At 41.4% G+C, this 71,147-nt stretch overlaps 5 protein-coding genes and 2 non-coding genes across 8 annotated transcripts in view; 5 read left to right on the top strand and 2 right to left on the bottom strand.

Moving 5' to 3' along the window:
- Window positions 1-1,238, top strand: part of LOC133915420 (ABC transporter B family member 25) — an 8,199-nt gene extending 6,961 nt beyond the window's left edge. Inside the window, exons 15-17 of the mRNA XM_062358567.1 lie at window positions 310-417; window positions 490-687; window positions 837-1,238. Of these exons, the coding sequence (XP_062214551.1) occupies window positions 310-417; window positions 490-687; window positions 837-1,100 (570 nt within the window). The 3' untranslated portion in view covers window positions 1,101-1,238. The remainder of the gene's footprint in view (window positions 1-309; window positions 418-489; window positions 688-836) is intronic.
- An 11,912-nt stretch (window positions 1,239-13,150) lies between these two features.
- Window positions 13,151-15,693, bottom strand: LOC133915419 (uncharacterized). Its single transcript, XM_062358566.1, has 3 exons — window positions 15,557-15,693; window positions 13,610-14,473; window positions 13,151-13,502 (listed from the first exon to the last, which is right to left on the bottom strand). The coding sequence occupies exons 2-3, from the start codon at window positions 14,253-14,255 to the stop codon at window positions 13,456-13,458; spliced, it is 693 nt and encodes a 230-aa protein (XP_062214550.1). The 5' UTR covers window positions 14,256-14,473; window positions 15,557-15,693; the 3' UTR covers window positions 13,151-13,455.
- A 1,691-nt stretch (window positions 15,694-17,384) lies between these two features.
- LOC133915418 (uncharacterized) lies at window positions 17,385-20,687 on the top strand. Its single transcript, XM_062358565.1, has 7 exons — window positions 17,385-17,890; window positions 18,502-19,446; window positions 19,585-19,666; window positions 19,751-19,817; window positions 19,897-20,082; window positions 20,176-20,236; window positions 20,314-20,687. The coding sequence occupies exons 1-7, from the start codon at window positions 17,653-17,655 to the stop codon at window positions 20,484-20,486; spliced, it is 1,752 nt and encodes a 583-aa protein (XP_062214549.1). The 5' UTR covers window positions 17,385-17,652; the 3' UTR covers window positions 20,487-20,687.
- Window positions 20,688-32,743: 12,056 nt separating this feature from the next.
- On the top strand, window positions 32,744-34,724 carry LOC133915417 (large ribosomal subunit protein uL13w). Its single transcript, XM_062358564.1, has 4 exons — window positions 32,744-33,098; window positions 33,197-33,313; window positions 33,396-33,483; window positions 34,356-34,724. Exons 1-4 carry the CDS (start codon window positions 32,827-32,829, stop codon window positions 34,497-34,499), a joined length of 621 nt encoding a protein of 206 aa, XP_062214548.1. The 5' UTR covers window positions 32,744-32,826; the 3' UTR covers window positions 34,500-34,724.
- LOC133917226 (small nucleolar RNA R12) lies at window positions 33,754-33,833 on the top strand. Its single transcript, XR_009909630.1, has one exon. It is a non-coding gene; the product is annotated as a small nucleolar RNA R12 (small nucleolar RNA).
- Window positions 34,048-34,129, top strand: LOC133917207 (small nucleolar RNA SNORD24). Its single transcript, XR_009909614.1, has one exon. It is a non-coding gene; the product is annotated as a small nucleolar RNA SNORD24 (small nucleolar RNA).
- Window positions 34,725-43,838: 9,114 nt separating the features above from the next.
- Window positions 43,839-49,154, bottom strand: LOC133915416 (LRR receptor-like serine/threonine-protein kinase RPK2). 2 transcript variants are annotated; one of them, XM_062358562.1, is made up of 3 exons: window positions 45,564-49,154; window positions 44,388-44,689; window positions 43,839-44,284 (listed from the first exon to the last, which is right to left on the bottom strand). In XM_062358562.1, the coding sequence occupies exon 1, from the start codon at window positions 48,775-48,777 to the stop codon at window positions 45,607-45,609; it is 3,171 nt and encodes a 1,056-aa protein (XP_062214546.1). In that variant the 5' UTR covers window positions 48,778-49,154; the 3' UTR covers window positions 43,839-44,284; window positions 44,388-44,689; window positions 45,564-45,606. The 2 variants fall into 2 exon arrangements, with proteins under 2 accessions (XP_062214546.1, XP_062214547.1); XM_062358563.1 differs by having other exon boundaries at window positions 44,414-44,689.
- Window positions 49,155-71,147: the final 21,993 nt, after the last annotated feature.

Below are 71,147 nucleotides of genomic sequence, written 5' to 3'. Positions count from 1 at the left end.
AATATTTCAAACATATTATGTGTGTTTTTATAAAAAAATGTTTCATGGTTTTCCAGACTATAGATGGGAAACAATAAAAAATACAAAAAATAATTATGCTCAGCAATACAGTTCACGAGTCATCAAGCAAATCTAGCATTTGTCAGAATTGAATGACAGTCCTTGAAAAAGTTCTGTATTATATGAGCAGTGCAATGTATACCCTGAGATAATTTTTCTGGCAAGTATAACTAGAGCACGTGATTGATAAGGATATTCACCGAGTTCATAAGGTCCTTATTTTTCCCAATGTTGACCAACTGATTTCAGGTAAGCATAGTTAGTCAGGAGCCTACGCTCTTTAACTGCTCCATTGAAGAGAATATTGCTTATGGATTAGAGGGCAAAGCTAGCTCTGCTGACATTGAGAATGCAGCTGTAAGTATCTGCATTTAGAAACTCTGATGCAAGACTGCAGGATTATACATCCTTATTAACTTCCTGATGCAGAAAATGGCAAACGCACACAGCTTCATATGCAGCTTTCCGGACCAATACAAGACCGTTGTTGGTGAGCGAGGGATCAGGTTATCCGGCGGGCAGAAGCAGAGGATCGCCATTGCGAGAGCTTTGCTTATGAACCCGCGAGTTCTTCTCCTGGATGAAGCTACCAGTGCCCTGGATGCCGAAAGCGAATATCTTGTCCAGGTACCACTAATTTTCATCTCCTGAAATGATGGCAGCCAGAAACTTACAGCTTTCTTGCTGCAATGCCTCTGGTATCTAGTGAAATGTACTATGTGTTCTTGCTTGGAGAGCTGGAATGTGACATGGTTCTTCCCCTACATGTGCCACAGGATGCAATGGACTCCTTGATGAAAGGGAGGACTGTTCTTGTGATAGCTCACCGGCTCTCGACCGTCAAGAGCGCCAACACCGTCGCCGTCGTTTCCGATGGCCAGATCGTGGAAAGCGGTACACACGACGAGCTCCTCAGCCGCGACGGCATCTATACGGCCTTGGTGAAGAGGCAGCTGCAAGGGCCGAAGTTCGAAGCCACCAGCACCATCCGCGCGACAGCCGAAATAGAAGTAGCAGAGCTCAGTAGCAATGGTCAATAACATTTGCACATTTGAATTTTAAAGTGATCTCCGTACAGTTAGGCAAGCAAACATTTCATTCGACTACCACTGTATTGTATGTAACCCTGATCCTGATGTATGCCACTTAAAACAACGCAAAAAATATCTTAAATATTACACTCTGCTAGCCTGCTATTTTTTTTTTACTTATGGAATAAAAAATTATCCCGGTCTTTGCATCGCATGATGCGTGAAGTAGTTCTTCATTACAAGGCTATAGCTTTTGGCTATCATACCACAATGCAACACATAGTCCCTTGTAAACAAATTCATGGAAAGGAAACTTATATAGTGAAAATTGCTCTATTAGATTATGATTATGATTTTGATGATTAATGATAATATAATCAATCAGACTAATATGTTTATCAAGAATATATGTTAGTAGATCTTATGGATATATTACATGAAGAAGTCATCGCAATCGGGATAAAATTTGATTGAATTATAAAAGTTGTAAGAAAAATGAGCTCACCGGATGATTCGATGTTTAGGGTATTAAACTTACCAAAGCATATTTGACAAAGGGGGAGAGAGAGTTGAAGATCTCACCGGAAGGTCTAGTGATAAACAAATATGCTCATTGGAGAAATTCTTACAGAGAAAGGTGCTATGCTGAAGAATGAAGATAAGCTAACCAGATAGTCTGGTGATGAAAGGTATAAAGCACCAGACTAATTCTTGCAAAGAAGAATCCAAGCATAGAAGACGAAGATCATCTCACCGGAAGGTCCGGTGCCTACGTTGTATACATCAGATGCTTCACACTGAAATATTTACTGCAGAACCGTTTCTAAGAGTTGAATATCAAAGATTACCTCACCGGATGGTCCGGTGATAGGTGTTATGTACACCGGAGGTTTACACCGGAGTAATTTACATAGAGAGTTGCAAAGGCACATTATGGCTCAGGATAACTCACCAGATAGTCCGGTGATGGAGATAAAATATACACTAGAGTGTCCGGTATTCACAGAGGCTTGAGTGGGGGTTTCAACAGCTAATTTGTAAGAGTGTACTCACCGGATGATCTGGTGTTAGTACTATTATTCTCACCGGATGATCCAGTGTTAACAATTTTTTTAGTCGTTGGGTTAACGGCTAGTGTGCGAGTTTGATGTTATAAATAGTTCTTCACTCAGTCATTTGAGGTAGTTGAAGTCCTGAGAAGTTCATGTACACCTGAGAAGACATCCAAACCACCAAAGTGTTTAAAGTAATCATTCAAAGCGATTAAGCACACTATTAGAGAGTGATTAGTGCTTATAGGCCTGGAAAGTTTGTTGTTAGGTGATTGCTGCCTAGACAGCAGATCAAGGAGTGATTCATGCTTGTACCTCTTAGTACGCTGGTACCTTGGAGTCTTGTTGACTCGCCGACAAGCTTGTTGACCCTCCGACTTAGTGTGGAGCGACGACAAGGTGATTGTACGGGGACTTGGAGACCCTTATCTTTGTGGTTCAAACTTCGAAGTGATCATGACAACAAGCGACCGAAAAAGAGGCTTGTGGTGAGGCATTACCTTGATAGCTCATCTGAGTTGAGGCCTTGTATTTGTGACTTGGTGGCTCAATAGCCGTGATCGGGTGCCGACCAGGAGTATATCCTTTGTGGAGCTTCAACATAGATTAGAGGTGGCATTCATGCCATCGATACCATTAGAAAAAAATCCTTATGCCAAGTTTGATATCTCTACCTAATTTACGTTTTTCGTATTTACTTGCTTGCAATTTACGTTCTTAGATAAGTTGCAAACGCTTTGATCGGTAGAGTAGATACACTAGATAAACCTAAAGCACATTTGGATAGAAATTGATATAGGTTTATCTTATTTTATTTTTTAACCGAATAGATTCTAAGTGTTCTAATTCACCTCTGTCTTAGGACATCACCGATCCCTTCAATTGGTATCAGAGCTGGTGCTCGTATCCAGCTCTTCAATTTGTGTTAGAGCTTCACACCTTTCACAAGGTTTCACCAATTCAAAGTGGCATTTGAGCCTTAGTCTCATTATGATCGGTTAGGCTTCATCGCCTAGTGAGTTGTGACGTTCGAGGTTGGAATAAATTCTCGTAGTGATCCATTTTTTGATGGCACAAACTTCATCTGGTGAAAACTTCTAATGACTTGTTATTTGTAAGCCCGAGGGTTAGATGCTTGGAGAGTCAACGAGGAAGGGATGAGGCAACACATCGCCAACAAGGAGAGACAATTAGATGTATGTGTAAAGAGTATCATTTTATCATATATATGTGTTGATATATTTAATCGTGTTTATTCTCTCACCAATGTATATGATATTTTGACTAGTCTTATTAAAATATATGAAGGTACAAATGATGTGCGCTATGAGAAATATCATGTGCTTGTTACTAAGCTCAATTGCATCAAGCAACTACCCCATAAAAGTACTAATGACATGTACTCACATTTGAATATTCTTATCAATGAGATCAATGTGTTAGGTTTGACGCCAATTAAAGATGATCAAGTGGTGAGAAGAATACTTCAAGCTCTTCTTTCAAAGTACAAATTGATAGTCTCCATCATCTACGACAACAATGATGTCAAGAAGATAACTCCAAGTCAAGTGCTCGGCAACCGCTCATTAGATGACAATGAACATAGGGTGAAAGTTTCTTCCTCATCCGACAACAAGAACCTTACTTTCACAAGTAAGAAAACTCAATGCCAATACATGAAGGTAAGGATTGAGGAGACAAGAGCAAGAGTCAACCTCAAGTGAAGATGATAGAGATGAAGATGAAGAGAGCTATGATGAAGATGAGCAAAGTACCTCAAGCGATGAAGAGATGGATCCCGAAGTCGTCAAGCTCATTTCGCAAGTGGAGAAGAACATCAAGAAGATCAATGCCAAGATTGATCACCCAATCTCCATGAAAGACTTGGTCAAAATAATTGATCATATCAAGGAGAAAAAGAAGACTAATCATAAGAAGACAAGGGGAAGAGCCAAAGCATTCGTAAGCATAGGAAGATGAGTGAGTGACGATGAAGAGTCAAACTCAAGTGATGAAAACCTTACCATCCTCCCCTCTAAGAGAAACTCTTCCTCAAGATCATCATCACATAAGTCATTGCGCAAGTCATCACACAAGTGCCTCATGGCCAAATGTATGGATAGCGATGTAAGTAAAGATGAATCCAATGAGGATTCTCCTTCCTATGATGAACTCCTTCATTTGATCAACGAGCAACAAAGGGTCCTTAAGAAACAATCTAAACAGCTTAAGAAATTTAATGCACTTAATGACATTCATGCTACTTTTATTTCTAATTATGAATAATTATTATGCAAATTTAATTTTCTAAACAAGGAGCATGAATAGCTTAGGGCTAAATTTGAGTGTATTAAATCTCAAACTAAGGACCATTTGAAGTAATTTACCTCTTTATTTAATTTCAATCCTAAAGGTAGATGCTTCTACTTCTTGTGATGATTTAATTGCTTTATCTAGCTCACCTTTTTGCAATGAGATTTGTGTTGAAAATGTTATTGTAGAATCATCTAACAACCTCATTGCAAAAGAGAATAATGAGCTTAAGCAAGAAGTGGAGAAGATCATGAAGGACTTGGCTAGACTAAAGGGCAAAAAATATGTCCAACCTTCTTTAAGATAACCATACTACCATTGTGAAGAAGCTTGTGGAGGGGTCCACCGTGACATGCTTCAAATGCCATCAAGAATGCCACAAGTCCTTCCAATGCAAGCAAGCCAAGAAGGAGACAAAGGAGAAGAAGATGACGAACCTCTTCAACAAGACCTCTAACCTCTACACTAAGCTCAACTACAAGATTAAGATGAAAAACAACCACTACAAGCTTAAGAAGAAGAACAATGGTAAGGTGGTTACACACATAGTTAGGAGAAAGGATTGGAGATAGAACCAACCTATTTGAGTGCCTAAGGAAGTCATCACCAATATGAAGGGGCTCCAATCGATTTGGGTTCTAAAGAAGACTTGAAGCCCAAGATGGCTATGAGAATTTGGAAGCTTGGCTTACAAAATGGAGTAAAGATTCAAGCAAAGAAGCCAAGTGTACAAGATGGACGCATTGATGAAGATTATGATCATCACATGCCCAAATCCCTATCCAAAGGTAAAAGAGGTAATGAAGCTAGATGCAAAATCTTTTCATTTGATGTAGCTCATTTACTTTGTCTAAGATTGCATATGCATATTTCAATTTATTACAATACATAGTATATGTTTTCATATGGTAGATTGCTTGTGTTTCTCTCTAACCCATGAGCAACCTATATAGTTTATTAGTTGTAGGTTATTTATATAGCACTAGTTTTATATTTGGTATTTTTTATGTGCCATGATCAAATGTATAGGATAAATCTCTATTATTATCAGTAACAAGTGTATATATCTCATAAGTATTCAAGACTTATATGCACATATTTAGAGGAGTATATCCTATAGGTTGTGATTTTGAGACTAACATGTATTGCAAGTTACATCTTTTGTAGTCTCATGAAGAAAACTACATGTCCCTGAAAGTATGCAATGCTTAAAAGCTTTAATTGGTATTATTATCAAATTTTTTATTTATTTAAGCTACCTTCATGCATAATATAGCTTAAACCTCCTATCTTAATATATTTTCTAGTTGTGCATATATTTCTTTCTTATCATATGTATGCACACATATAGGGGACTTTAAACTATATTATGTGAGTTTCATAAATTGTGATTCATATGTTTTCATAGCCTAAACTGGTATCATTCATTTATAGTGATATCCATACAATTGGTATCCTTTTAATTGGATCATAATTTGTGAAGCTCTCTCTTACGTACTTTAATGTTTTTCCCTTTGAGTTCAACAAGTGCATATAGTCTTTTTGGGAGATTGTTGATAAAGGGGGAGAATTTTGATAACCAAAGTAAGATGCAAGTTTGCAAGAAGAACAATATGAAGGATATTGTAGCAACTAGCAAGATGTCTAGGAATGCCGAAGTTGATAAATGAGGAGGAGAAGAAGAAGCTCTTGCATGGGTTGATCAAGGGAGATAGTGGCAATGGAGAAAGGGAGAGCCACAACAAAAGAGGACTAAGTGATAAGAACATACATCTAACCAATGTGGTAAGACGTTGTGCTCCCTTATGATATTTACATTTGATATCATTTATTATTTGTCACTTCCTTTGGTTGTGTTGTCACTAATCTCAAAAAGGGGAAGATTGTAGCGAAAATGACCCTATTAGGTCATAATTGTGATTTTGGTGATTAATAACAACATAGCCAATTAGACTAACATGTTTATCAAAAATATATATTAGTAGGTCTCATGAATGTATTACATCAAGAAGCCAACGCAGTTGGGATAAAGTTTGATTGAATTGGAAAAGTTCTAGGAGAAATAAACTCACCGGATGATCCGGTGTTCAGAGCGTTGAACTCACCGGAGCATATCTGATAAAGGGGGAGAAATGGTTGAAGATCTCACCGGAAGGTCCAGTGATTAGCAAATGTGCTCATCGGAGCAATTCTTCTAGAGAAGGGTGTTGTACTGAAGAATGAAGATAAGCTAACTAGATAGTTCAATAATGAAAGGAATATCATCTCACCGGAAGGTTCGGTGCCTGCGTTGTACACACCGGATGCTTCACACCAGAGTATTTCCTGCAGAAGCATTTTCAAGAGTTGAAGATCAAAGAATACCTCACCGGATAGTCCAGTGATAGGTGTTGTGTACACTGAAAGCTTATACCAAAGCAATTTACACAGAGAAGTTACAAAGATGCGGTATGGCTCAGGATAACTCACCAGATATTCCGATGATAGAGATGAAGTATATATTGGAGTGTCCGGTGTTCATAGAGGCTTGAGTGGGGTTCTAACGGCTAGTTTATGAGAGTGTACTCACCAGATGATCCGGTGTTAATACTATTGTTTTCACGGCTGATCCGATGTTAATAACTTTTTTGAGCTGTTGGGTTAACGGCTAGTGCGTGAGTTTGAGGCTATAAATACCCTTTCACTCAGTCATTTGAGGTAGCTGGAGTCCTGAGAAGTTAGCACCTGAGAAGACATCCTAGCCACCAAAGTGCTTAAAGTGATCATTCAAGGTGATTAAACACACTATTAGAGAGTGATTAGTGCTTATAGACCTAAAGAGTTTGTTGCTAGGTGATTTCTGCCTAGAGAGTGGATCAAGAAGTGATTCAAGCTTGTACCTCTTGATACGCCGACACCTTGAAGTCTTGATGACTCGATGGTAAGCTTGTTAACCCTTCGACTTGGTGTGGAGCAGTGACAAGGCGATTGTGCGGGGATGCGGAGACCCTTGCCTTTGTGGCTCAAGTTCCGAAGTGATTACAGTGGCAAGGGACCAGAAGAGAGGCTTGTAGTGAGGCCTCACCTTGGTGGCTTAGCGGCTCATCCGGATTGAGGCTTTGTCTTTGTAATTTGGTGGCTTAATAGTCGTGATCGGGTGCCAATCGGGAGCATATCCTTAGTGGAGTTGTAACGTGAACTAGGGGTAGCATTCATGCCATCAATACCACAAGAAAAAAAAATCTTTGTGCTGAGTTTGCTATCTCTATCTTATTTACGTTTCCGTATTTACTTACTTGCAATTTATCTTCTTAGATAGGTTGCAAGCGTTGTGATCAGTAGAGTACATTTGGATAGAAATTGATATATATTTATCTTATTTTCTTTTTTTAGCCGAATATATTCTAAGTGTCCTAATTCACCATCCTCTTAGAACATCACCATCCCTTCAAAACTCTTAGGTGCAAAATCTCCATCAATGCAATCTCTAAAAGATGACATGTTATTGTTATATGGTGGCGTTCCTCCTTTTACAGCAAAGCCCATAATCGCGTCTAATGAGCATCCCTAAAAATTACCTGCATAGAAGATTAAACTTTTGCTTTATCAAAAATTATATCATTATGACTTAGCCAAACAACCCAACACATAGCACTTATCCCAACCAAAATCTAATTCTTTAGTTTTGCTTGCACCCCATATAGCCACATTCCAACTAAATGAGAAATTATATTAGGTGATGGAAGACCAAACACTATTTGAATCTCACACATATAAATTTAGCAAAATAACAATAAAAAATAGATACTAAATTGTTTCCTTAGCGTTGCGAAAACAACATTTAATACTATCTTTCTATTATCTTTTTGCTAGATTTAGTTTAAATTACTCCAACCTACAAGTACTATAAGAATTTTTTTATCTTTAGAGGGAGTTTGAGCTTCCAGATGTAGCGGTTACTAGGTATGACACCATTATTTATCAATGCTCCATACATAGATTAGACAAAAAATCAATCATTGACTGTATCAAGGTATGACACCATTATTTATCAAGATATCTTGCGGGTCATTGAGTTGTACATTCATTATTTTGGCACAAGTTCATGTCAAGCAGCAAACTTATCATCTACTAGTACCCTTTGGAAAGATATATTTAGGGGATTAGAATTTAAAACCTTCTCTACCGTTGCACTTTTCTTCCTCACAATATTATATAGAATAGGGCATTGCTCTTTAAGCATTGTCCGCCCGAGCCACACATCATCATAGAAACAAATTTGAGTTCCATTCTACAAGATAGAAGGCCCTAAATTAAAAATATTCCTACCTGACCTTCATAAGGCTACTCATGCTATAGTTCTCGATGGAGTTCTTGTGTCAGTTGGTTCACCTGTTGTGTCTTGCAAAAGGCTGCTTAAAATGCCTTGGGAGGTGCAAATACTTGTTTGGAAGAGGGGACTACTTAATTCAAATTTTAACTGGATCTTAAATTTTTGGAATCTAACCCCTCAAATTTTAATTGAATCATAAATTTTTGGAACCAAACCCCTCAAAAGGGAGTCTTGTCGTTTACTACTGTTAGTTCTAAACTGTCAAAAGTGGACAAAATAACCCCTTGACCAAATAACCCCATAACATATCATTGATGTGGTTTGAGATTGACAAGGGTTACATGGGGTAGAAACAACATCCATGTCAACCTCTTTTTTTAGAAGCACCTACAATTTCTAATTCACCTATAGTTCTTCGCTTATTCACCACTTCTCTCTTAGGCTTTATATGGATATCAAGTATGATGCTTAGTGGCATCACCCAATGGCTTTGAGGCTAGCATAGCAAAACCACTACAAACTACTCCCTCTAGTTACAAATATATAACGTTTTAGGATTTATGTTGGCCAAACTTTTAGAATTTAACCATCAATACATAAACAATTATGTTGATTGAGAACATAAATTGATATTGCTATATTCATAATTAAAAATACTTTAACAATATATAATTATGTTTTATTTTGAAACAAAATATCTTTATAAAAATTACTAATCAAACTGTCGCATTGAAGACCGTGCCAATATCTAAAATGACTTATATTTGTAATCATAAGGAGTAACTCGTAGCTGTCAGGATTCCATTAATGAGAATGGACAACGTAAATCTTAAACCCATGTCCTATATGTTGGAACTGAAGGATCTATCTAGGGTAGACCCGAGAGAGTTCTAGCTTATCAATTGAATCAAAGGCCTACTGAGAGACAGAGAGACAGAGAGGAGAGGTAGAGGGACGAACCTGACACCTCCGGAGTAGATGACCCAGATGCCTCCATCACGTTCGTTGATGGAGTCTGTGCACGGGCAGCGACGGTCGGGGACGGTGTCGGTGTAGCCGTCGACGTGGTGGAGCAGGGCGGCGCGGCTGGTGGCTTCCCGTCACTGGCTGCGCCCCTCTTAGATCGGATTAGGGTTAGGGTTTCGGTGGGGTGTACGACTCAGTCAAACCTCGTGAAAAGAGCCATCGGCCCCCACCTCTTTATATAGCGCAGGGTGACAGGGGCCCTCCAGCCATAGTGGGCTGGGCGCCCCCGATCAGGGCGCTGATCAAGGGCCCAACTGGGCCGTTGGGTCCAGTTAGGGTTAGAGATCAATCTAACAATCTCCCCCTTGATCTCATTCCATCTTTCATTTTCATATCATTTACTTTTGTTCACTCCATTACAGATTAGCGCATAGAGCATGTCTCATCGTCACGGTCAATTGCCGATAGATTTAACAGCTAAAACACACCACTCTGTTCTGAAATAGATACTTAACTTTTGGGCCTTCTTTTGTCCAGGAATTATAGGCTTTCCCTTAAACCCATGCCGGCTACATGTTATCTGAACACGTTGGGTGGTAAGCCTTTTGTAAGCGGATCCGCGAGCATTTTTTCGGTACTTATATGCTCAAGACTTATGACATGATCCCGGACTTTATCTTTCACAACATAATACTTTATGTCAATGTGTTTGGCAGCACCACTTGACTTATTGTTGTGAGCATACTGTACTGCTGGATTATTATCGCAGTATAACTTAAGTGGTCTATAGATGTCGTCAACCACCTTCAAACCGGGTATGAACTTCTTTAGCCAGTTCACCTGCCCCGTTGCCTCATAACACGCTACAAACTCGGCATACATTGTGGACAATGTAGTGACGGTTTGTTTTGAGCTTTTTCATGAAATAGCTCCCCCTGCGAGAGTGAATACATATCCAGACGTGGATTTTCTATCATCTCCCGCATAATCAGAATCAGAATATCCCACTATATGGAGTGAATCTGATCTTCTATACGTCATCATGAGGCCTTTCGTTCCTTGCAAATAACGCAAGACTTTCTTTACTAATTTCCAGTGTTCTGTTCCAGGATTGCTCTGGAATCTGCCAAGTAACCCGGTAACAAATGCCAAGTCAGGGCGCGTACATACTTGAGCATATTGTAAGCTTCCGACAGCTGAAGCATATGGAACCGTTTTCATTTGATCGATCTCATACTGGTTCCTGGGGCATTGAAAATCCCCATATCTGTCGCCCTTGACTATAGGAGCAGGTGAGGGATTACATTTGTGCATACTGAATTTCTTTAAGATCTTCTCTATGTATGCCTTTTGTGATAGTCCTAATACCCCTTTACTTCTATCTCGGTGAATCTCGATCCCTAGAACGAACGAAGCTTCACCAAGATCTTTCATATCAAATTTTGAGGACAAAAACTTCTTTGTCTCCAGTAGTAGACTGACATCACTACTAGCAAGTAAGATATCATCTACATACAGGACAAGGAAGATAAACTTCCCATTCTTAAACTTTGCATAGATACAATTGTCCTCTACATTCTCTTTAAACCCAAAATTCCTTATTGTCTGATCAAACTTCAAGTACCACTGTCTTGAAACTTGTTTCAATCCATAAATGGATTTCTTTAGGCGGCATCCCATTCGTTCTTTTCCTTCCATGACAAATCCTTTCGGTTGTGCCATGTAAACATTTTCCTCCAAGTCCCCGTTGAGAAATGCTGTCTTTACATCCATCTGATGTAATTCTAAATCGTAATGTGCCACTAACGCTACTATGATTCTGAAGGAATCCTTACATGAGACTGGAGAAAAGGTCTCATTGTAATCAATCCCTTCTCTTTGCGTAAAGCCGTTTGCCACAAGTCGCGCTTTATATCTCTCTATATTCCCTTGGGAGTCAAGTTTGGTTTTGTAGACCCATTTACAGCCTACTGTTTTGGCTCCTTTAGGAATTATTTCCAAGTCCCAAACTTTATTGGCATTCATAGATTTCATTTCATCTTCCATGGCCTCAAACCACTTTGATGAATGATCACTTCTCATGGCTTCTTCAAATGAGGTGGGATCATCCTCCATTTGAAATTCTTCAGTGTTGTACACTTCATAATCAACAGGAATAGCTGATCTTCTAATTCTTTGAGACCTTCTAGGGGCCTCCACATTTGGCACATCTTCTGTTTGAGGCTGTTGTTGCTCCCCCTCATGTGTGGCAATAGGTTCTACAGGATCCTGAAGAACAGGTTCCTCATCGTCATTCATTATTGCCACAGGTGGAATAACAACAGGTGCTGGCACCACAGTATCTTGCACTGTCGGTGCAGCGACAGCAGGTAGTGAGAAAAATGGCTCATGAATCATCGGAGTGGGTACATACACCCGCTTCTCTTCAAGGTCAATTTCTCGAGCTACCATGCTCCCCCTCATCATTTCATCCTCTAGGAAGACAGCGTGTCTCGTTTCTACAAACTTTGTATGTCTGTCTGGACAGTAGAAACGAAAACCTTTTGACTTTTCTGGGTAGCCAATGAAATGGCAACTTACTGTTTTGGGATCTAGTTTCCCAATGTTTGGGTTAAATACTTTAGCCTCAGCAGGACTCCCCAACACACGTAAGTGGTTTAGTGAGGGTACTCTTCCTGTCCACAACTCATACGGTGTTTTGGGCACCGACTTACTTGGTACTCTATTGAGAATATGAATGGCGGTTTTTAACGCCTCCATCCACAGGCTCAACGGTAAGGTGGAGTAACTTATCATACTGCTCACCATATCCATCAGGGTACGATTGCGCCTTTCAGCTACTCCATTCTGCTGAGGTTCACCCGGTGTAGAATACTGGGCAACTATGCCATTCTCCTGTAAGAACCTTGCAAAAGGTCCAGGAACTTGGCCATATGGGGTATGCCGACCATAGTACTCCCCCCCACGGTCGGACCTGACTATCTTAATCTTTAAATTGTGTTGGTTTTCAACTTCTGCCTTAAATATCTTAAATATCTTAAATTTATCCAATGCTTCTGTTCTTTCTTTGATTGGATAAATGTAGCCATAACAGGAGTAATCATCTGTGAATGTTATGAACGAATCATAACCATCCACACTCTTTACAGGAAACGGACCACAGATGTCTGTATGAATAATCTGTAGAATTCTTGTGCTTCGTTTGGCATCTTTCTTAATTTTCTTTACATATTTTCCTTTTATGCATTCTCTGCATTGTTCTAAATCTGAGAACTCTAATGAAGGAAGAATATCATTCTTAACTAGTCTTTCTATTCTCCCCCTCGAAATATGGCCTAAACGACAGTGCCATAATTTCGACGACGCATCGTGAGTTCTCTTTCGTTTTCTGTTTACATCCGCAGACGGGGATACATTCTCATTGTCGCACGCAACGTTCCCATCATCGCATACAACATTCACATCATCACGTAGTGATAATAAATAAAGCTCATTTTGTAAGATAGCAAGACCAACACATGCATTATTAAATGTTATCTTACATTTGCCATTTCCAAAATGGCAATCATATCCATCATTGTCCAAGCATGAAACACTAATCAAGTTTCTCTGTAAAGAGGGAACATAAAGTACATCTCTAAGTAAAAGTGTGAAGCCATCAGCAAGCTCTAGAGAAAGATCGCCAACAGCTTCAACATCTGCTCGGACTCTATTTGCAACTTTAATGTGTCTTTCTCTTCTTTGCGTAGTCCTCGTCGAACGGAATCCCTGTAAAGAATTAGCAACATGAACAGTTGCACCTGAGTCAATCCACCAAGTAGATTTCGAATACTGTATATACAGGGATTCATTTATGAACGTAATAATGTTCTCACCTTTCTTTGCCATGATCATCTTTAAGAAATCGGGACAATCTTTCTTATAATGTCTCGTCTTCTTGCAATGGAGACACTGGTTTTTCTCCACTGTGAACTTATTCTGCTGAGGCTGATGTGGACCTTTTCCCTTTGACTTTGAGGAGGAGTTAGCATTATAATTCTTTTTCTTGTTGTCTTTTACATAATTGATAGTGCCACCATTGGCAGCTTTTATTCTCTCCTCCTCTTGCACACACATAGCCATGAGCCTCTCTAAGTCCCACTTCTCGGGCTGTATGTTGTAGTTGACAACAAAAGTGTCAAACTCTTTTGGCAAAGAAGCAAAAATCAGATGGATAAGGAACTCTTCCTTGAGAGTCAGATCCATTGGTTTCAGCTTGGATGCCAAATTGCTCATCCTTAGTATGTGCTCTCTTACGCCACCATTTCCAGAGTACCTCTCTGTCACCAGCTGCTTTATTAGCTGGGTAGCATATGTCTTTGAAGAGCTAGTGAACTGACTCTTTATTCTATCGAGGTACTCGGTGACCGTGTGATACTCTGGGATTGAGCCCAAAATTGCAGGCTCAATCGTGTTCTTTATCACAGCCAAACATTTCTTGTTGGCAGTGAACCACTTCCTATGCTCAAGGTGATAGGACATCTTTTAGTATTCAAAATCCCTTTCTTTAGTTGCCCAAGCGGCATCAGCCTCGTTTGTCTCCCTCACCGGTGCCACAGGCTCAGTGGGACACGGTGAGGTGACTACCCAGTCCACCTCAGCCAAGATGAAGGCCAGGTCTATCTTTTTCTTCCACTCCGTGTAGTTGTCACCTTTGAGAGTGGGGATCTCTTTGATACAACTCATCAAATTGTATCCGCCTGAAAACACAATTCATATACAGTGAGAACATAAATAATAACAACAATTGCATGCCTTGATTCCAACGTTGGTCAAAATTAAAACATACAACTGTTTATACATTAAATCTACATCACCGTTGGGCAAAAATAGAATTAATGCATGATTAATCTCATTATAATATTGCCATTAATCAACGTTGGTCAGAATAATAACAACATTATAATAAACATATCCATTTTTCAAAATTAAATTCTCCCGTTGGTTCGAATTTAATAATGAAAATAAAATCTTTAAATACGCAGCGGAAAAAAAAAGAACTGTTTTCATGAATTTTACCCACAGGGAAAAATTATTATTATTATTATTTTATTTTATTTTATTTTCTTTTGAGCCAAATTGCATTTTCCAATTTTCCAGCTCTTGCTCTTCCATTTTCGGCCCAACCGGCTCGGCCCATCTCGGCACCCAGCCCGGCCCCTCTCTGTTGCGCGCGCGCACTGCTTGCCCAGGCCGCAACGTGGGCCTGGGCCGGCAAAGTGCTGCTGCCGCGCGCCCCGCCTGGGCCGCAAAGCGGCCCGTTCAATCTCGGCCGTCCGCGCCGATCCGACGGTCGTCCGTCCGTATCGCGCGAACAAAAACGGCGCTCGGCCGGCGACGGCCGAAACCCTAGCTCACTCGCCCCTCTCTCTTCTCTCTCTCTCAGCCGCAGCGGAGCACGAGCGAGCGAGCGAAGTCCGAGGACTCGGCGCCGTCGCCGGCCCTCTCGCCGGCGAGCGCGCTCCCCAGCGGGTGAGCGCGCCGCCGTCGAGCGGCCTGGCTGCGGCGCCCCTTTTGGCCAGAGCCCGGCGGGCAGCGCCCCGGCTCGGCCTTCTTCTCCCCGCGCGCCGGCGAGCCGCGCTACGGCGGTGTCAGCAACGGCGAGGTAAGCCTCCCTTTCTTTTCTAGCCCCTGTCGAGATCTGACTAGCAACCGAGGCTCTGAAACCATTGTTGGAACTGAAGGATCTATCTAGGGTAGACCCGAGAGAGTTCTAGCTTATCAATTGAATCAAAGACCTACTGAGAGACAGAGAGACAGAGAGGAGAGGTAGAGGGACGAACCTGACACCTCCGGAGTAGATGACCCAGATGCCTCCATCACGTTCGTTGATGGAGTCTGCGCACGGGCAGCGACGGTCGGGGACGGTGTCGGTGTAGCCGTCGACGTGGTGGAGCAGGGCAGCGCGGCTGGTGGCTTCCCGTCACTGGCTGCGCCCCTCTTAGATCGGATTAGGGTTAGGGTTTCGGTGGGGTGTACGGCTCAGTCGAACCTCATGAAAAGAGCCGCCGGCCCCCACCTCTTTATATAGCGTAGGGTGACAGGGACCCTCCAGCCATAGTGGGCTGGGCGCCCCCGATCAGGGCGCTGATCAAGGGCCCAACTGGGCCGTTGGGTCCAGTTAGGATTAGAGATCAATCTAACACTATAGTGTGACGAATATAAGAGCGATCAGAAACCTAGAAAGTTATACATTTATGTGTTGATGATAGGACCATTCACAAATTCTTATAACTTAACATGGATCTAAACTGGACATTTTGCTCTTGTTTTCTCAATCTCTCCATTTTTTGGATGTTCGTTCTGCTGTTTTTTTCCATCCATTGCCTCGCTACTCGCTTGCAAAAACCGTTAGAATGCACGCCACAACCGTTAGAAATCACAACTGCCTCGATGCTCTTACCTTCATTAATCCCCAAGCTCAACTACTACTCATTGTCATACCCGTCTGCAGGTGGCAACTTTGTTGCTCAATGGCTGCTCTAGAAACCAAGCCCTGGTCCCCTGAAGGTCCAGTGACTCCTCAAGGAAAGAAAACCATCCGGGCTGCAAAAGTCAAAGAAGAATATATTGCGGAATGTCGTTTTCTTGATCCTTGTCGTTTTGTCGTCGTTGCTGTACTTTCCTGTTTATAAGAACTATACACTTGTTACAAATCCTATAAAAAGCTCTGTGAATAAATTGCACAGAAAACTGGAACATATGGGACAATAAACATAATCTCTACTATATAAAATACGAATTAGTTTCTATACCACTTTTTTCTCTATATAAAATTTAAATAAATTATCTACTTTTGTTATTCACTCTCATCCTTCCACTCCCCACCTCCTTACTGTTACGGATATGAGATCCGTCTTACTAATAAAAATAAATAAAAAATTAGGAGACAAATTAATAGATAATCTCCTCTTTTTGATACCATCTAAAATAAAACTACAGTATTGTTCCTGATGTATTCGTTCGGTGATACTCCTATGGTGCATTCACATCTTCGTAACTTAAGTTTGTGCTTGTTGTTACCACATCCAATGTTTGTGTTTTCATAAATTTATAAATTGATATTACCGCGTTAAATATTTATATTTTTCATAAATTCGTACAAATACTTAGCTAGTATTTATAAATTGATTGGGAGTTCCATAAATTTTATTTGAACACCTTTAACTCTGTCGAATAGGAAAAGAATTGCCATGTATATTTAGGTCTTATTTGTTTGAGCTTCTACTTTTGATTTTTTTTCTGTCAGAAGTCAGAAGCCTAAATAAACGGGATTGATTGCTGAAAAGTAATTCTGGAGAAGCTATAAGTCTACTTCTGAGAAAATAAACTAGAAATTGAAAAGATAACTGAGAGTAGCCATAAGCTTGTTTCTGAGAAAAATAAACTAAAAACTGAGAAATTAGTTGAGAGTAGCTTTTTTAAAAAGTTAAAAAATTATTATAAAAATTAACAGCTAAAATTAAAAATAGTTTTTAAAAAAAACTAAAAACACAGTTTTTGAGAAAAGAAAAAAACAAACAAACCGATACCCAAACCGTCGTACCTAAGCAAAAGACCTATTCCAGTCTTTTTCGAGTTTAAAGTCACCTCACCCCTCCTGCTACGAAGCTTCCCTTCCATAAACGTCCCATCTGGAGACGAAAACCCCGGCGGAAACCGAAGCACCGCAAAGCAAAACCTCGGTCGGTTCGAGGGCATCGCACCCGTCGCCCCGGCATCCTACGCACCACCTGCACTTCACCCTCCTCCGTCAGGAGAAGAGCACGCGGCTTTCAACGCGCCATGCTCGTCGTCGCCGTGCATTCTTGACTTCCGCCCAGACTCGGCCTCTCCTGATCCTTTTCGTTTTGGGGTCTCCTCGGGGCGCCAGATTCGGATGGACCCGCCTCCGGTGAGGCGCCCGGCGTCGAATCGCCGGGACCGCTGGCGGAGTGCTGCCGCTGCCGCGGCGACGGGGCCCGGCGCGGACGTGCTGGCCGGAGAGCGGGGAAGCACCGGGCTGGGGAACGCTGCCGCTGCCACGTCATCTTCGAGGCGCAGGGGCCGCCGCCGGCGGCGGGATCGGGCCGCCCAGGCGGGGGAGGCGTCGAGGAATCCGGAAGCGCTTGGTTCAGGTATGCCGTCACTACCTTGACCTTGCTTTTGCGTGCCGTGTGATGGAAAGGCTTCACGTTTCATGCTTCCAAAAAACCATTACTGCCCGCATATTGTTTGGGAGAAAAATTCACGTCTCATTTGCCATGTCCAGTACGTATAAGTTTCCGCAATTCGTTAATGTGTGTGCCGGTAGGATTCATGCTCTTATTTTTTTTTTTAATATTGCTGTGCACGCTTCCAAATGTTTTAACATTGTTCTACAAGCTTAGTCTTTGATCACTTAGACATTCTAGATTTCTAGCCAGCATTTGCGAAACGGTGCAAGTTTCACACTTTCACAAGCTTAGTCTTTGATCACTTAGACATTCTAGATTTCTAGCCAGCATTTGCGAAACGGTGCAAGTTTCACTTTTCACCCATTTTTGTCAGAGTATATACGTGTTCTTTTTTTGGGGGCAAATAGTGTTTTGTTTTGTGATACTTTCTTGAGTTATAACTTTGCTATGGAATGTTCTAAATTTACTAAAAACTGAGAAGAGATACATTGATGCTCAAGGAGACCTAAATGGCACCGCTAATTGTGTGTCAGATGTCGTTTCAACTCAAGGAAATTCTGCTCCGCAAGCAGGTTGTTCTTTGGGAGCAGTGGAAGCACATTTGAGCCTTAGTTTGCCGCAGAGAAATTTCCAGGCTGGAAATAAGGCAATAAAAGTTTCTGCGGAAAATGGTGCTGGCAGCTCTTCTCTTGCCCGTGAGAATTCTGTCCGAGAAATTGAAGCCTTAAGGAGCAAGTTCTTTAATAAATCTGATGTAAGATGCCCACATGATAATTGCACTGCATTGGGAAATGCTGATACTAATATGGATTGTCAGAATAAATACCCAAAATGTCCAGAGATGAAGAACACTGATTTGTCAGGGAACTCGGAAGAAGTATACCAGAAAAGAATGTCTCCTGAATGTAGCTCTTTCCAGGAGTCGGAAGAATATAAAGGAAATGAAAATGGAGCTTCTCTCAACTCCAACAATTTAAAGGAGGGAAAGAAGGAAAGAAGAAGAGGCAAGAAAAGGCATAATCATCAAAAGAAAACTACTTCACAGGATTCTCCTTTGCTAACTGGTACTGATAATTCTGGATTGATGATGATGGTTTCTGAGAATACTTCATGTCTAACTCAGAAGCAAACTCAGAACAAGGTATCCATGACTAACTCAGTCTCGGTGGACGATGCAAAGACAACAAAAGGAGAAAGTGTGAATTTGGACAGCGCCATTGAAAAGAGGTGTGAACCAGGAAGGAGTAACTTGGACTGCACCAGTACTGAGAGAAATGAACTGCAAGAGCAAGAAGTGGACTGCTTATCAAAAGATCACAACGTTAACTGCCTAAGCCTTCCCGGTTTGGCTGAAGCATATATGAAAAAGCTCAAAATTGGCTTTCCACCAATACAATCCTTTAGAGGGTTTCCGAAGAAGAAGCTTCTTGTCTTAGATCTTAACGGTTTACTTGCGGATATCAACCAGGACTACCTCAATGCTCACGGGGCTGATGCCAAGGTTCAAGGAAAACTAGGTGAATTTCTTGTATTATCGCCTATAACTATTATTTGGAACAATGCTGATCTAATAATGTGACAGAAGATTTTTATATACAATGATATACCTTATTACCAGTAAGATTTTAATATACAGTGATATACCTTTTTACCAGTCTTCCGAAGGCCTTACTGTGATGATTTTCTCAACTTTTGTACCCGGAATTTCGAGCTAGGTGTATGGTCCTCCAGAAAAAAGTATTTTCTCTTCTTATCTTTTTCCTTTTTGGCTTTCCCATTTTGTTTTACTTGGTACTTATTGTGGGGTTCTAATCTATCCAGAGAAAATGTCGCTTCGGTTGTTAATATCGTTATGAGAGATTTCAAACCACACCTACTATTTTGTTGGGTAGGTATACTAAAACGTGCTTGTTCTCATTTTGAGTTTTTCTTTGGTCCTAATATGTTTATGGCCTTAATATGGGCAGGACAGGTCTCAATGCACATTTACCGGGCGCAAAACACTGGAGAACATGCAGAAACCATTAGTGCTGAAGGAATTGAGGAAATTGTGGAATAAGGAAGAACCTGATCTTCCATGGGAAGAGGGGGACTATTCGCCTTCGAATACATTACTTGTGGATGATTCTCCTTACAAAGCTCTGCGCAATCCTGTATCTGTTCTGCCTCTTCTATATACCAATTCTTTCAATACGTTCACTTACATCGAATATCACACACTCTCTTTTCATGTCTTTCTTGTGCAGCCACATACTGCAATCTTTCCTCGCCCCTACAATTATCTGAACTCAAATGATAATTCATTGGGTATGTGCTCAGCATTTATCAATGCTCTACCTTACTACAAGTTATTCTTGCCATAAATTTCAATTCCTAATAAGCAGGCCCCGGTGGAGACCTTCGCGTCTATCTGCAGAACCTAGCCGCTGCAGATGATGTTGAGTGTTATGTTCGTAATAATCCATTTGGCCAACCCTTCATTACTGAGAGCGATCCACATTGGAACTTCTATGCTCAAATTGCTGATAAAGGGAGTGCTCCGTTAACTTATGCTTGAACTTCCCTATGCTGGGGAGTTCAGTAGTTCTCCATTGGCCATGGATGAGGGCACTACAGCTTGCATAAACTGATCTTCGAGGAGTGCCAGTTTACTAGTATCCCTGTATTGAGAGGATTACAAAGTTTCTGTACAATCAGTTGAACTGTAGGCTCTATGAAAGGTATCAAATGAATGAATGGTGTGACGGTGTTTTGGCAATTTTGAACTGTTTGCAATCTATTCATGCCTATTCACTTGTCTTCCATTTCTCTTCGGTTTGTTACCGTTCCCAATATCTCAACTGCCAATTACGCAGAATTAGCAGCTTGCTCATTCATGGGTACACTCTATGCCAGATTTTTCAGTGAGCTGCAACTGTATTGCCGGGGCATTATATGTTGCAAAGTACACAATCTTCATGTAAAGATATTTTGAAACGTACAACATTGTTCGTTAATCAAAACGTGCCTATACATACCAAGACATTAAAAGGTTCCGAGCCGAGTGGTTAGCGTCTAAGTGTTTCATCCGGATATTTCAGGTTGACCCAGAGACTCTAGGTTTCGGACCCTCCGAGTTGTACTCCTGTCAGGGCTCTCGGTTACATGTTCTAGTGCCAACCCGAAGACTCCGGGTTGACTCGGATACTCTCGGTCAGTAAAAAATGTATGTAGCGGCTAGTTTTTAAGGGTTGTGTATATATATCATCTCACCTTCATTCTTTGTTGCTGCTATAAGAATACGAAAAAGAATATTTTTAGAGCCAAAAGAACTCCTTCTCACTCTATTTTAGTGAAAAATTTAAGAAGAAAAGTGAGTTGAGTTGAGAAATTGAAAGATTGAGTGCAAGTGAGCTAAAATTCATTCTTGAGCACTCGAGTTCATCAGCAAGAAATTCGCGAAGCATTTGTTACTCTTGGAGCTTGAAGCTCCTAGGCGGTTAGGCATCGCTGGAGAGCACCCAAAGTTGTGGTGTGCCGCGGGAAGTTTGTGAAGGTTTCGATTTCACCTCCGCAAGGGAAGAAATCAAGAGTGAAAGTTAAGCTCAAGTGTGATCGAGCTTGGAGAGGAAAAGGGTTGAGAGAGACCCGGTCCAAGTGTAACCGAGCCCTTCAACGGAGAAGTAGGAACCCCTAAAGGAGGTATCCGAACTTCAGGAAACAAATCGCATATCTCATCTCTTGTTTTTATGTTCTTGTGTTCTTGCTTAATATTTGTGCGTTTTGCTCGATCTACTTATTCATGTGCATTTGATTGTAGGTTCTCCGTGGATCTACTTGGAATCATCACTTGGAATATACGACTTCACTTGGTTTGAGCTATAACCCTTTAAACGTTGTTTAATTTCAATTTCGAGTTCATTCTTTGTTGAACTCGAAGGTTCCAGATTTAACTCAGAAACTTCGGATACTGTATATTTAGCTCTGAACCCGGAGTATCCGGGGCAACCTGGAGTCTTCGGTGAACAGTATTTTTAGGATTTTCAATCAATATTTTCTTGCATATCTTTTGCTAGATTTGAGTAATCTTTGCCACCCTAGGATTGTAACATCTACATTTATTTAGGGTGATTGTGTACTAATTGAGCCTAGCATATTTAGGATTTTCACTTGTGAAAAATCCGTTTGTTTATTTTTTGATGCAAGTTTAGGTCAACGGTAAAATAGGATGATTTTTTGTAAAAACGCTTATTCACCTCCCCTCTAGGCGACATCATTATACTTTCAATTGGTATGAGAGCCAAGTATCTCTTTTAGGGCTTTATCGCCTAGAGAGTAAAGATGTCAACTAGTTGATTAGCGCACATAGAGCCACTCATATTAGATGGATCAAATTATTTTGAGTGGTGTACTTGCATGTTTAATATCTTTAGGGCCACAGATCCTCCAATAGAACGAGTTATCGATGTGAGCATTTCTCCTCCTATGATAAACTCTTTATCATTTGATGAGGAAGATAAATGCATATATCCCCTATGCTCAAGTTACTAATACTTTATTCAATATTTTGAGCAAAGATGTTTTTGATATGATCATGCCGCTTGAGGACGTTCATCTCATTTGGACTACTCTCAAAGAAAGATATGTCAAGTCCAAATGTGATGGAGAAGAATTTCTTTTGGAGACATCATTTGAGGATTGCTCAACTTCATCAACACATCATGAAGAGCTTCAATGATTTCCTCCATCGACCAAAATGGACTTGCCATGCAAACCGCCTCACCAACATACTACTCCAAGCAAGGTAATAAAATGATGAGTGGGGTTAGAAATTGTCTAATTTCTCCTTTGAACTTTAACAACACTTACGATGAAATTTCTATATCTACCAGTATTGATAACTCTTGCATATCATAGTGTAAAAATACATATTTATCATGATGATATGATTCTTTATCCTCATAGGATGCATCTATTTCCACTAGTACTTGTGAGACTAATATTTTGAAGGAAATAGAAGTCTATAAGAGACAAGGCCTAGGTGAAAAAGCTACAATAAAAATCAACAAGAGAGTTTCATCTAGGAGAAGATCAAGAACAAGTCAAACTTACTACATTTATCACCGACACGGACATTATAGCATAGATTGTCCTCAACTTGTAAGTGAAGCATCCACTTCTCTAAGATGCTCATGCTCTCATACCGATTCTCCGTTGTGCCTTATAGCAAAAGGTAAAAGAAAATCGGTAAGTGAGATTAATAATGCTAATGCTAGTTCTAGTGCTAGTGATAATGATAAGCTCTGGTTTGATCTTTGAGCAAAAAAGATATATATAAAATGATCAAACTCATGCACATAATACAAGTCTATGAGGAAAGCCTCAAGAGGCAAGAGGAGTTTCTTATTGAGAAAATTGAAGAGCTTAAGGCATTAAATGTGAAATATAAAAAACTTCAAAAACTCATAATTATTTATCTAATCTTTATATGGATCTTAAAGTTAAACATATTTCTTTTATTGATAAATTAGATGTTATGTCTCTAGTGGACTTAGAAAAATTATATCATAATTGTACTATTTTATCTAAAGACAAATCTACTATTTCTCCTATTAATAATGCTTGTGCTACTAACTGTAATTCTTATGTAGCATCTTTAGAGAAAGAAAATATTTATCTAAAAGCTTAACTTGAAAAGCTCACGAGCAAACATATGACTTTGCAAAAAAATTATGACGAGCTTGTGTGCTCTCATAAAATCTTGTTGACTCATATGTCATGCTAGAAATAGCTCATAAGGTTATGATAACAACGGTAAAATCCTACCGACCTTACATGCACAAATGCACATGCTCACTAGTTCATATTGAATTACCTTATGCTAACTATTGTTGCTCTCAAGTAAATGTTTCCCCGAGCACTATATGTGACTTGGATCATGTAGGTAAAAATAAGAAACACAAGGATCATAGACTTGAAGCAAAATCTAACAAGAAGAACATATCTAACAATATCAAGATCAAGAAGCAAAAACAAAAGAAGAACAAGTTATCATCACTTGCTTCAAGTGCATGGAGGGTCATCATGTGAGAAATTGCTCTTTGAAGAAGGAAGAAAAGGACATGAGCAAGAGCCAAGTTAAGAAGATAGCTCATGTCAAGTGCTCAAACATGGGACACTATGCCTCTATGTGTTCCAATAAGATTGATGACATGACTACACTTCTAAAGAAGAAAACATGAAGAAGTAAGAGGAAGTGTTATGGATGCAATAAGAAGGGACATAAAGTTGCATCATGCCCCTACATGAAGAATGAAGACCTTATGTCATCCAGGAAGAGGCTCACCGGCAAGGAAGCAAGCAAGAAGTAAGATGAGAAGGCATCTTGCAAAGACATACACCGCATTTGCTATACTTATCAGGCCAATGAACATTTTGATAAAAATTGTCCAAGGGTAACATTTCTAAATCTAACTCTTCTAATAATGATCAATATTTGCTTAGGAAAGCTAAGAGTGGTACTTGTGTTGCTAAGGTGATTAGTTCGTCTTATGCTAATACAAAAGCCATTTGGATACCTAATTTTTTCATGACTAACCTTAAAGGACCCAACATTATTTGGGTAACACAAAGTGCTTAGATTGCTATATAGGTGTTTGAAGATGTATTGAAGACTTATCTCACTTGAGAAGAATTTTCTTGCACATCTCATATCAAGTTTCCTTTCAAATCGTATTTCTCATCATTTTTAGAAAGAGTGTTAAGTATGAAGATTATTAATCCAACATAAAAAACCAATGATATCTCGGTAACAAGTACCTACTTTGAAATATCTAGCCTTCTTAACCTTGTGTAGGTGTGAGTCGTTCACAATCTTTTTGTTATTGTGAACTCTTAAAGTTGGCTAGGTAGTTTTTGCTTAAATATCTACATTCTTATAAAGTGATGCGTGTAATAACGCTCTCTAGAGCAAAGTCTTATGGGTGATACATGCAATGAATACTTGGTGGTGATCATCGAGAAAAATATCAAGAAAAGATCAAGACTCATGAAAACCTCAAGCATCTTAGCTTTTTGATAATCCGAATATTCCTAATTGAATCTGGAAGTTCCGGTCTTTGTAAACCAGACATTCCGGGCTAAATTCGGAAGTTTCGAAATCTGCAGAAAGTTGGAGGTATATTGAGATGAAGAAAGAAGTTAAAATTGGACCTCCACCTCAAGTGCTTCGTTCAAGAGCTCATCAAGTGTCTAAGAGACCATTTCATCAATGATGTTCAAAGAGATATTTGAAAGAGGGATGCTAATTGCTAAAATCTGTAGTTACAACTTCTTATGAATTTTACCTTTTTGTATCTTTGTGAGCTATATAAGATAAAAGAAACACTAGAAGATTTGGACTTGATGATGGCTATAAAAGATGAACTTAATCTACATGATCTCATGGGCTCTCTTGGTGAAATGAACATCCTAAAGGATGTTAAGGAGAGTTGGCATTGGAGACCTGATTAAATTATTTGAAGATTTATCTAATTGATCAAACAGCCAAGTAATGTGAAATTAAATTTACTATCTATCCAATGTCATTCTATGAAGGTAACATTCTATCATAATGTCTTAAATTCATATTCATATTCATTGTGTTAGATTTTTGTTCTACATAATTTTCTGGAATGCTCCAGAACTCGGAGGTTCCGAGTTAGGCCGGAATATCCGAGTGCTCCAGAACTTGGAGGTTTCGGGTCAAGACAGAATATCCGAGTACTCCAGAATTGGAAGGTTCTAGGTCAGATCGGAATATCCAAGTGCTCCAGAACTCGGAAGTTCTGGATTATATCTGGAAACTTCGGATTCTGAAAGTTTCTAGCTCTTTGCATATGTAGGTTGTGTATCTCTACTTGTTTAGAGCTTGTGCTTATCCTAGCATGTGTAGATCTTATTGAAATCTCGTCATGTCTATATTTCATATCAATACATGTCTTGATTGCTTGCTAAATGTGCTATAAATTTGTTTCTAGTGCATCTAGCTTTTCTTGCTAACTAGTATGTGTAAGTCATATAAGTAGTATATGTAGAATACATTGCACATTCATATATTGATTATAGTTTTGGAGTCTTATTTGATCTTATCTGTCTTATTGAATTCTATTTTGGCTATTTTGGAGAAATTAATGGAATATCACATTATGTGGGAGTATTATGCTTTGTGCATCTTAAATACTCATAAAGTGTGAATATTTGAGTCTTAGAATTGATATGTTGATTATAGTTTTGGAGTCTTAGAATTGATATCATTGCTTATCTAGTTTTTATGTGTTATGTCAAGCTCATATAAAGCTTAATTTTGTAAGAATCCATTAATTAATCTATATTTGATCTCAAATTGGACCTTGAGATTCTTGTTACTTCTCTAGTGATCTTTTAATCTCAAGATTTTAATTTGAATCATTTATCATTCGGATCAAATCAATTATGGGTTTTATGTGTTTATTTGTAATAATTGACTTTGTAAAGAATATGTTTGAAGCATGATGTTTAATTTTTAAAATCCTTCTTCTCATGCTTCTTGAAAGAAAGTTAATCCATGCCTTTTTGCAATTACCGACTTGTGAAATCCTCATATACTATTGTTGTCTTACAATTGGTAGTAATATAAGTGGAAATCTTTATTGATCTTTGTTTTAATTTTTGCTTCTATGTGACTTCTTTCTTTGTGAAGGATTTCATCTAGCTTTTATGTTAGAAATATTAGTTTCTTCAAGAAAACTTTTCTCTTTGAGTTTATAGAAGTTTTTTTATCTCAATGCTTGTATCATGTTCAATATACTCGCTTGAGATAATTTTTTGAGCATGTTTGGAGCCTCTTCATACCTCTGTATGCTCAATTTTCACTTAGTTCATTTGTTGAACTCTGTGAATGATCATTTGTTGATCTTTTGGTCTTAGATGGAATTTGGACAATTTTTTGATATTTGTCTTTCATTTGGTATCTTCAAGTCTTATATGCTATTTTTATCCAAATTATATCTTTACCGGGTCTTGAAAGTGATGAGCATCCTTGTTTGACCTAAATGTTAAAATCTATAGCATGTTTGCTTTCTTTGGTCCTACATTTAGAGTAAGCATCTCTCAAGTATTTTTATTATCTAAAAGGTGTATAGAGCTTTTATTTGATTTCAATTGGTATATATCTTTATTCGGTATATATCTTTAATTGATATCTATTAGTATGAACTTCAATTGTTATCATTTACATGTCATATCAATATGCACAAGTTTATGAGAGAGTTTACTCTATGTGGTGAGTTTTGCTAACCTCTTCGGACCCAATGAGTTTCAGGATCAAATTGTACTTGAAAGAGTTTATATACAATAAAGATGCATTGGATGTTTAGAATCATAATGAAGGTACTTTCAAGTAGAAAATCATTTTAATTGGAATTCATAAAGATGATCTTTAACTTTCAATTGGTATCTATAAAGAAGATCATCTCCTTCAACTTCAATTGGAATCAAAAGGATAGATTATATCAAAATAATATCAGGCAAAGATGAACAAGTTACTGAGATGAACAAGCTACCAAGATCAAGTAATTTGTTCTTAATTCATAAATCTAATTTCAAAAATTCAATCTTGTGTAGATTGCATCATAGCATGAAAATGACTTGTAAAAATTTATTTTTCATGCAAATGTTTAAAAACCTATATATTACAAATATGAGTAATTTGAAGTACCATATTTTTGTAAGAACTCTATAACCATGTTTATGATTCATCTAATTTCAAATATGTAAAAGAATTCATATCAAATGCTTGAGTTGATCCTATATGCAATATTGATGAAAATTTGTTTTTAATCCGGTTTATTGGCTCTATTGAACATATATACTTACGAGATATTCGTTATAATATCAACTATTTTGTTATGTTCAATGTTGAGTCTAGTTCTTTGTTCTTATGCTTTGATTTTCAATTGGTATTTTTTTAGGTATCTAATTGATATCTTTTGAAGTTTAAATTGGTATTTCTTTTTGAAATCTCATTTGATATCTCTTTAAACCCCTTTGACCTATTATATAGCTTGATTTCCTCACATGAGCAATAACTGGATAAATGTATTTAGTTTAACTAAAATTATGAGAAATACACATATCATGAGGAGCTTACACTATACAAGGTCTTATACTAGTTTTCGATGATTTCTTTTATGTGATAGAGTTAGCGTGTTTTGAAGAAAATTTCTGTTTTGGCGAGTTCTCCATAATTCTTACTAATATGATGTCAATTGGGGGAGAATTCATTTCAATGATTCCATTTTGATATTGATGTCAATTGGGGGAGAATTTAGACTATATTTTATATTTTGTAAAAGAGCTTTGCTTATGGGGGAAAATTATTTGCTCACCGAGGAGAATTTGTAATCCCTTATATTTGTAATGTGGATGTCAATTGGAGGAGTTTCGAAAGCAAATCTATGAAACCTTTTTGAAAAAGTTTTGCTTTGCATGAGCATATTTATTTTTCATCTTGATATATACTTAGTCATGCTTATTTCATATGTATAAAAAAATCCGTCTAAAATTTAAGATAAATAATATATGCAATGATATTCAAGATTCATTCACACATGCATAGATTGTGGGGGAGTTACTTTATACATGTTTAGTTCTATTAACATCAAAACATTTATGGTGTTTGATGCTAGTAAAACTAGTTTTGGTAACCTCAAATATCTTTATGATGTTTGATGTTTCTAAAACTTGTTCTTTGTATACATTAATCTTCGAATTATATGTATATTTAGAACTTTAAATTTTTCAAATATAATCATCTAGTGAGATTGTCATCAATTAATAAAATGGGGGAGAATGAAAGTGCATCTAGCCCTTATATGTGATTTTGATATTTAATGATAATACCTATAGACTAACAACGTTGTTAAAAATTGTTAGTAGATTGTTCTATAGGTGATGCATGAAGGAGAGATAAGTATGAGCTCTAGGTAAATGGGGAAATTGAAAGTGCATCAAGATGAATGAGCTCCTAGTGATGCTCATGAGGAGAAGCAGAAGGTCAATAAGATTGACAATATGTATGAAAGCTAATAAGTTACTTGTGGAGATCAAGTAACTTAAGTATAAAAGTTGTCAATTGAGTTTTATGGACTAACTCATGTGCTTTGTGCTTGAGATTGAGTTGGGATTATGATCCATAAGAAGGTATGAGTTGAGTTGAGATATTCTATATGCCAAGAGTGAATAACAAGATTGGACTCCATATATGATAACATGAATTTATTGAAGATGTCGAATACAAAGTGGTTCTCTATGGCAAGACGGTGAAAGACAAGCAAGACTCAGCTGTGATGAACCATTCGGTGGTGAAGGACAAACAAATGACTTGGTGCCGAAGGACCAAGGCTGCAGTCAAGAGCGAGTGAAGGCTTTGCGCCTATACCGTGCGAGGTCATGTAAAGATACCAATGATTCACATCAATCACATGAAGAATCAAGAAGAGATGGAGCGACGATGATATAAAAGTTGGCAACCCTTTAAATTTGAAGGAAAGAAGCGGTACTTAAAGGTATTCAAATGCTCAATGTGATTCAAACATGTTTATCTTTGAAATTGAGTATAGGTATGTCATACTATTAAGAGGGATGTAACGTGAGCTATTTATCATGTCTCAGTGCTCAAAAGTTTTATAATCAACTCAAAGTGAGAGTTAGCTTAAGGAGCCCGGTGCGGAAGGTGTGGAAGTGTCTGAATTTAGTTTCGGAGTGTTCCTTATTTGATCCAATGTGTTTGAGGTCATGAATTCAGTTGTGATGCGTAGCCATCTGAATAAACTTTTCATAGAGTCTAAAATCATTGAAGTTGGACTTAGGATCAAAAGTTTTCGCCATTTTTTAGAGGCTAGCTTTGCTGAACTCTGGTACTCCTGGTTATCCGGAGTCTCCAGGTGGGGTTCCAAGCTAAGTGGTCTGTTACAGCCTAAGTGTTTCACCTGAATACCCCGAGTTGACCTGGAGACTCCAGGTTTCGAACCCTTCGAGTTGTACTTCGGTCAGGGCTCTCGGTTACGCATTCTACTGCCAATCCAGATACTCCGGGTCAGTTAAAAAATATGTGTAACGGCTAGTTTTTGGGGGTTGGGTATATATACCCTCTCACCTCTATTCTTTGTTGCCGCTGGAAGAACACGAAAAAGAACATTTTTAGAGTCAAAAGAACTCCTCCCCACTCCATTTTAGTGAGAGATTTGAGAAGAAAAGTGAGTTGGGTTGAGAGATTGAAAGATTGAGTGCAAGTGAGCTAAAATCCATTCTTGAGCACTCGAGTTCATCGGCAAGAAGTTCGCGAAGTGTTTGTTACTCTTGGAGCTTGAAGCTCCTAAGCGGTTAGGCGTCGGCGACGACCACCTAAAGTTGTGGTGTGCCGCGGGAAGTTTGTGAAGGCTTCGATTTCGCCTCCGTAAGGGAAGAAATCAAGAGTAAGTCAAGCTCAAGTGTGACCAAGCTTAGAGAAGAAAAGGGTTGAGAGAGACCCGGCTCAAGTGTGACCAAGCCCTTTAACAGAGACGTAGGAACCTCTAGAGGAGATGTCCAAATTTCGGAAAATAAATCATGTGTCTCCTCTTTTGTTTTCATGTTCTTGTGTTCTTGCTTAATATTCGTACATTTTGCTCGATCTATTAGTTCGTGTGCATTTGATTGTAGGTTCTTCATGGATCTACTTGGAATTATCACTTGGAACACACATTTTTATTTGGTTTGAGCTAGAACCCTTTAGGTGCTGTTTAATTTTAATTTTGAGTTCATTCTCTGTTGAACCCGAGGGTTCTAGATTTAACCCGAAAACTCTGGATACTGTACATTCAACTATGAACCCGGAGTATTCGGGTCAACCCGAAGTCTCCGATGAACAGTGTTTTCATGATTTTTCAATTAATATTTTCTTGCGTATCTTTTGCTAGATTTGAGTAATCTTTGTCACCCTAGGATTGTAACATCCACAATTATTTATGGTAATTGTACACTAGTTGAGCTTTGCATATTTAGGATTTTCACTTGTAAAAAATCTATTAGTTTATTTTGTGCTGCAAGTTTAGGCCAACGGTAAAAGTGGATGATTTTTTGTAAAAACGCCTATTCACCCCCTCTACGCGACATCATTATCCTTTCAAGGTGTGCGTTGCTCGAGGACGAGAACATGATACTCAGAGCACATCTTGTTCTGAAAGGTTTGGTAGGAGCTCTGCCCTTTTATTAGAGAAGAGAGGAATAAGTTCAGGTTTCATTGTCATCACAACGTGATAAAAAGGTTAACAAATTACAAGGCTATCACACAAATGGGTGACAACTAACAACTTGGGGAGCGAAAGAAATAACCCAGCTAACTAATTTGTGCTACATATTGGTGAGTAGTGACCGTTCTCTACATGCATGCATTCTTGCCACAATTTGTGCTACATATTGTAGATGTTTGAAAAGTTGATTTTGCAATTGTTAGAACCAAGGATGATGTATGGAAACATTGCCAATCATGAGGTATTTCTGCGGGGAAGCTCGAAGAGCAGCAACTAACAACCGAGCTACAGTAAGCCATCGAGTTGCAGGGTCGCCAGTTCATGGGGTTGCAGCTTCTCGACCTCAAGAGTAGGGGTCACCATCTCAGCTCCCCCGTTGGCTTACCCATGTCTCTGGGACAAACTGATGGCAAAGGCAGCGTCAATGGGAATGGCAATGCAATATTTGATCTTGACAAGTTCTTGGCTCTTGCATTAATGAGGTGCTTGCAGGTTCAGAGGTTGTAACTCCATGGTTTTTTGTTGTAAGTAACAAGATGAATAGCCTTGCCATGAGTGCGCCTGCATCTGTTGCTGTCTCTGCAACTGCTGCAGAAGGCAAGCAAGAGGACTAGCAGAAAGATAATGATCCAGATGCCTTCTATTCTGTGGTTTTCTGGGTGAGATCAACTTTCTCAATTTTTTCTACAATCATGCTTGAACAACTGATTAGGACCATGACTGCAATATGAAAATACCTAAACAGTTGAGGCTTTGAGAGAAATAGAATCTCATCAATGATTGTCTGGTTGGAATTATTCAAACTAAGATCACATTTCTCATTAGTTTGGAATTATTCAAACTAAGATCATATTTCTCATTAGTTTTTCCAGCATTAGTTAAGTAATCACCTAATTCTCTCTCTATTTCTTTATCTTGATCACTTAAAGGTCACATATCATCATTAGTTTTTTCAGAATTACATAAATGCCGAGTAATATTGGGATTGCTCATTTTATTTCATGCCAAATGGTCAATTATTGAGCTGTGAGATAGATATAATAGAAAATCACTCCTAGATCGTCTATCAATGTAAGCAATAACTTTTACATATGCTTGATATTATTTTATGAAATATTTGTTTCTATTGCAATACATGAGCACTCAACTAGTAATAAAAAAAGAATGCATCCACCAAAAATAGTTTTTTTTTAATCCGCCAAAATAGCTTACGCCCTATAGATTGTGGATTGTGATTTAGAATATGCAAACTGAAACAAACAAGCTCTCATCGTAATCTAGCAATCTGGATTTTATTAGCTTCTACAAATTATATAATTTAATTTTTTATAATCTACAATTTACGACCTGCTTTTTTACCATCGCAAGCTAAAACAAATATCAACCTCTTAGTAAGCGAATATTGGGCTTTAAAAAGAAGGCAGCCCGAAAACAAAACAGAGCCCAAGGCCCGGCCCGGCCCAATACTGGAGAGCAAGCCGAGACACTAATCGCCGAGCTCTATAAATAAGAAACCCTAGCGCCGCGCCCTCCCTCCATTCCGCCTCCACCCACGCTCCAAACCCTAGCGCCGCCGCCGCTCAGGTAAACCGAAGAAGGCCAGACGCGATGGTGTCCGGCTCCGGCTTGTGCGTGCCGCGCATCGTGGTGGACGCGCGCCACCACATGCTCGGCCGCCTGGCCTCGATCCTCGCCAAGGAGCTGCTCAACGGGCAGAAGGTGGTGGTGGTCCGCTGCGAGGAGATCTGCATGTCCGGCGGCCTCGTCCGCCAGAAGATGAAGTACCTCCGCTTCCTCCGCAAGCGGATGAACACCAAGCCCTCCCACGGGCCCATCCACTTCCGCTCCCCCGCCAAGATCCTGTGGCGCACCATCCGCGGGTAAGAGAGCATCACGCGGATCCTTCGCGTCCCTGCTTCGTTCCAGCTATGTTTGACTTGTATCGTGACTTTTTTGGTGTGCCGCGCTGGTTTTGCAGGATGATTCCGCACAAGACCAAGAGGGGAGAGGCTGCTCTGGCGAGGCTCAAGACATATGAGGGCGTCCCGCCGCCGTACGACAGGACCAAGCGCATGGTCATCCCTGACGCGCTCAAGTACGTGTGGTTCATTCGTTATCTAGATCTGTTCGGGATTAGGGTGCGCGCTCGTCTGATACGCTCGGTGTGGTTTTTGTAGGGTTCTGAGGCTGCAGCCTGGGCACAAGTACTGCCTTCTCGGCGAGCTCTCCAAGGAGGTCGGATGGAACTACCATGACACCATCCGGGTAAGCTACTGTGTTGTTTAGGCTCGATTTCATAGATGCTTATCTTGCTAGTTCGAGCGACTTAATGTGCCATGATTCTAATTGAAATTGACTCTAGAGTTGAACTGTCTGCCCTTGTTAGATGCAGTTCTGTATGTGATGTTTAGTCTGCTACTAGTTGTGTTGTTAGAAGTTACTTCGATTGTGATTGGCATACTTTGTTATAAAGAATTCTTGGCAGAAATAGGCATTTGCAATAGTGTGATTTCTGTTGTGCCAAATTGTGCATGAATATGGATGATGAAGAAAATGAATCGGATTCCCATTGATTGTTCAATATGATTTTAACAATCATGCTATTCCTGATTTTTGAATGGTTGATAATTTCATACAACCATTTGTTTTGATGGTATGCTAGACTGCAGTTCTTTCTTGGTTGGGGTCTGACAGTAATGTTACCAGTTACCACCTGTGCCTGGAATTACATCTTTGAAACATATTGCATGAGTTTGCTATCCATTTCTACATCTGTGTTCCATCTACACTAATGAACGAACGATGTTCTTCTAATGTCATTTTGCGATGAGCCTGTGATGTGATCAAAATATTTGCTACTCTTGATGGGTGTTCCCATTTGATGATCATAACCACCAAGATCTCTGAGGCCCATTGTCATTGATGTTTGTATATAATTAGAAAAGCATATTTATTGGATGAGTTCATTTTAGTTTCGTTGAAGCTGTTCATTACATTTGATGCTGTTTCATGTTTTATTTCACAAGTGTCCCGAATTTGCTCATGTTACCTTATTATTAGTATATGTTTATAACTGTATTTAGTAAAATATATTCTATTGCTGATTATGTCTCACTGCCCTTTGTTCCCTTTTTCAGGAGCTTGAGGAGAAGAGGAAGGAGAAGGCCAAGGTTGCCTATGAGAGGAGGAAGCAACTGGCGAAGCTGCGTGTCAAGGCTGAGAATGTCGCAGAGGAGAAGCTGGGATCTCAGCTGGATATTCTTGCCCCGATCAAATACTGAGAAACTGCTTTCGTGCATCATCAGTTTTGTGGAACATCTGCCCCCTTATTTTAAGTAGTTTGGTAAAACTTTTGCGACAGTATAATCTTGAGTGGTGAACCGTGTTATCCATCAGCTGCTGCTGAGCTTATTTGAAAATTTTTAGTCGGTGAATGAACTGTTTCGTTTGTCAAGTTTCTCGAGATGGATGTCAGATCTTTTATGTTGTTCAAGGCTTTTGTTTGATGTCTTCTGTGCGGTGTGAACTGCCGTCATGTTATGATCGCATTCGTTTGGATAGAACTGGGTTTTCGTATGGAACTGCTTGCACAAATATCTGGTACTAGTTGAGATTGAGGCACCGTGTGTTGACGTGGGTCGGTGGGTGTGTAGAAGCTATATTAGATATGCATGAAAAATCAGAATGCAAAATTGCTGTGATATTCTTTTACAATAAAAATTCAATCCTGGACCTGTACCTAGTTCTCAATTATGCCATTGTGGTAAAAGTACTATATTTATATAAAGAACGACAATTACTTAGATGACCTCCATAACGAAAGCTACGAACATCTAATTTTATTTGTTACTTTAGCTCAATTGTCATCTAATTTTACTTTACTTCTTTTAATTGAAAATGTAGGTCGTTCTAAATTTGTGTATAGAGATTAAGAAAGTAGACCAAATGATCTTGTTGTTTTTTATTTATTTTATATTGAAAAAGATAACGTATTTATTTGTAAGAGTGTTAGTATTTATTAAATAAAGATAAGAAGGGAATAAAAGAGAAAAAAAGTGTATAGAAGTTCGAGAATGATTTATATTTAGAGAATAGTTGATAAGGCTAAAACGACCTATATTTATAATTAGAGAGAGTACTTTTATAATAGCAACTTTTCTTGAGATTTCAAAGAATTGTTGTGCAGTGAGTCTAAAATAAATTAATATCATGGTAGCTTCAGTGGACAAACTACACGTCATAGAAAGACTTAACTAATATGGCTTAAGCTAAACAGCATACATCACACGATAAGCTGTGATTTGAAAGCACTGTTTTGTGTCCTTAAGTATAGGACAACCTAATATTACGGTGCCTCCAGATATATGAACAATCAGTAGAATAGATCACTGTATACATCCGAACTGAACTGAACAAAGAAGCATAAATATTCACAATTTGGTAATATATATTGAATGCTGCGTACCTTGACAAAATGGTAGCAAATGCAGAGGCAAAAGCAGACAATTGCTATGTAGAAGAAATAAACGGACCATACAAACATAATGGTCCCAAGCAGCCTGTAAAAAAGATGAAAATTTGTTATACAGGTCTACAAAATTAGCACAGTAAAGAGTAGTAAGAAGTGTAAATATAGAGCAAGAGGGAAATATGAAATTATCAAAGCTATTTGATAGTAATATTACCATTAAGCTAGGTCATCAAAAAATTATTTGTAGACAACATTGAGTGCTGCATGCATGTACAGGAGGGTTATTCATGACTAAAACATGAAGACCATCTGGTGATGTTATCCGTGAAAAAGCTACATAGAGCTGTCCATGAGAGAAAACTAAGCTTGTTATGTAGACACCAACTCTGCTTAGTATTTGGCTTTGGCTTTTGTTTATAGTTATTGCACATAAAACTCTAATTGGGAACTGACACTGCTTGATTTTGAAAGACCATTTCTTGTCAATTGAGATTGTTATTATTCTTGGTATATATGCTTTGCATCCTTTAGCTTTTCCTGTTATTATTTCCCCCTCGATTACACGGTGAGTTAGTTGAGTTACAATGGGTCTTGTTCCATTGCAAAGACCTAGGCAGAGATTTCGCATAAGCATTATAGGAACCCATACTTAAGTGATGGTGCCACTCATTTGTATTGTGTCGAGAAATTCCACGGGATAAAGTGTTTCAAGTGTGACATGGTTATCTGTGTCATCATCGATAGCATCCGAGCTATAATATGATATTTCCTCTGTTGCTAGATGAGAAATCATTTGAAAATTAATCTAAGCAGCTATCTCATTTGTCGGCGCTAGGATTGGTCGTTGACATAGGTAGGTAGCCTGCTTTGACATGTTTAAAGAATCATAAATAAAAGAAATCAGCGATTTAAGGTCTCTTGATCCAGGTGGTAAAAGTAGATACTCCGGAATCATAATCCATGATGTATCATCTTGGTTAGTAGGTGAGCTATCAAGGATTGTTCCCTCTCCAACACGGAGCAACCAATCCACGAATTTTGGGAGGTGGTATCGCTGAATTTCATGTAAAGATGGTGATCGTAGTCTCATATTCTCTGTGAGATGCATAGCAATGCAAGAGGACCACAAACAAGAACGTGTAATAGATGCACTTAAGATTTCTTATTTCTTTGCATTGGGTAGTTCTGCGAGTGTTTGTCTAAAGTCTCCACCAAACACAACTGTGATGCCTCCAAATTGCTTGTTAGCAAGAGCTGTGTCATTTGATGCTAAAATATCCATTAAGCATCTGATCAAGAGCTTCAAAGCAATATCTATGATTGACAGGTGATTCGTCTCATATGACTAAAGATGTATTCTGTACCAACTGAGCTAAATCAGTATTTTTCTTGAAAATTCCTCTATGTTCAAGGGTATTCTGAAACGAGAATGTGGTGTGCGGCCACCTGGAAGCAAAAGAGAAGCTATACCAGAAGAAGTAACAGCCAAAGCAATTTTCCCTTTTGCCCTTACATTGTTAAGCAATGCATTCCAGACAAATGTCTTTCCAGTACCACCATAGCCATACACAAAAATGTATGGCCAATGCAATTGTTCATTGAGTTATATATTTTCTGGTTTTGATTCAACTGATCAAGTTGTTGTGCAGCCTCAGCTGAAATTCTTTCCAAATCATATGATTGTTCATCTATTAATAGCCTATTGCCAATCATGCATGCGCTGCTTACAATGGATGAAGTAATTTAAAATGTGACAAATTATGCCTAGAATTTTGAAGTAACCTATCTATTTCAGCGAGGACATATGACTTAATTTGGTGTGCAAGAGAAGTTACATGATGAATTGATGTAACAGATCTAATATGATATGCAAAGTCTTCACCCATTGCGGAAGCATATTCTTCAAATAAAGCTATGGGATTCGCAACATCACAAAAGAGGAGGAGGCTCACGAATAACTCACGTAGTTGGTAGGGAAGAGCCCAACGAGCTGCATCAGCCATTGCAAATGATCACTCACGATCATCACCTAGAAGCCCTAAAGCTTGACATGTAGCTTGAAATGTTGGGTATTGATGGCCTTCGATGGTTCTGATATCTGCATAGGACTTTGCTCCTTTCATAATATGTAGCAATCTATGAAGATAATATGGTTCCCCTTGATTAGGACCAACATTCGTCACTCTGTTGATCTTGTAACTAGTACGATGTAAATCCCAATATTTTATCCCCATGCCAAGTAAAGTGTTCAAGGAATTCAGCATATGTAAATGGAATAGAATTAGGAAAGGTCTTGTTTGCTTTGAACCATCAGTGAGCTTAGTGACTGCATTGCATGGGTTCTCTACTACTTGCTCCAAATTGTCATCCTCGGTAAAGACAATGTTATTTTCAAATGGCAAGTGTGAAAGGACAATGTTGTCGCATAGAGGAGGGAGGGGGGAGTGAATAGGCGTTTTTTCCAAAAATTCGTCCCCTTTTACCGTTGGCCTAAACATGCAGCGGAAAATAAACTAATGGATTTTTCACAAGTAAAAATCCTAAATATGCTAGGCTCAACTACTACACAATCACCTAAATAAATGTGAAAGTTACAATCCTAAAGTGACAAAAATTATTCAATTCTAGCAAAAGATATGCAAGAAAACATTAATTGAAAAATCTGAAAACACTGTTCACCGAAGTAACTGGGCTAAAAGCAAATTGTACAGTATCCGGAGTCTCCGGGTTAAATCCGGAACCTCCAGGTTCTGTACAGAATGTGCTCAAAACTGAAATTAAAGTGCGCTAAAGAGTTCTAGCTCAAACCAAAATGAAGTCGTGCGTTCCAAGTGATGATTCCGAGTAGATCCACGAAGAACCTACAATCAATTTCACAGGAGCAAGTAGATCGAGCAATATGCACAAATATTGGGCAAGAACTCAAAAATAAACAAACCGAAGTGGAGAGCAAAGATTTGTTTCCCGAAGTTCGGATTCACCATCATGAATCCTACGTCTCCGTTGAGGAAGCTCCAAAGGGCTGGGTCTCTTTCAACCGCTTTCCTCGATCCACTAGCTTTATCCCTTTCCTTACGGAGGCGAGATAGATCTTCACAAACTTTCCTGCGGCTCACCACAAGCACAGGAGTTCGCCGGGCAACACTTAGCCAGCTAGGAGGCTTCACCTTCAAGAGTAACAAATGCTTCACGAACTTCTTGCCGATGAACTCAAGTGCTCAAGAATGGATTTTAGCTCACTTGCAATTGATCTTTCAATCTCTCAACCCAACTCACTTTTCTTCTCAAATCTCTCACTAAAATGGAGTGGGAAGGAGTTCTTTTGGCTCTAAAAATGTTCTATTTCATGCTCTTGCAGTGGCTCCAAAGGATGGGAGTGAGGGGGTATAAATACCCAACCCCCCAAAACTAGCTGTTACAACACTTTTTTTACTGACCCGGAGTCTTCGGGTAAACTAAAAAGGCCCAAACTGAGACTCTCATCTCAGAATCTCACCCGGAGTATCCGGGTAAACCAAAAAAGCCATAACAGACCACTCGGCTCAGAACCTCACCCGGAGACTCCGGACAACCTGGAGAATCCGGGTCAACCGGAGTATCCGGGTTCAGCACAGCTGGCCCTCTAAAAATGGCGATAATTTTTTATCCCAGAGTCCGATTTTGACGATTTTAGAGTCTATGGAAAGCTTATTCAGAGGGATACACATACCAACTGAATTCATAACCTTAAACACATCGGATCAAATTACGAACACTCCGAAACCAAATTCGTACACTTCCATACTTTCCGCACCGGGATTTCTAAAAAAAACTCTCACTTGGCTTTGGTTAGAAACTCTTGAGCACTGAGACACGGAAATTAGCTCTACATTGTATTCCTCTTAATAGTGCGACATACCTATACTCAAATTCAAATGTAAAACTCATTTAAACCACTTTGAGCCTTTGAATAACTTTCAAGTACCGCTTCTTTCATTCAAACCTTGAGGATTGCTAACTTTCATATATTTTCACTCCATCTCTTCTTGATTCTTTATATGATTGATGCGAATTACTCATAGGTTCCCATGGCCTCACACTGTCGATTGGCGCAAATCCTTCACTCGCTCTTCACCACCACCTTGGTCCTTCGGTGCTAAGCCATTTGCTTACTCTTCACCACTGGATGGTCCATCGCAGCCGAGTCTTGCTTTCCCTTCATCGTCTTGCCATAGAAAACCACTTTGTACTCGACATCTTCAAGGAATTTACTTTATCAAATATGGAGTCCACTCTTGTTTTTCACTCTTGGCATATATGATTTCAATTTAATTTATGCCTTCTTATTGATCCTAACCCCAACTCATTCTCAAGCATAAAACACATGGGTTAGTCCATAAAACTCTATTGATAATTTCATACCTTTAGTTACTTGATCTCTACAAGTAACTTATTAGCCTTCATGCATATTACCAATATTCATATAGAACCTAACCTCACTCATTCTCAAGCACATAGCACACGGGTTAGTCCATAAAACTCTATTGATAATGTCATACCATTAGTTACTTGATCTGCACAAGTAACATAGTCTTCAAGTTTATTACCAATCTTATTGAGCTTTTACTTCTCCTTATGAGCATCACTAAGAGCTCAATTATCTTGATGTATTTTCAATCTCCCCATTCACCTAGAGCTCATGCATATCTCTTAATGCATTACCTATAAAACAACCTACTAACAAACTCTACACCATTGTTAGTCCATATGTATTATCATTAATTACCAAAACCAAACATAAGAGCTAGATGCACTTTCAAAGTGGCAGTGGAGGAGTTCAACAACATGGTCAGAGTTACACATCTACACTCTAGATAATCATGTATCTCATCAATTACCTAGCCGGATGATTCGACAGATGATCTTCTACGCCAAAGGTCAACCTTTGAACAATCAAATCCCTTGCTGAAATATTTGTACATGTATTTTTCCATACCATCACTATTAACCCTCTCCACATTAATGTGGGCCTGATATTTGACCAGTAAGTCCACATTGTGAGGGACAACAAATTGGTTATCAATGTCAATGCCATTCTTCTTCGTAGTTACGCCATTTTTAGGTCTAGCATAGTGCACATGGCCATTCTGCAACATCGCTATTGTGTCACAATATTCTTTCGGGTTGTACTTGGAACATTGGCCATCAACCATGTAAGAATATGTCAGATATGCAGCACCACAAGGACCATGTATCATAAACTGAGAAATAGCTTCAAAACCAATAGGATCGACAGATAGATCTGGTAGCTGTGCTGATATGAATCTATCAATAGGTGTTAATGGGGTGCTCTTGTCTAACCACAAAATGAGATGGACGTGGGGAAGATCACTCTTTTGGAACTCAATTGTGTTAACAGTTGGAAAAGGCAAATAACGAATGAGGAAAGATGTTGTCATGGAGCACAAAAATAAATTGAATAAAATAAAAGGAATTAGGAAACTACCTGCAGCAATTGGACCGAAGAACTTCTATTTTACAATGTCATCCATGATGATATCCAACTTTATATGGATAATGAATGTGATTTCATCAGGAGCACAAATCAACCATCTAGCTGCATTCAAATCAATGAGGCTCTCATAAATTAGTGCGTACATGGAACTGAGCACTGGGAGGCATGAACAGGTAGCACGTACGTACCTTGAGCTGCAGATGATGCTCTAGTGCTGTGCCGATGGAGTTGGGCATCACGGGAGGAGGAGAAAGCGTGAGGTTATGGCGTATAGGAGAGGAAGACGACATCGACAACACGAGGGGACGCGAGTTCAGAGGCGCTGAGGAGCGAGGTGGCGGGTTGGCGAGGTGTCGGCGTGGCCAGAGATGGCGAGGCGGGGAATGGGTCGGAGATGCCAGTCCGGAGCGGTTGGTCGAGGTGGCGAAGGGGCTAGAGAGGCCGAGGAGCGTGTTGCGCGCCATTGAGGCGGTGGAGGAACTAGAGGACGGGCCTGCGAGACGGTGGGAGGACCGGGGACGATGAGGATTATGGGAAACGCGGGGTGGGGTTTGGGCGAATCGCTGCTCCGATGGGGAGAGGACACAATCAAGGACTCGATGGATGATTTTGCCCTTGGATCGGACCGAGAGGCTTTTGGAGGCAGGGAAATGTGCACGGCTCGGATGTCATTAGGTCATCGAAGGAGCAGGGTTGGGGGGCTGTTGTAAGAACAGTGCATGTGAGCATTTTGTATGGAGAAACAATAGGCTCTATACGATATGATATGATGTTGAGTTTGTAGCTAGAGCGATTGTACTGCTTTTGCGCACGTGTAGATTTAGGTGGTAGTGCTAGGTTTTGCGAGTCTAATAGAAATGCCGCTGCGTTTTGTGTGCATTGGAAGTGTGGAGATGCACGGAACACTGAAATGTTACATATGCTCACCCCCAGTCAATTAAAAATGCATCAGAACCACATGAACAATTTCACCACTTATAAATGTATCAAATGGAAAATTGACATGCGCACTTAAGTTTACACAGACAACAAAGGTAACACTTTCATGCCCGCATCTGTGTGTTAGTTGTTAGAATTAAACTCACCCAAACACATGAGCAAATAATATGACCCAACCGTACTGAATATGGTTTTTACCCTGACAAAGTGGGCAGCAAGACTTCAATGCATGTGTCTATCTACCGTTGAGCTTAGACCATCTCCAACCATATTCCTTTCATTTCGTTCCCTTCCCAATTCCCCTTCTTGTTCACATTCTCTTTATTTTCTCTCATCTCCAATAACTTCCCTTCGAAGGGATTCGTGAAGGGAAAGGAGAGAGAATCTCGTCCTGAAGAGAATGACCTTAGGAATCCCTTCATGACGAGAACCATGAAGGAAAATTGTTGGAGCGCTGAAGGGAACAAAAAATCCCTTCGTGAAGAGATTTTAGTCCCTGACGGGAATCCCCAACCATATTCCCTTCATTTCATTCACTTCCCGATTTCCTTCCCCGTTCTCATTCCTTTTATTTTCTCTCATCTCTAATAGCTTCCCTTCGAAGAGATTTATGAAGGAAATGAGAGAGAATCCCGTCCTGAAGGGAATGACTTTGGAAATCCATTCGTGACGGGAACCGTGAAGGAAAACCGTTGGAGCGCTGAAGGGAACTCGTGAAGTGAATTTGGTCCCTGACGGGAATCCCAACCATATTCCTTTCATTTTGTTCTCTTCCTGATTTCCTTCCCTATTCTCATTCCATTTATTTTCTCTCATCTCTAACAGCTTCCCTTCGAGCAGAATCACGAAGGAAAAGGAGAGAGAATTCCGTTCTGAAAGGAATGACATTAGGAATCCATTCGTAACGAGAACTGTAAAGTGAAATCGTTGAAGCGCTGAAAAGAATGAAAATCCCTTCACGACGGGATTTTCATCCCTAAAGAAAAACCGTTAGCCATGATCTTAGAATCAAACACATATCCAAACCCACAAAGAATACGACCCAAACTGCACTCGTTAGGATTTTTACCTGTTAACACACGGGTAATTTGTACCTATTAACATCCCTAGCCAAAAATCGTCGCGCAGCAATGCCTGAGCACCCTGCGCTGTCGCTGCTTTGTACCTCAATTTTTTTTTTCTCATTTAAGCACATGCAACCATGTAATTTCAAATTTGAGCATGCAAAATCCGGCTGTGCACGTTCTGTGCCAACCTTCCCGGGTTTCGATTCGGCGTTTACGGTGAGTACTAGTCTGGAGTATATGTGAGCTTACAATTCAAATGGATGAGCAATGATTCTAAGCGGCAACCATCCGGGGCACCCTGCAAATTTTAATTGAATTGGACACATTAAAAGCGACTTGCCAAGGCACCGCCCGGGGTCCCAGATTTTTGGCTAAATCGGAATTTTAAAACACTCCTATTAGAAATGTTACCTTTTGTACATCAAACAGGATTCCGTGGCCCAACGGATAAGGCGCTAGTCTACGCGACCATCGACTCTGTGCTCGATCACTAGCGGAGTCGTTCATAATTTTTTTCCCTGCTTAAGCCGGAACAGTTTCCATTTCATCCGTTTCCAGCCTTTTTTTTAATGGTCTCCAGCTTGGTATCACAGTACAAATTATAATAATCGATTCCACTGCAGAGGCCTTTCTCGCTAATGCTGCTACGCAAACAGAACGGACATCCAAATCTTTAACTCTCTTCAAAGTTCAAACCTTGGCACTCCGAGTTGCAAATTATTTCTAGTTACCTTTAAGTTGCAGACTCGCATACTATACACGAGAATGATATTAAAAGTTATGTTATTACAAATGCCAAGTAAGCTAATCAAGTAATCACGGATTTGATAATCTTTGCTGCTCTGGATCACCACCTTTTATAATGTGCGTCTTCGCATGGCCTTGCTTTCAGTAATTCCTGGGATCCGGGTCCGCTTCCATGTAGGTCAGCAGCCAAGCCTTTGCTGAGCCTCAAGCCTTTGCAGGTCGTCCAGCTGATCCATGACCGTTGATCTCCATTCTCCAATCAGAAAAAGCTGAGCCAAAAAGGCGCAATGTGCCGGTTTAATTGCCTGGCGAGGCACACAAATCCGTCTTGTTACGTTATGCCTCATCCTGCAGGGCAAAGAAAAACAGCAAAGCATGTCCTTGGGTTAGTCAATCATAGATGAAAATGTACGAGGTATCCAAAAGACCCAATGGTATGGGAGGGACTAACATCTCAGGAAAGAAGACTCCGCTTACAGGATATGGCAGGCACGGCTGAACTTCCTCAGACGTCCTTTTTTACTCGCTTTGAGTGGGGGCATTAAGGCGGTATCGGTGTTCCATATAGCAACTGAGCCCACATAATCAGCACAGGTTTAACTGCCATGCGTGTCCTGCTTGATGGATTTCCCACTCTTCACCGGACAAAGATCACATGGCCCCTGGAGGCTTGGAGGGATGGCATATGGGCTGTTGTCCACAAATTTGGTTGGAACATCATTGGCAGTTCTGGTCACCAGAATATCCAACTGCCTACATACAAAAAAAAATAGAACATTTGGACTCTTGAGTAATAAAGATGACACAAAGTTATGATGCTAAAAAACTACCATAAATGTGCATTCATAGAGAACGGGTAAAGCAGTTCTCATCAAAGAAGACAAGCACCCACTTTGTCGTTCAGATGCTGTATCACATGTTGCCAATCAAGCATCCAAGAAACAAGCACCATATAGTTAGTAGGTAGTAGCCACAGAATAAAACAAGCCGTTGTGAACATATCAAGATAACATGAAGGAATTAAATACAGTTGTTGTGGACTTGTGGTTTTCACTAATGGGTAAGGGCTACCCAAAGTTCAAACTTCAATACACGATTGATCTCATGTTCGTTAAGCTTATACTACTGCTGTCTGCTAATATTGATCGGAACACATAGCAACAGTAAACATATCAAGTTAACGTGAAGGAATTGGGTTGTCACTAACTGGTAAGGACTACTCAAAGTTAACAAATTTCAAGATGCGATTGATTCCATGTTTGTTAAGCTTATAATCTTCTGATATTGATTGGAACACGCATGAAAAGTAGATATAACGAGAAATACAAATGGTGCAGCCCTAACATGGCAATTTCAATTGGTAGGAGGCATAACGTACTTTACCAGAAAACAGAATTGACAAGCATTGAAACTAAAGTGGCGATTTTATAAAACGAGCACAGTTATTATATGTGAAGATTTGTGTATTTGGTAGGGTTCATGGTTCCTAAGATAGAAGCACATGCAGCATAAATATTATTTTTTACGATGAAATGCACCATCAATACACTAACCACAACTGGGCTCCTGAATTATTTGGCTGAGAAAGTTAAACAAAGCAAAAGGGCAGGGAAATTGGCTCGTTTACCTTACTCAGTTTGCAGAAGCAAGCCATACTCTGCTTGCTATTCCTAGAAAGATGGTGGTCTGAGTTCCTTTAGTCGTCGAACGACTTGCTTCATTGTGGGCCTAAAAGAAAGAGAATCAACTGTACACTTAATACCCAAGTGTAGAATCTCAACAAGGTCATCATGTGGGGCCACATCCCACAGGCCTTCTATGAAGAACTCACGAGCTCGGCCCTTGTGTAGAAGCATGCAAGCCCAGGCAACAATGTTGAATCCATTCCCATATGGAGAGAAAGAAGGATCCAGTGCTTTTTTGTCTGAAATAAGTTCAAGAAGAACCACTCCATAGCTATACACATCTGCCTTATCAGAAACACGGCATGTCATGGCATACTCTGGAGCAACATATCCAAAAGTACCTGCCACACCAGTGGTTGCATGCGTTTCTGAATTCCCAAGCAGTCTTGCTAATCCAAAATCAGAAAGGTATGCATTGTAATCATTGTCGAGCAAGATGTTGCTTGGTTTGACATCCCGGTGTAGAATGCGTGGGACACAGTTATCATGAAGGTATGCAAGTGCACGTGCAACATCTAGAGCAATTTTGTGAAGCATTCTCCAATCAATTGGTCTCTTAGTCCTTTCTTGTATGAACCTTTCCAAATTACCACCAGGCAGAAAATTATATATTAGAAACATCTCTGAATCACCCAGATGGAATCCAATGAGTGTTACAAGATTGGGATGGCGACACCTCCCAAGAGTTTTGATCTCTGCTTGGAACTGCTGAATACCTTGGAATCTTCCAATAGCAAGCCTCTTTATTGCAACCAGTATTCCTGGTGCAACTTCAGCTTTGTACGTTGCTCCGAAGCCACCACTTCCAATGCAATTACTTGCATTGAAACTGCCACTAGCATGTAAAACAGTCTCATATGTCAAAGGAGCCCCAATATCCACGAAAACAGTGACTACCCTTCTCCTGAGAGAAGGTCTTGATGGTCTTGATGCACATTTTCGTGTGTAAATATAAAGGATGATCAGAGCCAGCAGAACCGCAACAATAGCTGATGCTGAAGTTATCGAAGCAATCTCTATTTTGCTGAACCCGCCGCCATCAGGGGATGTGTTGGCTGGTGTTGTACCATATGACTCAGTGAGTGTTCGGACGTTCATTAACGGATTGGAGAGCGTAGATAATCCACAAGGCTGAAGGGACGGATTTCCATTAATACTGTCACATGTAAGTGAGTAAATTTTTAAAGGCAGTGGCCCAGACAAGTTATTAAATGAAACGTTAAAAATGGATAGTGATGACAAAGGGGTAAGATCAGGAATGATTCCAGAGAGCCTATTATTGTTGAGCAGAAGCACAGTGAGATCTCTTAGTGTCACAAGGTTACTAGGGATCTTCCCAGTTAGAGAATTAGATGAGAGATCTAAAACCTCCAGTGATCTCAACTGACCCAAACAGAATGGTATTCTACCACTGAGATTGTTCCCAGCTAATGAGAGAAATTTCAAGCTCTTGAAGTCTTTGAAACTGACAGGTATTTGACCTTCCAGCAAATTTCTGCTAATGTCCATCTTGACAAGAGCTCCCAACAAACCAACATTAGCAGGCATCGCTCCCGATATTTGATTGCCAGCTAAATCCAAAGTTCTGATAGCACGGCATTTTGTGCTAACTTCTGCTGTGAGCCCACCAGATATCTTGTTGTCTCGGAAGCTTACAATCAGCCCCTTCAAGTTGCTACACTGTTCCAACAGAATTGCATCCAACGATCCACTGAATTTATTGTGATCAACAACAAATGCATACAAGGTCTTGTTTCCAAATCTGTCTGCACTGAACGGCAAGGATGTAAGATGACCTTCGAGATTGTTCTTCGCAAAATTATGGTACACAGCAGAACACTCTTCAGAGTCACAGTTACCCGATGGTAGTTCGCCTAGAGCTTTGGACATGAGGAGTGAATAATAACCAGATGTCATTTCATCCAGCATTAGCTGAGATGCACAGACTTTGTTCACACATGCTGGAATTGAGCCAGACAGTTCATTTCCACTGACATCGAATACAGCCATACAATGTGGACAAAGATCCTTATCCAGCAAACCAGATAATCTATTGGAGCTGAGGTTGAGAAACTTGAGGTTACTGCAATGCCCTAGCGCCCTTGGAATCACTCCAGAAAGTAAATTCTCCCCAAGATTAACCATTTCCAAATTATGACACCTTCCCCAATTGCTCGGAACATTTCCTTCCAGCCCCGCCCTCGGCGCCCATAGCACCCTGAGCTTCGGCAAAGATGTCACACTCTCTGGAATCCCTCCTTTATACAGATTGGACTCAGGTGAATTCACTGAATTGAACCGGCTAGACAATATGAGTGCAGACAAATCCGAGCAATTCCCTAGCTCCAAAGGTACCGAACCGCTCAATCTGTTACTCGATACATCCAAAACCCGCAGCTTCCTCAACCTTCCAATCTCCGGTGGAATAGAACCATTCAACAAATTGGAGAACAGCCGCAGCGAGCGGAGCTGCACGCAATTCCCCAAACCAGAGGGGATGCTCCCGGCAAGAAGGTTTCCGGACAAGTCAAGCTGCTTAAGCTTGGACAGGCGGCAAAGAGCTCGCGGTACCGACCCGGTGAGCCGGTTGCCTGAAAGATCCAACCTTTCCAAGTCTTTGCAGCCGGAAAGGGAGGGGATCTCACCGTGAAGCAGGTTGGAAGCGAGAGTGAGCACCCTCAGCCGCGGCGGGAAGGCGGCCGGAAGGGCTCCCCGGAGAGAGTTCCTGGCGAGGTTGACCACCTCGAGCTTCTCCAACCTCCAGATCTCGCCGGGGATCTCACCGCGGAGGCCGAGGAAGGGAAAAGATACCTCTTCAAGCTCGGTGAGGAGTCCAACCGCCGGGGGCAACTCGCCGGGGAGCTCCCGCGCGGGTCCGGAGCGCCGTGGGGCGGAGGTCACCTTCAGAGCGACGACACGGGACCTCGCGTCGCAGGTGACCCCCGGCCAGGAGCAGTGGTTGGCGCCGCCGGAGTCCACGGACCACCGCCGTAACAGCTCCAGGGAAGGGAAGGCATTCTTGAGCTGGAGCAGCGCCGATCTGTCCTGTTCTTGGCCGCGGTGCAACTCGGAGGAAGAAGAGACGGAGACCGCAACCGCAAGCAGGAGCAGCAGGAGCGCGGCGGTGGAGGCCGTGCTCCGGCGCGCGGCCACCATCTCGGCTAGCTAGCCGACGAACCGGAAATGAGGCTGAACCGCAGTAGGAGGCGTCGCTTCCGGTAGGTGCAGGAGACGACGAGGAAGGGAGACTTACATGGGGGAGAAGAACCGGAAAGCAATTAGGGAACTTTTGGAGGGGAGACGGGCAGTTGTTGCATGCAAATCTCTCTCCCTCTCTCTCTATGTTTGTTCTCTACTCTTCTCTGGCTGCTGCTTCTCTCTCTTGGTTGGTGTTGGTCTTCGTTCAGTTGCTTGCTTCCCTGCTCTTTCTTCTTCCTCGTCTTCTCCACCGTCCTCTACTCGCCCAGTGATAATTCTATTTTTTTGCTTGCTTATTTGAACTTTTTTGAAGTGACGACTTTGACCTTGAAAAGATTGGTTTCCTGCCCATGCTTTCGACTCTTCTTCGCTTCTCATGTTCATGTTTCCTTTGGCACTAATTAACTTAAACTAATTAAAAAAGATGAAGAAGAATGGTGAAAATAGAATTGACAGATACCTTATTTATCTATTAGTGCGGAAGTACATCATGGAACTACTGTCTGTACTGGATTTCGATCATCTTGAGCTGCTCTACTTTCTCTGGAAACTGAAACAGTTGAAGAAAATAATTAGCATGTATCTTGTATATATCTTTACAAAAATATCTGAGTTTGACAAAGCAGAAAGGCACAATTAAGCATATTCTCTCGGTTACACTTACACACCTTAAGACATATTGTACTGGGCATATTGTTAGAATATATAAGATTAGTCTATTATATTTGAGTAATTCTAAATATAGGCTTGGCTCATTATATTTAAGTAATTTCAAATAAATTTTAAGGACCTAACTAAATGGAGATAGGTGTGTATCTTTTAATCATAACTTATTAGTGAAGGTGAAGGAAGACTAATTTATAAGAAATTATCTCATTCATTATTTAGCATGTGTGTATGAGATGACTAAGTAGAATACACGCGTGAGCTTGCTCGCCTCGTCAGGCCATGGGGGGACGAAGGGTATGGGCACACAACACCTAAGTAAATAGTCCTCTGAAATCAGGTCTAATTGCTTATGTAGGTGCGATCTTCTTTTGTAGTTTTATTCTTTTTTGCTGCATGGGCAACCATATATATATATGTGTGTGTGTGAGAGAGAGAGAGTGAGTGAGAAAATCGTGTCGGTTAAGAATTCGATCGTAACACTAACCAAGTTCGATCGTGGTGTGTCTCAACCACTTAATTCCCTCTATATATCTACCGGTCACCACCACAAAATAGAGATGCAATTAGGGTTTTGCTTCTCTCTATTGCATCGACATAAGTAGTCTACTTTGTCACGTTGCACCGGCGTGCACCGACGAATAGGAGAGCACTTCTCTAGAATCCGTCACTCTTGAGATCCTGCATTAGGAGAGGGCTAAAGTTTTTGGAAAGCGCAACTACTGGAGATCTGTTTCATCATCACAATCAATTGTTCGTGCGATCTACTTTCTAATCATCATCAAGTCACCTTTTACATCATCACGGTCTACTTCCTCTATGTCCCCTTCATCGTCATCTCCTGCATCATCATCACGGGGGCCTCGGTATCTCACGCTAATGATGGGTATGTTCATTATAATTCGTCATGTTTAGCATGCCTATTTTTTTGCTACTTTCGTCCTGTAATATATTAGAGAATTATATGCCTAGGATAAACTCTTGCAGGATGATGATGATAGTCAATCTGTTTTATCCGTGTTATATTTAGGTATTAAATTAAATCTGAAAGTGCACATTTATCCCATACATATGGCTGGAGTTAGCAAAGATTTCTATTGTAGCACTATTTGTTTTCACTCTCCTATGTGCACTTAACTCTAATAATTTTCAACGCATATTCTCACTCCTCCATAACAAACAATTCAGAAGGATGCTCAGGTAATTCTCTACCATAGCCTTCTCTGTTTCCATCATCTTCCTAATTCTCTGTTTCCATCATCTCCCAGTGCTCCATCCTGACCAATATCTTGGGCATTTAAGAGGGGTCTATGTAGGCAAAAATCTGATGCGGCAACCAAATTAAAGAGGAGAGAGAACTAGCTGATGTCTTGAAGAAACAAGCGATTTGCAAAATCCAAGACCGAAGACAACGCACGGGACCATGTTGGGGTGCTACGGTTTCCTCTTCACGCGCTTTCTCTCCCACCCGCTGATCCACTGCTCCATTCAACCAAGCTGATCAACTCATGGATAGGAGTCAAGCCCCTTATTGTAGAGCCAGGAGAAGATCCACCGCCAGCGCCGAGAGAAGCTCCACCACCGCCACCACCAAAAGAAGATACACCGGCGTTGTAGTCCTTCTCTGATTCACATGGGTGGTCAAGAGAAGATACATTGAGACCGTGAGGAAGCATCTCCTTTGCTACTTGCTCATCCGCTGTTGCCGCCGCAGCCTCAAAGCACTTCCAGCAAAGCTCCCGTCGCTAATTTGTGGGCTGCCGCATCAAGTAACAACTCTAGCACTTTGGATTTCTACCATAACAGCCAATCCCCAAATCAATTATAACTATGTGCAATTTATTTTTTCCCCTAAATTATTCAGTGATGATTGGTATTCTAGTGTAGTCTTGTACTGTTGTTAAGATTGTAGGAACATATTTGTGTAGCTGTACTAAATTATGAGATTTGCACGAACACATTTTTTTCCTAATGATAGGAAAACAAGAACATGTCTAACGTTATTAGAGATAGATTCATTATTTATTTGTGATGGAGAGTTAGAAGCTGTGATTTACAGAAAAAACACTCAGCGTATGATATATTATATTGATGAAATAGTCACAACTTGCTGTCATTTTGTGAGGTAGAGGCTTCCTGAATCTAGTCTGAAAAAATCTATTATTTTTGTTTTTAATGAAATAAGTGCATTTCACCTTCTTGAAAAAAATTATACTAATGTAATTGATAGCAAGACACATACCAGTACAGTCATACATCTTGCAAGAACAAGATGTATTCAATTGCTCTGAATTGAAAACCACTAATGCTCTTCCTCATTGTGATTAATTGTCGAAGATGAGAAAGAAGTGGCGGCCAATATTCATGGCTTGAACTTGAATGAGACTCCAAGCACAATAGTCATTCAAGATCCAAAAATATCTTATGAAGATATCCCCGCATTTACAAAAGTACTAGAGAAGCATTCCAAGATTCGAGATCGTCCAATTTATATTCAACTGAAAAAAAAAGATTTGGTTGAGCATATTTGGCAAAAATTTAGACAAAATTAAAATATCATGATTACTTTAAATGATGTTACTTCGTAACTTATATCTTTGATTACTATACCATTTTAATGCTACCTATTCCTTTATGTAATATATCTCATTATGTATGAACATTAAAAATTAATATTTCTTTAATTATCATATCTTTTGTCAATGTATAGTTTTAATTGAAAGAGATGCACCGGTATGAAATAATAAAAAATCAACTCACTTCTACATGTATCAGTTATCTAGTTTTTGTTCTACAATAAAAAAGCAACACAAGTGGCCATACAAACCAATTAAAAGTTTTGATCACACTACATGTAACAATTAATTACTTTGTGTCACATAAGAAACAACTCGTAGACACTATACACCGCGAGCTTATTTCTTAACATCAATATCTTAGTTTCTCTCCACTTTAGATATAAGCTAAGACATAAAGCATTGAGAGTGGCCTTAGAGCCTGTTTGGTTGGGCTGAAATTTTTGGGTTTTGACTTTTCTAGCTTTTAGCTGATGGTTGATGGCTTTTTACTATTAGTTTTTGCAATAATTTTTAGCTTCTTAGCACAACAAAATTCAGAAAAGCTCATCTCAACTAGCTTATCAGTTTTTAGTTCATTTCTTCAAAAACTAGCTTTTCAGCTTTCCAAAAACCAGCTCATAGCAAGGATGTCTAGTGTTTGGCTTCTGGCTTATGAGAAGCAGAAGCCTAGAAATACCGAACCAAACAGACCCTTGGTGTAGGAATCATGCATCAATTTTCTTCTTAAAATCAATCAAAATTCTATACTTACTTAGAAGCCAGAAACCTAAAAAACTGAACTAAATAGATCCTTAGTATAGGAATAATACATCTATTTTTTTCTTAAAATCTTTACTACTTAAAAAAATATATAGTGATCATTCCAAGATAGGTAGAACATCATGTCTTCCCATCTGGATCTTGCATGAGTCAGCATCCCCACATGGGCCGCCTGCTCTAGCAAGGTCCAACGCCCCCACCTGGGCCGCCCCCACATGGACCATGCGCACCAATTGTCTGGCTGCCTCGTGACCGCATGGGCCATGCGCTGAACAACTAGGCTGGTTGAGCCTCACACCCCACACGCCAAGCTACACTGGGCCAAGACCGATTCCAACACAACAGCCTTGTATTTTCTTTTGTCGTATCCAAATATTATTTGAGCAGTACCTCAACAGCTACATACACATACATGAGCTTCTCAGTCACTGCACATAGCTCCCTCTTTTTTATTCTTTTTTCTTTTATTCCATAGTGTGCATACACATATGATCTACGAAATACTTCCTCATGCCACACGCCTTGTGACACAATCTTGCATAATACTATAATGTATAATTTTTTGGCTTTCGTCACAACACTGGCATTCAACTAGTCAATCAAAATTCTGTACTTACAATGCACATTGGGAACCGTGCAGCAGCAATGTTCTTTACAACACATTTGTAACAGTAAGGGTCACAAATCTAGATTGTTTGGGAATGGGGATTGTTAGGAGACGAGGGAAGGAACAGTACACGGCAGTGAGGTGAAGGTGGCCACTAGCGATATAGAAACGTGAAAGAATAGGAGGTGTCAGCAATATCTATCACCAGCGAAGAACAGGAGTCAACCATCTTTCTTTATCATTTAGGAGGTATTGGGAGTGGCAAACCGGCTCCAAAGGTCATTGCGGAGCGCGTAAAGAGGGGGCATAATTTGATAGCGTATGAGTTTATCAATAAGCAAAACGTCTATATAATAGTGTAGTATGGCGTGGTTCGTCACGATATGTGGTAAGCAATTAGTTGGTTCTAATTGTAATTCAACTTTAAATTACTAATAAAATATCAACATCTTGACTCGAAAAAAGTACACTCACAAGTAGGCTCGGATGAATTGGCTTATACAAAGGAACTCAAGTAACTTAGTAAATAGCAACAGAAATGGTTTTAATCACTTACTAAGATGAACTAGACGTGGACATCAATGAAGGACAAGAATGGAAAGAAAAGACACCGTTCTTCCCTCCTGCAGCTTGCAAGCTGGAAGTGCAAACCCCCATTTATTTCTCCTTTTTTTTTCTGCCACGCCATCGGCGCTTTAAATGATGTAGCGGCGTAGCGCCCATCCATTCACCGACGACTGGGGAGGATTGGGTCCGTCGTGTGGTGGCCCAGCCCAGAAGCAGAGCACCAATCAGATCCGGGGTCCATCCGTTTGTGGGCCCCGCGATAAGGGACACCAGCCCAGCTGTCGAGTCGTAGCGATACATATAGATGGCGTCTGTCTCCTCCCTCTTTCGTTGCACTTTTCCTTTTTTTTTTCTCTACGTTATCTGTGTTTTCTATTCGGGTCGTTGATCCCTTTTAACTTGACTATATAATATTGTGACGGGATAAAAAATTTCACAGAAAAAAATAATTAAAAAAAGATGAGGATGCATTATCAAAGGAAATAATGTTGCAATAATATTTTTTAACGTTGATAGCATATATTAATTGCATGTTTCTAAGATAGTGTTTGGATGGATATATGACCTCATGCATGTACCGGATGATCCAGGATGTTATCCAGTACCATTATTTGGTTGGTTGGAAAGAACCGACGATAGAGTTATACAAATTCTTAGAATATTCTGGACAGATGCTGCATCGTCTTATTTAGAGAATTTGGCCGAACCACATGGTGCAGGACGGATCAAGTACCTGAATTGTTAAAATTAGATCCGTTTGCTTATGGCTTGATTTTGGTACCAATCCATAACGATAAAAGTTAAATCATGAGTCTATTAATAAAGCAAATTCAATAAAACAACAATTGATACCATATATAAGGGGCCATAAACTGAACAGTCTTGATCAATTCGAAAGATTATTTGATGTAGTTGAAATAACAGAATTGGAACTTGGAAACTCAATCAAACGCATAACCGTCTCAATAGAATTTTTCCTTCTTTTTTTTAATATCCAGTTAAGACCATTCCAAAGCTCCTTTTCGCCATGCATAAACTAAACCAACAATTTCGGTCACCTCCCTAGCGAAGTATTTGCGTCCCCTATTAGAACTCTTCCCGCCTCCTCCGGCGCGATGACAGCAACGGTCGAGCTTCCTCCCAGGCGAGGCCACCCTCTCCAGAGGCCACCATGGAGGCCTGGCTTCATCCCCGGTGAGGGTCCCTCCTCTTGCTCCTCCATGAGTCCCCCTCTCCAGCGGCTCATTGCCATCGCCACATCGCCGGCCTGGTTAATCTGTTCAATCTTAGACTAGAAACTTTCCTTTGTGTTCTTGCGTTGGTAGATCTCTACATGGATCCCATTTTTTTCGTAGTCATAGTTGTCGCCACACCCACCGGTGAGCTGGCGAGCGCGCTCCGTCTGCTCCACCCAGTCGGTGCCGAGCACAACACAGACAAGCTACACAGCCAACATGTCGCCAAAAAGCACTTTGTTTGTTTGGCTTGCAGTGAATTAATGGTGAAGTCTCAAGCTTTCAATGTTGCAACAAAGGTGTTTCTCTGGTTGTGAGAAGCCAAGTTGAAATGTGTCTTGTTTTATATGTGATGAGGGATTGACAAGATTGTTGATTTGGTTTGTTAAGTTTTAGATTGCTTGAGCTTAGTTTGAGAATTTTGATTATGAACTAACAAGAGTTGGAGTTGAGAAAATATGTTTGCTTATCTCATGGTGTGCAGGTGACGAATGCAACTTGACAGTCGACGACGAGTGATCGGGGCTAAGCGAGTGCTTGGTGCTGAATGATCAAAGAGGTTGAGTAGAGTCAAGGGAGATCTTAGCCATACACGTGGAGGTCAAGCAAAGCATAAAACGGAGGATAAAGACGGCGTGTTGACAAAGTCAAGCGAAAGATATGGCAATGCAAGTGACAAGGCAGCTTGAGGGATCGGGAGCGGGAGAGATTTGCCGATGGTCAGGATCGCAAGACGGAGTATACGTGCCAACATCAGAGCACTTGCTTAAGGTGTAAGCAAGTTACGAGTCATGCTTTGAGAAGCGTGCAGAGGGTTTCATGGTTGACCTCAAAACTGTGGGAGGATTGGAGGAGTATGTGGCACCATTACGAAGCGTGCGTCGAGGCAAAGTTAAGTCATGAAGACGCCGCGTCCATTCGATGGACGGAGCAAGAAAATGACCAAAATACCCTCGGTGGTTGGTAGGAGTGTACCATAAGAGAGGAGTATTTTTGTATCAAGCTAGGAAACTTAGGGGTTAAATTTCTTAGGTCTATAAATAGATGGGTAGGGCTATGTGAGAGTTTGAACGAGTCACTTGGGCCCCTTGTGCTATCCATTTGAGAGCATATTGCTAGAGTTTTAGAAGAGGTGAAAGATGAATACTTAGCCTATGTAATAGGTGTGAGTTTTGAGATGAAAATCTTTGTAATTTGACTAAAATAGGGCTGATCTCTTTGAGTAATGAAGTTTATATTTGTGCATATGCTTGAATTCTCCTCCTTCTAGTTTCCCTCTATTAGTTCCCTTTTTTTTTGCAAGTTTTTTTTATCTCGGTTGCGATTTTCGTTTTCGTGCTTAAGCTAATTTTTTCTACCTTGTTGGAGTTAATCTTCTAGTTTCTATAGACATAAAATTCATGTACAAAAGTACACAATTGAGTATTGAATTCTTTTGCCTCTAATTCATCAACTTGGAGGTTTTGTTCACCCGGTGATCATCTCCTTGAGTTTTTGTGTTTCTCTTACAGATCCAATTTTTGTATGGAGTTGAGTCATGGATTGGTTTGTTGTGGAGCCTAGGGTTCGATTCCAATCATGAGACCCACCTTTTGTTGGATCTTCAAATTTGGTTTTTGAATGGGAACTTCTAGGTTGAGCCTAAATTTCTGTTGCGTCGCTCTTTATGGTGATTTCTTCTTGAGGTGCGTTGGGTGAACAAGGAGTAAGTCATCTATTTCGTAAGAAATTTATAAGATGTATATTCACCCCCTCTAGTCACCTATCTTGGTCCTACAGGTTAGTTCAGTCCAATGCAAATTGATGGTGGTATAACTGCATGATTACTCTATCTCTGTAGTGATCTGATTGCACGGATATGAAGTGAACATTTGTTGTTGTGTTTGTTTGATACAGTCTCGTGAAAATTGGTGGTGTTATGGCTGCGTGATTCAATTTGTTTTCCTGATTTGCATATTGTGGTGGTTTGATTACATTCAGCTGTGTCTGAGAAGTTTGGCGAAGCAGAGATGGAATTCAGAGGTAACCTCACCATAAAAAGAGAGAGGGTGATCTTATCTGCACAGATTCGGCCAACCAAACATGAGCTTATACAGGTCGCTCCATCTTATACAATCAGCCAAATAGAAAATTGTATCATTCTATACAACCAATCAAACATCTAAACTGTATCTGTCCATTTAGGATCGTCTTATCCACCTGAACCATCCTATACATGTATGAAGTGATTCAAGCATCCAAACACAACCTAAATTGAAGTTTCCATATAATTGAGAGGGGGAGATGGGGATCAATTTTGATTGTGGATGATGGTGGAGATCATTCGAATCTGTCACAATTCACCTATTTTATAAGAGTATAGATGATCGTCTTGGTCTATGCAAATGGTAGTTAAAAGTATTTTTGTACTGAAGTTTACAGTAAAATGTTTAAGTAAAAGTGTAAATTAAATATCACACCCCAAAAACCTTAACCTAGTCATAAAGCACGTATATGCATCATGACATCATATTTTATGCTTTTGGTTTTGTTTTAAGTGTTTAAAAATATTTTGGAAATGTTACGTCATTTATCAACGCGAGTTCCTACCATATACTTTTGAGTGAGACTCGTTTTGAAATAGTTTAGATAGCCCACAAACTATTTAGGAAAGAAAGAAAAGAATAGGAAGAAATGTGGAAAAGAAAGAGGACTTCCAGCACGTGGGCCTAGCCTGCACTCTCACCGACACCCATGATTTGAACGCCAGGGCTCAGAGCGGCACTAAAGCCCAATCAACCACCTCTCACTCCCTCACATGTTCATTTCTTCCTCACTCGAGAGATAGAGGGAGAGAGAGAGAGGAGGGAGAGGAGATCCCTCACCATTCCTCCACCTTGATCTCAACGGAAGCTGAAGCTTGAAGGAAAAGGTCCACACGTCGTCCCCTCACTCATCCCCAAGCATCACCTTGCCGGAGCAAGCCCCAAGCCAACAGAGATAGAGAGATAGATAGAGAGAGAGAGAGCTCCACTTCGACCACCACGACAGCTGGAGATCGACAAAGATGGCTTCCCCGAGCTTCCCAAAGACTTTCTCGAGCTCCTCCCTGCCATTTCTCACCCGAGAAGCTTCTCACATCTTCTTCCACCTCTGACCGGTTGGTGCACCCCAGAGTCGATCTCCACATTGGAGCTTCCCCAAAGCTGGCCAATCCTCAAGAAAGCTTCCTCACACTAAGGTGAAACTCCCCAACCCCTTTCCCCTCATTTTCCCTGAGTTTCCCCCACTATTCGGATATGTGGTAGTACGGATAAGTACTTAAGATAACGGCAGCAACGATCAGTGCTTAAGTCGCCATGTTCATTTGACTCATGTGACCGTGATGTGAGCGAGAGGGCTTGTAGAGGCACCTAAGGTTGCTCTGGTAGTAGACCTAGGTGGCCTTCGTATACTCGGGCATGGGAACAAAGGTTCGAGATGGGTACGTGAACAGTTGTCCCATGAACCATCGCTTGCAACCAACGGGTTGTGTGAAGATGTAATCCCATGTAGGGTGTGAGATCAATTTAAATTATTATGCACTCGGTCATGAGCATGCTTATGTCTATCCGCATTTTTCATAGAGTTCCAATGGTGGTCGTATGTGGTGTATTGGGAAGTGGCTAGTGATGGTTTATGTCGAGAAGAGTATGTTCATATGTCAGTTATGATTATATTCTTATGGTTAGGCTAGGATAGTCCAAGAGTTAGGATATGTAGGCGCTCACATATTTAAGTTGTAAGTTCAATTGCCTTTTGCATAATTTAATTTAACCTTGTGGACTATTTCCTTGCTAATTCATCCAAATACATTATCCTTGGAGTCAAGGATATATATACCCATATATATAAGTCTTCCGAGTACCTTCGTACTCACTGTGCTTTGTTGATTGTTTTGCAAGTGAAGTTAGGCGTCTGCTACTTGTACCCCACCGAGAGTGGTGTGGTGACTAATAGTCACTATACTACTACTAACCCCGATCAATTGCATTGTGGGTAAATGGCGCCCCCGGTCTTCATTTTCTTGTAGATGTTTATTTCCCTATGATTTATGTATATTTACGCTAGATAACACTTGTCTTTTGTTTAATGTATCAACTTATAATCACTTGAACCCTTGTTTAATCATGATGTTGTGATGTACATGTTGGTAGAGATATGTGTGGACAATAGCTCTCATAAAAATTATCAAAACACATATATTGGGACTGTCAGGATTGAATTCGGGTTAATCATTGGTGGTTATGATTGTTGTGATGAGATATGGGTTAGCATGTAGTGCGTCGAGAGACATGCGTTTGCTAGCTCTTATCTTATTAAATGATCACCCTAATGATTAATTCAAATACAATTTGGAAGGGTCCTCAAATTAAAATAGATGTGTCTACAAGAAAATCAGAAGTAGATACTATTATTTAGGTTATTATGTCACAATTGAGGTACTTGGTCACTTCGCTAGCCATCAGGGTTGGCAACGGGTCAGGTCGAGCCTGGGTGGAGAAAACCCACACTTGATCCGAAACCCGCCAGTCTCAACCTGACCTGAGCCCAAAATGACAAGCTAGCAAAAATTAATACTCGAACCAGCACCCATCGGGTGCCCATCAGGCCTTCGATGCCCTCAAGTATCACTGCCTAAAACGCGTTCAGGTGCTGCTCCGTGTAAAGCAGCCACAACACCATGGGCACCCTAGACGATAGGCTCTCCAGGCACAAGTTCCACCCGCTGTGCTTCACAAACGCACCCACTGCCACATGCGCCAGGATCTTCTGTTGTGGCGCCCAGACCAGCCACACTAGCCCTCGCTTTGTCGTTCGCTCTAGGAACCCCTCCGGAAGCCGCATCGCTGCCCATCGGATGGTGCGACCCCGCTGTCGGTGGGCTGCGCAGCACCCACAAGAACCAGTGCCATGTCAAGACCCCGACCTCGGGTTCGCTAGTGCCTCATGTATCAGTCCCTGGATCAAGTAGCTGATACGCTCAGAATTCAACAGAACATTACCAATTACATACTTCAAATAAGATACTTACCTAAAAGGAGCGAAAGATGGTCTCGTGGACTAGGATCCACGACGGACCAGCCATGCAGAAGAGCCTACAGTGGAGCAGAGCGAAACAAACAATGCAATCCAATGGTGTAAGCAATCGGGTGCAAACACGATCTTAGACTTTTTCTCTTTAATTTCATCTGGGTTAAGATTGATCTTCATCTCAATAATCTGAAAGCGACAAGGCTGAGTACGAAAGGTACTCAACAAGTCATATACTACTTCAAGGGATTGATAGATGCATAAAGGATAATGCAAGGACACAACTTTACAGTTTAGTTTTAAGTATAAAGTAGTTTTATGCAGATATTCAGTTATATTCTTTACTAATAGCTTTTGAACAGTATAAAACAAAATAACAAGGTATATCTAGGGGGTTTTTGATCCTGGGAGGGGCTACACCTCGCTTCATAGTCCCTATCATCACATCTAGTGTACCTCTAGTACCATACAGCTCCTGACGGATTGAGCCAGCAACCTCATCACACAGACATCTGGTCCACACACTCACTCATCAGGACACATGCATCGTGAGTCTAGTAAAAAAAGTTCTGTATTCGCCTGTCCATGACCGTGGATACGATTATTCGAATAGATTTACACTCTCTGCAGAGGTTGTATATTGTACCCACATGATGTGCTCAGCCTCCAACCGTTGCAAGTGGAGGAGCAAATCATACCGAGACTCTTCAAACACTTTTCCTACTGGGCTTTTCTACGAGACCTACAAAGTACTAGAGGTCTTGTACTAAATGCCAGAGTCTATTTTTAAGCACTCTCTACTCCCTGCACATTTAAACAGAGGGCCAAATAATCACTTGACTGCTCACTGCTCTCAACCTCCTAGTATCATGCCCAACCCAATCCGGTGAAAGAAAAATCAAGTTCTATCCATACAAGATGCATGGTTGCATTGGGGTAGCTTAAGCATGGTAGCGAAATGACTCGTCCCTTAAGAGGCTATAGCAGGCATCTTCTAGCAATGAATACCACAGAGGTAACTCAAGCCCTCAAGTGCATCCTCGATCGAAGTACTACTCTTCCTGCCCCCACCAAAATAATTTTCACCCATTTTACACATCTCCAGTCGTATCCCACACGACATCAAGGATTTCACAACAATCAAGGATCCATGGTATATGGGTTAATTTGATAAACAATGAATTGATATCTCCAAAGAGATGCATTTCAAGGTGACGTCTCTGAGAAGACGTATTCAATACTAAGCATGCTAGATATCAAGGCGTCGGCCAACGTTAATATATATAATGATAGGAATCCTAGGTTGTCGAAGGGTTAACTCCTGTCGCAGGGATCCTGAGAGACCCCTTTTTAGAGATTCGGCCGGGGGGGTGATTCTGAATATGTTTGCTGGAGAAATAAATGGATGTAAATGCGATGGCAGGTGGGGTGGAATGATCTAATGCAGAAAAGAGTAAATGCGCTGAGAGGATTTTTAGACAGGTTCGGGCCGCACTGCGCGTAACACCCTACTCCTGTGTGGATGCTATAAATGCCCTGAGAATGTCTCTCAGGAATGTGCTGGTTACAAGAATGTTTGTCTATCCTAGAGCCTCGGGCTCCTTGTTCTTCAGTTTCTATGCTCGTACGAAGGTGTTCTTCGATCTCTGAGCGAGAGTCTGTTGGCTCTGTGTGCGCTTGTCTGAGCTTGGATTCACCATAGACTTCAACTTGTCTTTGTCCGTGCCTGCCGGCCGCTTCCCCGCCAGCGGTAGCGTGCCCCGAAAGGGAGGGCACGAGTTTCAAGGCACCATAAATGAAAACGCACCCCGCACCTGGTCTTCAGTCGTCATGATGGCGTTGGCATCAGGCACCGTGGAGAGGCCCCACCGGGCAGCCGCAGAGCAGCCCGGCGTGCCCGCCCGGTCTTGTTCGCCTGCCACAGCAGCGTGGCAGACGGAACGCCTTGGGCCTCTCGATGCTATCCCGAGGCGTGCCGGATGGCACGGGATGGGACCTGTGCATTAAATATCCCCACGCCCTTCTGCCAGAATATGGGAGGGACTGACACCGAGCGTTGTGGGAGCAGTTGGAGGTGACATGCCACGCGCGCCCTTAAATGTGGTATCGGGCCTTTCACAGGTTGATACCTCATCGCTGGACCCCTGTGGGGGCCACTATCGGGAGGCTTCCTGGGTCGTCGGGGAACCGAGTATTCGGGGGTTACTGTTCACCTCCCCGAGCACTCTCTCCCGAGAACGCCCTTTCTTGGTCCTCGGGGAACCGAGTGCTCGGGGGCCACTATTCATGGCCCGAGCACTCTCTCCCGGTCTTGACTGTATGGATCCTCGGGGAACCGAGTGCTCGGGGGTCGCTGCTCGCAGCCCCGAGCACTCTCTCCTGGAACTTCCTTCCTTGGGTCCTCGGGGCACTCGGGTGCCCGGAGGGCCACTGCTCGCGGCACCGGGCACACCCCTCCCGGTACTCAGATCTCCTGATCGTCGAGGGACTTGGGTGCTCGGGGGTCACTGTTCACCTCCCTGAGCACTCCCTTCCCGGTCACTTAGTCTTTGCAGATCATCGGGGAACCTGGGTACTCGGGGACCACTGACTGTGGCCTCGAGCGCCCTCTCCCAGGACTTAGTCTTTTTTACCTCGCGGAGATGACCTCCGCGGGAAGGCGCCACGTGGCGGATTGCTGGCCTGGCCTCGGGATTCGGGGACCTCCGGTTCCTGATTCACCGACATAGGTTGATATGTATTTTGGATGCTGACATTCAAGACATGGCAAGTGTTGATAGGATTAACTACTACAAGCAGTTTGAAAGAAAATGCAATATATAGCATATGCAATAATAAGTCCAATTTTAGTTGATATTGTAGATTGTTTGAAAAAATAGGTTCCATATAATCAAGGAGATAGGACTTGCCTCGATGAAGGTCAAATCTTCTTGTCGTTCGGGTCTTTCAAGTTCTTCATTATTGGATCTCGCCTTCAGTTCTTTCCTCACGTCCTTGCTTAGACTCTTGACTTTGAGTATATGTAGATTAACAACGAAAAGCGCACAACGACTAAGCAACGGAACACCATAGTAAAACCAAAGCAAACATCAAAGCAAAAGAAGAATGACTGGGAAAACAACGAAAGCTAACTTAGCGGAAATACAATCAACAACACTTAGCTTACCGAAACTAATATACAAAGACTAGTGAGGTTATCCGATGAAGCTAGGTCAAGTTATTAGCCTAGTTGTTTTATTAACTTTGGAGAAAAGCCTAAACAAGTTACTAACGACTAGGTCAGTGTCTATTAGCTTAACTGCTGAAAGATGATAGTTAGTGTTTCTACGTGTAGGTGAGAATACGTGTACCGACATAAACGTACATGTGATACTTATATCTATATGTATGTGATCATATATACATATATATGTAAGTACAACTCTAAGTGACTATATGTGCCTAAGTGTCAGATTAATTATTCTAATCTATAGCACTATTCCAAGGTTATGCAGTATATATTCTTAATTACTGTTGGAACTATTTCTATAAATAGTACCAAAGGGTTCAATCCAGGCAGAGAGAGGAGTGGATGCGGAAGGGATCTCTCTCCTCTTGACCTCTTGGGTCCTTTATATAGGTGAAAGGGAGAGATAAAACTTGCTCTCCAACCCTTGGTGGGTCACAAATATTACATAAAGGCCATTGGGCCTTTATATGGGCTATTTTGTTACATAGGCTCCTTTGTGGGTCCGGACTTTTCCTCCAACAGTAGCCCCTCAGCTGTAAGCTCTGATGGGACAGCGGGGCAAACAACTACAACTAGGAAAATGCCCAGACTTATAGTCGCCAAGTACGTCTCGCTAAAAACTCCATACCAAAAACCCGTGGGAAAAAAGGCATGGAGAAAAGAGCATGTACATGGCACTGGTTTTTCTTTACATGACCGCTAGAGCTAGATATATTCTTATAACTACGCTTCATCTTGCCCAGCGAAGGGGTCTTGGGCGAAGCCTGAGGACTTCGGCGGCTGGAGAAGGTGTTTCTTCCTCTATAGTCGAAGTCGAAGGTACATCTTCGATGACGTGCTCGGCGAAGGCTGCCGCCTCTTTGGCAGGTACAGCTTCAACGTAGTCGACGTAGCCGAGTTTGAAAGTTGCTACCATGGCCCAGCGAAGACGATTGTAACACCCTAACTTTCAATTTCGGCAACAATTTAAAATTTTGCTACAATTTTAAATAGGAGTTACAATTTTTTTCAATAGAATAAATTAATTTCTAAATTTAAATTTGACATAGGTTATATTTGTGGTTGATGCATTCAGGCTGTCATAGTTGCAATAGGCTTTTATGCGTGAAAAAGATTTGCCAAAAGATCGCTAGAAGTCGCTCGTTTAGAACCTCTTTTGAAATTTTGCTCAAAATCTAAAAAAAGAAAAGGGATTTCAATAATGTTAAAGGTTCCTGGGCCGAATTCCTTGACCCCGACCCATTTCTTCCCTCCCTCTCTCCCTTTCATTCCTCTCGCGTGGGCCACCCTTCCTTTTCCCCGCGCTAGGCCACGCCCGAGCCGGCCAGCCTCAACGTCGAGCCGCCCCCTCCCCGCCCTCTCTCGTTGCCGCATGGGCCCGAGCCGAGCCAAGCTACGCAGCTGAGCCGCCTGCTCGAGCTGTCAGCTCGCTTTCTTCCTCCTCCCTCTGCTCGCCTGGACCGCCCCTAAATCCCACACGCCATTCAAAACTGCTGCCTCCAAAAACCGTTTCTTTCCAATTAAAGCCAATGGTTGCGATCCCCGCCCCTAATCACTCATTCCTGGCCACTACCCCCTCCTTAACCCCTCTCAAATGCGAAAACCATCGCATTTGAGGAAATCAAGGCCGCCGGCCATTTCTCTTTGAATCTGGCCGTTTCTCTCCCTCTCTCGCGCATATAAGTCACCCATCGACTTCCTTGCGATGTTCCACACACATTCCACCCATTTCCCGCTCGGTTTTGTCCTCGGCGCCATCATCTTCTTTGTTCCCGGTGAGAGCTCCACCGCCATCGCAATTCTTCATGGCCGAGCTCCTGTAACCCCTTTTTCTCCCCTCTACGGCACTGCAGGGTCACTGGAGAAGCTTCCCGCCGCCCCTCGGCCTCCCTCCACCGCTGAAGCGATGTCCTCGCTGTGAACGATCTCCTTCGACTGCCCCTCTCCATCACCGGCCTCCTCCACCCTTCTCCAATGACGTGAACCCGTGGTAATGATCCCCTTCGCCTCCTCTCTCTTTTGCGCCTTGTCCCATCGCGATTTGTGGCTGGTGGTGCACTTTTGTGTAACTCCAACGAAGTTCCGGCCGCTATTTTATTCCTTCCATGCATGCTTGTCTAAATTAGAATCCTATGTTAGGGTTTACTAGCTTTGTATGAGCATTCCTTGTCGCCATTGTTTAACCAATGGTTAAAATGGGTAGTATATGCAAGTGCAGTCATAGTTGGGGAAAATGTTAATCTTGACTAATTCCTATGCAATATAAATCGGGAGTGGTAATCTTTTGTAGAAACATAGTATAGAGATCCTAACAGGATGGTTGGTTTGAGGTGGTGCTATACAACAGGCTTGTGTTTGTTCCTGTGTGAGGTCCTAAGGACCGGTTCTTGAACATGTAACCAAGTGAATACGCACACCCACGAGGCCTATATGGGTACGGCCTGGCCAACTAATTAGCCACCCCTATAACTCTATGGGCACCGTTGGACGGTTGAGTGGCACAAGAGGAAGCTTCTGCAGCGATGTAATCATCTGTTAGCGGTGAAACCTCAGTGAGTGCCTGCAAGTTAGCGGGAGCTTTATAAAGGCCTTGTAGTGAGACCTCAACTCCACACCCCGGAAGTGTAAAGTAGTATGGGAATCACGACTCGTGGGGAAAGCTGTGCAAACTCTGCAGAGTATCATCTGGTTTGTCAGCCATGCTCACGGACAAGAGCGGACTTGGACTTCTTCAGGATTAGATGGGATCAGGGTTGGTATGGTTGGTTGTGTAACTGGGTAATGGAATTACCTGGTGAGTCTTAGTAATCGAATGGAATCCGATGAGTCAACCTTTTTGTTACAGTGGTGTCTTCACAAATAGGATGCCTGTTGTTGGAGTCATTAGGTTAAAGTTTGCTCAATGCAGTTGACCGTGTCTAACCTTTCCTTGACTTAAGCCCCATAACATGTTTTTCCTTCACTTGCGGAGTACATTTTTTGTACTCACACATGTTGTCCCTTCTCTTGAATTCTACCGTTATTCAGAAATCGTCAATGAAGCTGCAACCTTTGATGAAGACAACTTCGACCCGGAGTTGCTGTTCTAGACTGGAGTGCCCCCGGTTGATGCCTGTGGAAGATGGAAGCACCGCTGGCGCTGAAGATCTTTAGTTTCAATGTGTTTTCTTTTAGACCCTCGGATCCTTTTATATTAAGTTAAATACATTATTGTAATAATGATACTATGATGATACACTGATGATGTAAACGCATGTATGAAACTTGATCCTGGCATACATGCGTTGTGCCCGGTTTTGTTCCTTTAAAACTAGGTGTTACAACGATGATGTCCTCACGCCTCCGCTCACATGCATCGGCCAAACTCTTGGGACCTAGGACGGGATTTTAATTTGGGTGCCTCACGTAGCCCCTCTTGACCAGTGCTCGTGAGTGATGAAGGATGCCGCGCGGTTGACATAGACAGAGTCGATGTGTGTGAAGTCATCATGGCCAAAACCCCTCTGGTTGATGGAGTCATAGTCGACGGAGGTGAAGTCGACGTGCCCAAAGCCCCTCTGGCAACGCGGTCATGGTTGTGGTCAACGGATGTGAAGGCATCATAGCTGAAGCCCCTCTAGTCGATGTCCAAGTCGACAAAGCGAAGGCATCACGGTCGTAGTCATCGCCTAGTCGATGTAGTTAGAGTTGACGGAGGCGTAGTCATGTCGGCCATAGTCGTAGGCCGAAGCCCCCCCTAGACGACGTAGTCGGAGTCACCATGGGCAAAGTCATCATGGCCGAAGCCCCTCTGGTCGACGGAGTCATAGTCGACGAAGGCAAAATCGACGTGCCCAAAGCCCCTTTGACGATGCGGTCATGGTCAACGCATGTGAAGGCATCACAACTGAAGCCTTTCTGGTCGACATCCAAGTCGACAAAGCGAAGGCATCATGACCATAGTCATCGCCTGGTCTATGTAGTTGGAGTTGACAAAGTCATAATCATCGTGGCTGAGGTCATCGGTCGAAGCCCCTCAGGTCGACACAATCATAGTCGACGTGCCCGAAGCCCTTCTGGCGATGCAGTCATGGTCGTGGTTGACGCAAGTGAAGATGTCACAGTCAAAGCCCCTCTGGTCGATGTAGTTAGAGTCGACAGAGGCGTAGTCATCATGACCGAAGTCGTCGGCCAAAGTCCCCGTGATCGATGTAGTTGGAGTCGATGCAGGCGTAGTCATCGTGGCTGAAGTCGTCAGCTAAAGCCCCCCTAGTCGACATAGTTGGAGTCACTATGGGCAAAGTTGTCATGGCTGAAGCCCCTTTGGTCGACGGAGTTGTAGTCAACGGAGGCGCCCAAAGCACCTATGGCGACACAGTCGTGGTCGTGGTCGATGCATGTGAAGGCGCATAGCCGAAGCCCCTCTAGTCGACGTAGTCAGAGTCAATGGAGGCATAGCCGTCGTGGCCGAAGCCCCCCTGATCGACGTAGTTGGAGTCGACGGAGGCATAGTTGTCGTGATCAAAGCCCCCCTGGTCGACGTAGTCAGAGTCAACGAAGGTGTAGTTGTCATGGCCGGAGTCGTTGGCTGAAGCCCCCTTGATCAACGTAGTTGGAGTCAATGGAGGCGTAGTCATCATGGCCGAAGTCATCGGCCAAAGCCCCCTGGTCGATGTAGTCGGAGTGACCATGGGAAAAGTCATCATGGCCGAAGCCCCTCTGGTCGATGGAGTCGTAGTCGATGGAGGTGAAGTCGACATGCCTGAAGCCCCTCTGGTGACGCGGTCATGGTCGTGGTCGATGCATGTGAAGGTGTCACAGTCGAAGCCCCTCTAGTCGATGTAGTCAGAGTCGACAAAGGTGTAGTCGTCATGGCTGAAGTCGTCAGCCGAAGTCCCCTAATCAACGTAGTTGGAATCACTGGAGGCGTAGTTGTCGTGGCCAAAGTCGTCGACCGAAGCCCCCTTGGTCGACATAGTAGGAGTCGACAGAGGTGTAGTCATCGCGACCGAAGTCATCGGCCGAAGTCATCGGCCGAAGCCCCCCTAGTCGATGTAGTCAGAGTCGACGAAGGTGTAGTCATCGCGACCGAAGTCATCAGTCGAAGCCCGCCTAGTCGACATAGTTGGAATCGACGGAGGAGTAGTCGTCATGGCCGAAGTCACCTGAAGCCCCCTGGTCGACGTGGTCGGAGTCGACGGAGGTGTAGTCATTGTGGCTGAAGTCGTGAGCCAAAGCCCCCCTGATCGACGTAGCCGGAGTCGACGGAGGAGTAGTCATCGCAGTTGAAGTCGTCGGCCGAAGCCCCCCTAGTCGACATGGCCGAAGTGAACATGGTCGAAGGCAACTCTAGTCAAAGTAGACGGGGGTGAAGCCATCGAGGACTCCATCTGGAGTCTCATTGACGCCGTTGAAGCTGAAGGTGAGGGTGACTTTGCCTGAGTTGATGCCGATGCCAAAGGTAACGATCAGTCGATGTCGAAGGGGTCAACATAGCCGAAGTAGTAGCCACTGTCGACGAAGGTGGTTGGCAATGCCTCGTGTACGAAGGGTCCTTCAGCTACACAGAGCGCAAAGGTCCGTGTCTTGAAGAATTACTATATGAGGTCCGAGTGGAGTGTTGCTTCTACTTGAAGCTGAGCGGCACCTCGGTCCTCTTCGATAGGCCTTTGTCTGCCTTTTAAGTCGATTGGTGTGCTGCCTTTACCTAAGGAGCAGTGACACTTTGACTTCCTATCCTACTGAACTATAGGTGCTTCGCTTTCTTTTTGGAGATGAAAAACACATTATAATCATTGTATGTTAGATGTGTGCACATGAAAAATAAATACTTAAATGCATTGATGTAATCCGAAGGTCTCTTTTGCCTTTGGTGCGAGGCATGCACTCTTAGTTCCTGTCTTTTATTTTAAGTTGAGAGGTGTGCTACCTTTGTTCTAAGGTCAAGCAGTACTTCGGCTTTTAGTTCTTGAAGGTCTCTTTTGCTTTCGGTGTGGGGGAAGTCACTCTTAGCCCCTAGCTTTTATTTCAAGTCAAGAGGTGCGCTGCCTTTGTTCTAAGGTCAAGCAACACTTCGGCTTTTTGTTCCTAAAGGTCTATTTTGCCTTCAGTGCGGGGGTAGACTCTCTTAGCCCCCATCTTTTGTCTTAAGTCGAGAGGTGCACTGTCTTTGTTCTAAGGTCAAGCAACATTTCGGCCTTTTGTTCCCGAATGTCACTTTTGCCTCGGTGCGGCGGCAGGCACTCTTAATCCCTGTATTTTATGCATGTGATAAATAAATGCATGAAAGAGTACAATCGAAGTGTAAATGCTTTAGCACAATGATAAATGTAGTAGCGAAGGATAAAACCTTTGGTATATGAGGGAAAATTTGCATCCTGTGAATTAAAAATTCTTGTATATGAGCAATAAGAGCTTTGTCATGCGAAGGTTAAAACCTGTGTATGAGGAATAATTATTCTCTCGAGCGAAGGGTAAAAACCCGCATATGCGAAAAACAATTGCTTCGACATACAGAGGAATGGTGAATACTGAATAGAATGGGTAATCCCCCATGCGAAGGGTGAGATTCCTGCATTTGTCGAGAATGTGCTTCGATGCAAGTAAGTAATGTAAGCATAAAGAAAATGAGTACTTTGACAATTGAGCGAAGGATAAGAGCTTCGATACATACGCGAGTGTTCAAAAAAGTAAACATACGCGCAGAGTAAATATCTCGATGCACTTATGCAATGCAAAACATGCGAAGCATATGCATTCCCGAGTGATGATGCTATGCACATGTGAAAAGTATGTGTTTCATCGCAAATGAGTAATGAAGATATACATGCATGCGAAGTGTATATATGAGCGAAGTATGCATTCATGAAAATGCATAAAAAATGAACACATCGGCACGTAAACACGATGTATGAAGCGTATTTTTAACGATATGAAAAATAAAACATATATGAAGTATGGATGCTTCGTCACACAGAAGAATGAAAACTCTCAAGCGAAGGGTAAGAACCCTATACGAAGGGCTAAAACATTCAAATGATGAATGCTTCGACACTCATGCGAAGTGTTAGGACACATATTCAGAAGAGTAAATGCTTCGACACTCATGCAAAACGAGCACATGTGATGTGAGTGTATGGAGAGTAAAACACTTTGGCATGTAAAAATGAGATATGTCATGCGCAAGGGTAAAAAACCACCATTGGATAAAGAAATAGCCCCTCAAGCTGAGCATAAAAACCTTTATATACTGGCGAAATGTAAGACTAAATACTTCGGCTCATTTATACTATGCAAATGCACAGAAGGTGAATACTTCAGTATTCATGCAAATATTACGTGCTTCGATGCAAATGCAACATGGGCTCAAAAAATAAATGCTTTGACATGCAAGCAAAGGGTAAATAGTTTGATGCATATGTAATGCAAACGCATGAAGAACAAACACTTCGGCAAATAATTAAATTCGCATGTGATATGAAAACGCCTGAATACAAAAATGAATTTCCAACACAAACAGTAAGTGAAGCGAGTAGATTGATAGGCGGGGACATGAATGAAGATACACTTCATTATGCAAATGCAATGCCCAGAAAATGCATGCCCACCAAAATTTAATGCTTCGATGCATGAATGATATGCATGCGTATGTGAAG

This window comes from Phragmites australis, chromosome 4 (genome assembly GCF_958298935.1).
Source record: "Phragmites australis chromosome 4, lpPhrAust1.1, whole genome shotgun sequence".
Taxonomy (NCBI): Eukaryota; Viridiplantae; Streptophyta; class Magnoliopsida; order Poales; family Poaceae; genus Phragmites; species Phragmites australis.
The sequence above is the reverse complement of the archived record's forward strand: the minus strand, read 5'-3'. Positions and strand labels throughout refer to the sequence as shown.

Bases quoted from the DNA above. Each gene is read 5' to 3' on its own strand.
- LOC133915419 (XM_062358566.1), bottom strand. From the start codon at position 14,255: ATGTCCTATCACCTTGAGCATAGGAAGTGGTTCACTGCCAACAAGAAA. The intron at 13,503-13,609 runs GTGAGAACATTA...AATTCTTTACAG, and splicing joins GATGATCATGGCAAAGAAAG to GGATTCCGTTCGACGAGGAC.
- LOC133915418 (XM_062358565.1), top strand. From the start codon at position 17,653: ATGGACCCGCCTCCGGTGAGGCGCCCGGCGTCGAATCGCCGGGACCGC. The intron at 19,447-19,584 runs GTGAATTTCTTG...CCTTTTTACCAG, and splicing joins CAAGGTTCAAGGAAAACTAG to TCTTCCGAAGGCCTTACTGT. The intron at 19,667-19,750 runs GTATTTTCTCTT...TAATCTATCCAG, and splicing joins GTATGGTCCTCCAGAAAAAA to AGAAAATGTCGCTTCGGTTG.
- LOC133915417 (XM_062358564.1), top strand. From the start codon at position 32,827: ATGGTGTCCGGCTCCGGCTTGTGCGTGCCGCGCATCGTGGTGGACGCG. The intron at 33,314-33,395 runs GTACGTGTGGTT...TGGTTTTTGTAG, and splicing joins GTCATCCCTGACGCGCTCAA to GGTTCTGAGGCTGCAGCCTG. The intron at 33,484-34,355 runs GTAAGCTACTGT...TCCCTTTTTCAG, and splicing joins ACTACCATGACACCATCCGG to GAGCTTGAGGAGAAGAGGAA.
- LOC133915416 (XM_062358562.1), bottom strand. From the start codon at position 48,777: ATGGTGGCCGCGCGCCGGAGCACGGCCTCCACCGCCGCGCTCCTGCTG.